Source organism: Miscanthus floridulus, chromosome 14 (assembly GCF_019320115.1).
Source record: "Miscanthus floridulus cultivar M001 chromosome 14, ASM1932011v1, whole genome shotgun sequence".
NCBI lineage: Eukaryota > Viridiplantae > Streptophyta > Magnoliopsida > Poales > Poaceae > Miscanthus > Miscanthus floridulus.
In genome coordinates, this window is record NC_089593.1 from 71,843,783 (window position 1) to 71,914,654 (window position 70,872).

At 44.9% G+C, this 70,872-nt stretch overlaps 5 protein-coding genes, 1 long non-coding RNA gene and 2 pseudogenes across 6 annotated transcripts; 2 read left to right on the top strand and 6 right to left on the bottom strand.

Annotated features, from left to right (window-relative positions):
* Window positions 1–3,223: 3,223 nt before the first annotated feature.
* LOC136503712 (glutathione S-transferase T3-like) lies at window positions 3,224–4,802 on the top strand (annotated as a pseudogene).
* Window positions 4,803–5,292: 490 nt separating this feature from the next.
* On the top strand, window positions 5,293–19,513 carry LOC136502825 (protein ALP1-like; annotated as a pseudogene).
* A 9,145-nt stretch (window positions 19,514–28,658) lies between these two features.
* LOC136503713 (uncharacterized) lies at window positions 28,659–31,013 on the bottom strand. Its single transcript, XM_066498706.1, has one exon. It carries the CDS (start codon window positions 31,011–31,013, stop codon window positions 28,659–28,661), a length of 2,355 nt encoding a protein of 784 aa, XP_066354803.1.
* A 15,812-nt stretch (window positions 31,014–46,825) lies between these two features.
* On the bottom strand, window positions 46,826–48,615 carry LOC136502743 (uncharacterized). The gene is made up of 3 exons (XM_066497997.1): window positions 48,429–48,615; window positions 47,780–48,038; window positions 46,826–47,663 (listed from the first exon to the last, which is right to left on the bottom strand). The coding sequence occupies exons 2-3, from the start codon at window positions 48,014–48,016 to the stop codon at window positions 47,079–47,081; spliced, it is 822 nt and encodes a 273-aa protein (XP_066354094.1). The 5' UTR covers window positions 48,017–48,038; window positions 48,429–48,615; the 3' UTR covers window positions 46,826–47,078.
* A 1,357-nt stretch (window positions 48,616–49,972) lies between these two features.
* Window positions 49,973–52,839, bottom strand: LOC136504902 (uncharacterized). Its single transcript, XM_066499943.1, has 4 exons — window positions 51,637–52,839; window positions 50,484–50,529; window positions 50,369–50,403; window positions 49,973–50,278 (listed from the first exon to the last, which is right to left on the bottom strand). The coding sequence occupies exons 1-4, from the start codon at window positions 52,685–52,687 to the stop codon at window positions 50,166–50,168; spliced, it is 1,245 nt and encodes a 414-aa protein (XP_066356040.1). The 5' UTR covers window positions 52,688–52,839; the 3' UTR covers window positions 49,973–50,165.
* A 1,533-nt stretch (window positions 52,840–54,372) lies between these two features.
* Window positions 54,373–55,106, bottom strand: LOC136504133 (uncharacterized). Its single transcript, XM_066498999.1, has 2 exons — window positions 54,816–55,106; window positions 54,373–54,695 (listed from the first exon to the last, which is right to left on the bottom strand). The coding sequence occupies exons 1-2, from the start codon at window positions 55,083–55,085 to the stop codon at window positions 54,585–54,587; spliced, it is 381 nt and encodes a 126-aa protein (XP_066355096.1). The 5' UTR covers window positions 55,086–55,106; the 3' UTR covers window positions 54,373–54,584.
* Window positions 55,103–57,250, bottom strand: LOC136504134 (uncharacterized). Its single transcript, XR_010770780.1, has 3 exons — window positions 57,163–57,250; window positions 56,803–56,945; window positions 55,103–55,174 (listed from the first exon to the last, which is right to left on the bottom strand). It is a non-coding gene; the product is annotated as an uncharacterized lncRNA (long non-coding RNA).
* Window positions 57,251–62,360: 5,110 nt separating this feature from the next.
* LOC136503714 (uncharacterized) lies at window positions 62,361–65,386 on the bottom strand. Its single transcript, XM_066498707.1, has 4 exons — window positions 65,308–65,386; window positions 64,990–65,087; window positions 64,436–64,524; window positions 62,361–63,790 (listed from the first exon to the last, which is right to left on the bottom strand). The coding sequence occupies exons 3-4, from the start codon at window positions 64,461–64,463 to the stop codon at window positions 62,361–62,363; spliced, it is 1,458 nt and encodes a 485-aa protein (XP_066354804.1). The 5' UTR covers window positions 64,464–64,524; window positions 64,990–65,087; window positions 65,308–65,386.
* Between the last annotated feature and the right edge of the window lie 5,486 nt (window positions 65,387–70,872).

The window sequence follows — 70,872 nt, forward strand, 5'->3', positions numbered from 1 at the left end:
CTCCATTGGCGGGCGGGCAAGCTGCCAGTGCTGCCCGGCATCCGCGGTCCTCCACCGGCGTCGGCGCTCCTCCACCGGCGTCTGTGCTCCTCCATAGCTCCCCCTACAAACGACAGGTTTGGATCCACCACTGCTCTGCTCGTTGAATGCTGCTCACTGCTCCAGCACTCCGATCCACCAGTGCTCAGTTATATGTGCATTGTCGACATATATGCAATACTGCAAATTGGTTTGCTTGTACAACTGGGCATGCTTGTACAATTGGATGCCCCAATTTGGATCCACCACTGCTCTGCTCTGCTTGCTACTTGCTGCTCAAAATTGAAACAGGCTTCCAATTGTAGAAGCTGTTAATGCTTATCTTAGACATGATGATGGCTATTTCGATTTTTACACGCTGAGCAAAGTGCCTAGAGTAATGGGAACTATACATGATGTTCATGCCCATTTTGATTCACACTGAGCAAAGTGTCTTAGGTCAATGATGTTAGATTTTTAGGCGCAGGAGGAGCACCCTTAGGTGCGGCAGCCGTACCTTACTTACGATTGTTGTCTGCAATTTTTGCTAGCTAATAATCAGTACACCCCCTCAGTGCATCCTCCCTGTCTAATTAGCACTATTTCCTGTTGGTATCTGTGGACTGATTAGTAGCTTTGATGAGAACTTGGGTTATTAATTGAGACCTAAGGCACTTTGCAATGATGTTTCTATACATTCTTAATAGTATTATTTCCCATTTGTAGAAGATGTGGCACATGGATGAAGATAAAGAACAAACTTGTTTATTAAGAACTGCATTTGATTTATTTTAGCTGTCCTACTTGAGCAATGGTTCCAAACTTGTGTTTCTTGATATCCTTCCACACCTAGCTATCCTACTTGAGCAATGGTTCTTATTGTTGTTATAAGTTAGTAGCATTTGAAAGGTTGAGTTATCAGTCAATTTTTTTGTTAAGTTAGCATGTCTTGCTGCTTTTCTCCGTCTTAAGTGCTTGTACTCGTTTCCTGCCATTTGCAACAGCTCATTAGCTCATTAATCCTAGTTGTTCTGGTCCCAGATACATATAGAGCTGTCCATTTTTGGGAGATATGATTTTTTTATGTCACTGTTAGGTTTTCACCGTGTGCTATATAGTTCTGCATTTTTTTGTATTTCTACCATGTTAACATCAAAACTAGCTCTTGTTGCACACTATATAGTTCTAGTGCTTTTCCTAAGCTTTCCAAAATGGTTAAGTACATAATTTACCATGGTCTACAACTCCGGCTATGATTTATTTTGACTGAATTGCTATTGTCCAAATGCTCAGTTCCAGTTCACTTTCAGTTTAGCAGATAACCTATGAATCACCTCTTGATGAAAATAAAAGAGTTGTAGTGCTTTTCTTAAGCTTTTTAAATTATTAAAGAACACACCTTTTCATGGTCTAGAACTCTAGATACGAGTGTTTAAAGTTAATGTCAAGATCTGTCCAAGTCTGAACAGATTTGCTGGTACATGATGTTTGGTCTTGTTATCTATTGTATCCTCTTGAGATGATAATAAGGAAGTTTTAGATAACTTAATAATCTTTCTAGAATGTTAAGGATCATGTTTGTTGGAGGAATAGAACTCTAGATATGCTTTTGTGAAGTTACTGTCAGTTTCCTTTTCATACTACTACTATTTTCTTAGCTTACACTTGATTTAGTGTTCTAATCTATGATGTCAAAGAATTCTAACTGAATTCTAATTGAGTTTTCGATTTCTACTACTACTTCAAACTGAATTCTAACTGAAATCTGCTACTACTACTCTATCTGTTGCTCTATCACTGGATATTAGATACTAGTCTTAACTGAATTTCTACTATCTACTCTCTTCTCTCTTCTATGGCTCCTGCTGGCTGCTGTTGTGCACTTCTCTCTTACTGTGAGCTTCTACTCTTCTATCTATTCTACTCACTGAGCAAATGCTTCTATGGCTTCATATGCTTTTCTTGGCCACCTTTCCTATCCTCTGTGTTTGGTAAACAGCTGCTGCCTATTTTACCAACTCTCATATCTTCTCTCATCTACTTTGTTTTGCTGATGATGAAATTGTCTAAGTCCATACATTATATGGAATATGAGCTGATGATCAAGAACTTGTGAGAAACTTACATCAGTACCAGCCGCCCCTACATTACCTTCTCCTCTCTTCTCTGTTATGATGCCTTGATGCTCCAAGTTCATGATCAAATGATGATTGACATGTTTCTGATGCCTCTACTGCAGCATCGGCCGGAGAATCCAGCCACTCCTGCAGCATGGAGGATTTGCTGTGTCTTGATGAATCTGCGGGCCATGCCTCACCGGACCCGCAATCGGCCGGAGACACCAGCCACTCCACCGTCGTCGGCCTGCGGCAGGCAGTCCTGTATCCAGTCGGACTCACCGGGCCTACGGTTGCCAGGGCCCTAGTGCGGAGGACCAGCACGAGCAGAACGCTCACTCGGTGTTCGAGTTGGACTGGACAGGGGCCAATACCGTTCTCCCCCTGGCAGCCACATACTCCATCGGAATGGAGGAGATCCCATACCCGTGGAGTGCTCTGTTGGATTTCAACATGCAAGAGGTCAACGCTGCCCTCGTCCCCACCGCCGCCGTCAAGGACAACCTATCGGTGGAGAATCCTCCGCGAGAGCCGACCATGCCAGTGGTCAACGCCGGAGCCGGACCGAGATCCGTACTCCACCGGGGACACCAGCTGGCAGCTGCCCTTCCGCTTCCGCCGCCGCCGACACGGGGAGCAGCTCGCTGGACCAGCAAGTCAACGCCGGGGCCAGCCTCCCACAGTCAGGCGGCGGCGGTGCCTTAAGAGCAAGTATTATAATCGACTGCAAGCCAACGGAGAGGAGTCCACGCCATCACAAAAACAGCCACGGAGGAGAGAGATCATGGAGCGAGCGTTATTCTCTTCGCCCGGCTGTAGCGCAGCGTACAAGAAAAAAACGCCGTCTTCCAGCCTGATGCGAGCGAGAAGCCGGCACCTCATCCTCCCGTCTCTCTCCTTCCCGATCTCGTGCTCCGCTTCCCCTTCCCCAGCGCCAAATAGATCATGCTCTTCCCGCCAAATCGATTCCTCGCGCGCCAAATCGATTCCTCGCGTGCCAAATCCAAGGATTTAAGCCCCAAATCTTCCCCAATCGCCACCTCTCCCAAACCCTAGCTGCCATACCCAGCAGCCATCACTTGGGCGAGATGAGTCGGAAGTCCAAGAGAACATCTACGCCAACGCCCATGGAGATTCCGCCGCCGGTGGCTCAGTCTGGTCAGCCCGCGACGACTCAGCCCGCTCCCCCGCCGTCCATCCCTTCCATGTTTGGACCTGGTGTCTGGTGCCCGCCTCGCCCGCCACAGTCCATGCCTCCCTCCTCCGCACCATGCTGGCTAACCGGCATACAGCAACCGGGCATGGCAAGCTCATCGGCTCAAGGCCCTTGGTGGGCACCTCCTGGCGTTGGTGCTTCAGCATATCCTTGGTCTGGGCCTAATCTTGAGGAGTCTGATGTGCAAGAATGGTATGTTATCTCTGTACCGATGACGATTAATATTTATGTGCAAGTATTTCATCTCTGTAGCTATGAAATTAGATGTCCTGTATGCGAGAGACTTCTGCAATTTTTGTGATGCTTCTTATCTAGTTAGACATGAATTTTTTTTAACTATAGATCTCTAGTTCTAAGCTGCTATTTATTTATATCTAGTTCTTTAATGCAAATTTTGATTTAGGGTACATTTTTTTGCCAGGGGATTAGATTCTCACCCTCCTGGTGGTTTCCTAAATATTTTGAAGAGCACACCACAAGCTGCGAGCAATGGGAGTTCATCACAAGCAATACATATTGATGTTGACAACAATACTAGGACTGAAAAACGCTTGACATGGACAAAAAAGGAGGATCTTAGATTGGTAAGATCTTCTTTTTTTGGTTAATGGGCTCCACGTGTTACATTGGTAGCACATCAGTTAACATCTTTTGACAATTTGACAATGTTTTAGGTCGCTGCTTGGGTGAATAATTCAAATGATCCAATCCAAGCCAATTTTAAGAAGAATGATCAGTACTAGAAAGGTGTTGCTGATGTATTTAATAGCACCACCCCAAAAGACCAAGTCAGGACAGCCAAGCAAATAAAGGATCACTTTGGAAGAATTAAGAAAAGGGTTGCTTGGTTTGGTGGTAACTGGAAGGAGGCCAATGCTATGTGGGCTAGTGGTGAATCTGATGAGGATGTAATGAACAAGGCACTGCAAAGTTACGAAGAAGACCACAAAAAAGATGGGCCATTCATGTTTAGGCATTGTTGGGAAGTTCTTAGCAAGGAGCCAAAATGGGACGCCTATCTGGAATGCCTCGAGGATCTTGAACCAGGCAAGAGAAAGTTTGTTGAGGAGGATGTGGGGCAACATTTCTCTCTAGATGATGATGAATGGACAATAGGGGGTAAGAAAGCTAAGGAGCAGATGAAGAAAAAAAAAGAGCAGCCTTGTATAATAGATCTTGAAGATGAGCTTAACAACTTTTTAGATGCTCAAAAAGCAGCAAATGAAGGGCGTGCAGAGATGTTAGAAACACAAAGGCGTGTGTCCAGTGAGAAGCTTGAATCTCGGAGGCTTGCTCACCTTGCAGCAAAAGAGCACAAGGAGGCAGTTATGCTAGAAACATATAGATCATTATTGATGCAAAACACAACTAGAATGCCTGAAGATGTGAAAGCTGAGCATATGTTGGCATTGAAGTGCCTGAGGGAGAGCTTATTTAACAAAAATGACTGAGGTACAATCCTACTAAAACTTAGTTTTTTTAGTTACTAAGGTCTTGCTTACTAAAATACATTTTGTTGCTGAAAACATGGACACTATTGGTTTCTGGTGCATTTAGGACCTAATTACAATGCAGTAAATTGCACCTAATTACAATGCAGTGCTGAACTACAATGTAGATCAGAACACTCTATACAATGCAGTGCTGAACTATAATGATGTCCTCTCTATCTACTATAGAAGCATGGCAACAGTGCCAAGTAGTGGCAGCAGTGCCAAGTAGTGGCAGCCATGTCTGAGTTGATTGAGGCTGATTTCAGCCATGTCTTTATAGAGGACATTGTAGTCACCATCTTACTTCTACAGCCCATCAGAATACTCTCATCTTCCTACTCGTGCTCTCTCATCTTTCTACTCAGCCCAAACCATGTCTGACTCATATTCATACTCAGATGATTCTGATGAACTAGCTCCTTCCAAAATCATTGAACAGCATGTTGCAGAGCAGAGCGTCCTCGACTCCTTTGCTAGCACGCTCACAATGAAGATCAAGGCTGCCTTCTCGGGTGGGGTTTCTTAGCGACAATATGGTCCTAGAAAGAGCATCCGGAGGGATCATGGAGGTGCTCATGAGCGTCTTGTAGAGGACTACTTTGCTGCAGAACCACTCTACCCCGAGAGTATGTTCCGTACTAGATTCCGTATGAATAGGCATCTATTCTTATGCATTGTGGATGCCCTTGGTCAGTGGTCTCCCTATTTTACTTATAGGGCAGATTGTGCTGGTCGAATAGGGCTGTCACCACTACAGAAGTGTACAGCAGCTGTGGCAGAACCTCCTAAGTTATAGGGCCCACATGCACCTGTCACTGTCCGACGACCTTTGATATTTATGCATATGTTTCCATTAACTTAAAAAGACTATCGGGTGTCCTCGGGGAACCCCGAATCATCCACGATTTCCGAGCAGGATCACATTACAGAGTCATTGCAGTATTACAACATTTATTCAAATATCAAAACCAGAGTAAAAACAGCGGAAGTCTTACGATAACATAGCTTACAAACCAGTTGTTTCAAACCTTACAAACTAAGTTCGATGATAATTATTACAAACCATAGTAGTAGTGGAGTGGCATAATTAATATAGATATATCACACAAAATAAACATCCTGCCCAAGGATCACACATTTACTTCTCAATGTCAGAACGAACGATAGTCATGCAGCATGATCCAAAACAGATCTGCTCATGAGGCTCACCTGCAACAAGGGGTCAACGAACCCTGAGTACAAAAGTACTCAACAAGACTTATCCGAAATATTAACTGATAAACTCAGGAATGCAGGCTCAGGGATTCAAGATATAGCTTTAACAATGATCAAAGTTCTTTTGCGTAAAAGCTCTTTTAACAATATTCTTTATATAGAAAACTTCTCAAGAATTATATACAAAGCTGACACGATCCGCACTAAGATCATGAAACTTCATATCCAACACCTTCACAAGCCTTATTCAAGTTCCGGTTATTAGTTCTACGATGATGAACAGTGAGTTGAGTCTCCTTAACCGAGGAGCAATGACGATTCGAACCGATTAAACCCAGCTGGGAATTCCAGACCACACGACATATGCAGGTCCCTGACCTACATATACCAACCTATCCTCAGATCCCCTAAGACAAGAACGGGTTCGCGCCACCCGAGAACACAGTACTCCACCATTCCAGCCCATGGCCACGTGGGTACACGCTATTCCCGCCATCTCTCCACTCCCAGTGCGCGAGTAGCCATTCTCGTAATAGAATTGCCAAGTTCAGGCTTACCGGAGTATGTGGTTAGTACTACAAATTCTCACCTCATGCAATTCAACAACGGACGTGCCTTAATCGACACAGGCGGAAAGAACCCGCTCACAAGACCTCCATGTCTTGTGGCTCACACACACCGAGTCCGCCCGGTCTAGATTTATTACTCCACATTCCCATATCATATGCTAACATAATTAACCAATGTTCCATTTAAAACTAGCAGGTGGTAGGTAGTCACCCGACTTTCATTGTTCTACGCATAGCTAAGCAAAACTAGGCATATACGAGTTTAAAACAGGTAATATGGTAAATATGGAATAACAAGGGTGGTAATGCACCAATTAGGCTTTTACTTAACTCCTAATCACTTAATGCAGTAACAGAAAGCAAAAGCGAAATTAATTTATAAAATACAAGGTAGGGTTGTATGCATCCGGGGCTTGCCTTCGTTGACGGAAAAGTCCGGTTCCTGCGACGTTTCACAAGTATTCGATCCGACCTCAACAGACGGATTAACTTCTTCCATGACTTGATTAACTACCACGTGTTCACCTTCGTTCACTACACGTAATAACAATGCCATGTTTAACATGATGCGGAATACGAAATATGATGCTCGATGATGGATACAAAAATTAACAATTTAAATACAACTTTCCTTCGCGGTACAGTTGCAAGTCAAACAAACGAAATCTTTTTCGTAACACATACATCCACTGCCAAGGATCATTATCAACAAATGACCCAAGGTCATCACTCAATCCAAAATTACAAACAAAACCTAAATCATTAAAGGTTACTATTCGCTTTTATGAATTAATTATTTAATTCAAAATTATGAAACAAATCAACTTATTCCAATTGAGCTCAAAATTTTAGTACATGTTCATTACATGTTAACTAAGTAGCAAAACAAATTTCATAATTTTTGGATAAATAAATAAGCCTAGAAAAATCATGGAAATCCATTTATGAATAAATTGAGCAATTTTTATCACATTTAAAAATTACTGAAAAACACTATTTCATATTTTTCTTAAATACTATACCTCACAGAGAAGTCACTCAAAAATTTTCATAATTTTTGGAGCTCTAAATAAATCTACACAAAAATAACAAAAATAGACACTATTCATTCAAATCTAAAAATAGAAAAATCCATTTGAACGCTGAGTCACTGACAACGGGTCCCACATGTCATCTTCAACCTCCGACGTTGACTATGGCAGCGACGGCTCTGACCAACGATTTCTCGCCGACGGTGAGATCAACGGCGACGGCCAACGTACCAAAATGACCACATCATCACGGCGCATCGACTGAAGGCACTAGCTAGACGAATTACTACGAGTTACGAGCTTGGCGTCGGCCATGGCAGACGCGGTGGCTCGGCGACGTTACGCCGGTGACAGGAGTACGGTAGCAGTTAATCAAAGGGCACAGGAAGCATTAGGAGCTCACCACGAACACTATAGAGCAGAACGCAAGGCTGGAGAAGCAGCGTAGACGCGGGTCGACGTGAACAGCAACGGCGGCGGAGCAAGGATCGTCGGTGACGGTGTGCCGGCGACTGCAGTGGATAAAACGGCCAATCAACAGTGAAATGAGCACTATGGCATCGAGATGAAGCTAAAAGTACACCAATCAAGGGCAATGGCTCACCGACGGGCTCTGGCCACGGAGATGCGCATGCGACGGTGAGGTTACCGACCGCGAGGAAGAAGGCGATGAAACTCGAGTTCCCGGTGAAGACAAGCCAAATTAGTGGGTCAGATGGACGCGCAAGGTTCAGGCGGAGCTGGGACTAGCTTATCAGCGACGGTAGAGCACGACAACGACGACACGGGCTCGCCGGAGATGGAGCAGCGGCGACGGGAAAAACAGAGCAAGGGAGAAGGGCAACGACGATGGCGGCTCAGGCTTAAAAGGATGGCCAGGAAGCTCAAGGAAGCCATGACGAAGCCTTTAGCGCGCCAACGCAACACCCAGACGGCCACGCGCGCGACTGGAAGCAAGCCGAAGCTCGCCGACGGTGTAGCGCAAGCGGTGAACACTGTTCATCGAAATTACAAGTTTGCCATTCGCCAAAATTCACAAATTACTCCCAAATTTTCATAACAACTCAAAAATCTCGAAAAATAAAAGTTGTTCAAAATCAAAAGTTCTACAACTTTGCTTTTATAACCATCTCCTAATTCGGTCTAGATTTTGAAATGAACTTTTGAATTTGAATAGGGAAATTTAACGAATTATGCCTTTTTGAATTACTCAAAATTTTCCTAAATAACTTGAAAAACTCCAAAAACAAACTTTGTATAACTTGCCAAGCTCTACACTTTTGCTTTTGGGCCCAACCCCAAAATATGCTTAGATTTTGAAATGGATTTTCAGGGTAGGATTTAAATGTGGAAAAGCGGGGTTTTCTCGAAAAATTCAAAATCCAAACAAACATTGAACTTGAGTCAAACAATACATTGCAACACATACCACATAAATATAAACTTGTATTAGTGTATTTATATCAAAGTTTTCACCAAATGCCAAATGCTTTGCAATACATATGATGACATGCCAGATTTTAATATTTAAACACCCGAGGTGTTACAATCCTTCCCCCTAGCCATAGGGTAAGTAATGGAAAAGGAAATGTGTCGCGAGAACACATACAAACTCTGTCCATAAAATAGCTGAGGTCCCTTTACAAAACACAATTTGTACTACCGAACTCAACTAACATTACTCTATTCTATATTGACGCTAGAAATTCTGGAAACTTTTCTAACAAGTAGTCTTCTGATTCCCAAGTAGCTTCCTCTTCTGAATGTTGATTCCATTGTATTTTATAGAACTTGATTGTCCGTCTTCGAGTAACACGATCTTTCTGATCTAACACTCGGATAGGATATTTGGAATAAGTTAAATCCGGTTCTAGTTCCACTCCTTCAACTTCAACATTCTATTCAGTCACTCGGAGACATTTCTTCAATTGAGAAACATGGAACACATCATGCACAGCTGTGAGATGTTCAGGTAATTGCAAGCGATATGCCACTTTTCCATACCTCTCTAAAATTTGATATGGTCCAATGTATCGAGGTGCCAACTTTCCTTTAACACCAAAACGGTTAACTCCCTTCATTGGTGATACTTTCAGATATACAAAATCTCCTTTGTTGAATACCAATGGTCTCCGTCTTCTATCCGCATAACTCTTTTGTTGAGATTGAGCTATCTTCAAATTACTCTGTATTTGCCTAACCTTGTCTTCTATTTCTTTCACAAGATCAACTCCAAAGAATCTTCTTTCTCCAGGTTCAGACCAACTCAATGATGTTCTGCATCTACGACCATAGAGTGCTTCAAATGGAGCCATTCTAATGCTTTCTTGATAACTATTGTTGTATGAGAACTTGGCCAAAGGTAAGCATTCGTCCCACTTATTGGAATAGTTAAGGACACAACACCTTAACATATCTTCAAGTACTTGATTAACCCTTTCAGTATGTCCATTAGTCTGCGGATGATAAGCTGTACTATACAGAAGTTTAGTACCCAATGAAGAATGCAATTGTTTCCAAAAGTTGGAGACAAACTATGTACCCCTATCTGACACAATAGTCTTGGGTATTCCATGGAGACTCATGATTCTTGCTAAGTACATTTTGGCATATTGGATCGTAGGATATATTGTCTTGACTGGAAGAAAATGCGTGGATTTAGTGAGTCGATCTACAATAACCCATACTGAGTCAAATCCCTTTGATGTCTTGGGTAGACCAACAATAAAGTCCATACTTATGTCCTCCCACTTCCAAGAGGGAATAGGCAATGGTTGTAACTCACCAGCAGACCTCAAATGTATAGCTTTCACCTTTTGACAAGTATCACACTTTACTATATATCTGGCAATCTCTATTTTCATTTTAGTCCACCAGAATCTTTGCTTCAAGTCATGGTACATCTTGTTGCTTCCCGGATGGATTGATAACCTAGTAGCATGTGCCTCATCTAGAATTGACAGCCACAACTCAAAAACTTTTGGTACCACCAGGCGATCCTTGAACCACAACACATCTTCATTGTCAATACTAAAGCATTCCGCTTTTACATTCTTGACTCTTTCCTTGATATGGGCTATACCCTTGTTTTCCTTCTGAGCAGCAATAACTTGATCTTGAATAGTGGCTTCAACAATTATGTTGGTCAAACTTCCTTGTTGAATTACTTCTACATTCAACTTCTCCATTTCTTGACATAAATTCAAATCCATTGTCCTCACTGTCAGACAATTGCAATAACCTTTGCGTCTGAGGGCATCTGCAACTACATTTGCTTTACCGGGGTGATAATGTACTTCCAAGTCATAATCCTTAATCAGTTCTAACCATCTTCTCTGTCGCATGTTCAACTCTGACTGAGTAAAGATATACTTTAGGCTTTTGTGGTCTGTATACATATGACACGTATTACCAAGTAGGTAATGCCGCCAAATCTTTAGAGCATGAACCACAGCTGCTAACTCCAAGTCATGTGTCGGATAATGTTCTTCATGTTGCTTAAGTTGCCTAGATGCATAGGCAATGACCCGGCCTTCTTGCATCAACACACATCCAATACCAATACCTGAAGCATCACAATAAACATCAAACGGCTTCTCGATGTCAGGTTGGGCTAACACTGGTGTAGTGGTTAACAGTCTCTTTAAAGTCTGGAAAGCCTCCTCACAATCTGATGACCAGACAAACTTGACTTGGTTCTTCAACAATTCAGTTATGGACTTTGATATTTTCGAGAAATCTAGAATAAACCGACGGTAATACCCCGCCAAACCCAGAAAACTCCGAACTTGATGAACTATGGTTGGCGGTTTCCAATCAAGCACATCCTTCACTTTGCTTGGATCAACTGCAACTCCTTCGGCTGACAAGACATGTCCAAGAAATTGCACTTCCTTAAGCCAAAAATCACACTTGCTGAACTTGGCATATAGTCGATGTTCTCTCAAACGGGTCAGAACAATTCTGAGATGTTCCACATGTTCTTTCTTATTCTTGGAATATACTAAAATATCATCAATAAACACCACTACAAACTTGTCTAGCTCACGCATGAATACTGAGTTCATTAGATACATGAAATGAGCTGGAGCATTTGTCAAACCAAAAGACATTACCAAGTATTCATATAATCCATATCTTGTGGTAAACGCCGTTTTGGGAATATCTTCAGGCTTTATCTTGATTTGGTGATATCCTGATCTCAAATCTATCTTGGAGAAAACTTTGGCTCCGGCCAATTAATCAAAAAGCAGATCTATCCGAGGTAATGGATACTTATTCTTGATGGTCACTTCATTCAATGGACGATAGTCGACACATAACCTCAAAGTCTCATCTTTCTTTTTTACAAAAATTGTCGGACATCCCCAAGGTGAAGAACTAGGTTGGATAAACCCTTTCTCAATCAATTCTTGTAACTGAGTTTTCAACTCGGCCAATTCCTTAGGTGGCATCCTATAAGCTCTCCAAGAAATCGGAGCTGTTCTAGGTTGTAACTCTATATTGAACTGTACATCCCTATTAGGTGGTAGACCGGGTAAATCTTCAGGAAACACATCCGAAAATTCACACACTACCAGAATCTCTCTAATCTCTTTGACAACAGTTGTACAAATCTTGCTCACTGATCTTCTTAGGGTTGGAAGTTGGATAAGAAGTTGAGAATTACTATCAGGCAAACTTACTCTTAAAGTCCTATTCAAAGCATCTATAACAGCCTTATGCTGATACATCCAATTCATTCCCAAAATTATATCTATATCCTGATCCTTAAGGATAATCATGGTAGTGGGAAAAATATGCCCACCTAGGTTTACGGGTACCTGGTATACCATTTCCTTAGTACACAGACGTCCCCCGGGCGACTGTATAAAGAAACTTTCCTTTGTTGCCCCAATTGCAATTTCATGCTTCACGACAAATGTTCTATTGATGAATGAATGCGATGCGCCAGAATCAAAAAGTATAACTGCAGGGTGATTGGCAACAGGAAACATACCCATCATTACTGGCTCCCCTTCCGGAATTTCTCCAGCTTGAATATAGAACACCCGTCCTGTCTTCCTCTCATCTTTGCCCTTCTGAGCATTCTGATTGTGGTTCTTGTTTGGTGCCTGACCCTATTGTTGATTGGCAGGAACCTTCTGATAATTTTGATTAGCCTACCTAGGATATGGACATTCCCTAGAGAAATAACCAGTCCTTCCACAATTGTAGCATGGATAGTTGTGACCCTAGGATGTTGGAGCATTGCCACCAGGAGCATTGGTTGACTGTGAACTCGGATAGGTTATAGCAGAATGGACATTTGACTGTTGCTCGGCTTGGAACTGCGGCGGATGATAAGGAGGACGATTATGATGTACTAGATGATAAATCACCCTCTGCCTCTTTTGGTTTCCACCAAAAGATCCAAACGGCACACTCTTTTTCTTTTTGAGCTCCTTATGCTACCGATACTTTGACTCTGAAGCAATTGCAATATTTACGGCCTCATGGTAAGTAACATTGGTGCAAGTGGTCATCATAGTCTGCAACTTGGTATTCAGGCCTCTCATAAACCACCTCTTCTTCTTGGCATCAGTATTGACATGTTCGGATGCATATTGGGACAGATGATTAAATCTTCCCACATACTGCATCACGGTTTGATCTCCTTGTTTCAAAGCAAGGAATTCATCTAGCTTCATAGCCATCACTCCTTCAGGGATATAATGGGCTCTGAAAGCAGTACGGAACTCAGCCCAAGTTATTGGAATGCCAGCAGGTTGCATAGCCACTAAGTTTGCCCACCAAGCACTTGCTGCTCCTCTAAGTTGTTGGGCGGCAAACGTAGGTTTCTGATACTCCGTGCATGGGATAAGGTCAAATTTCTGCTCCATGGTTCGAAGCCAGTCATCAGCCTCCAATGGTTCATCTGCCTTGGTGAACACTGGGGGTCTTGTGTCCGTAAAATCAACATATGTAGCCTCCTATCGGTTATGGTGGCGTCCACGGTTTCCGTACATCTGATTCTGATTACTCTGAGCCATCTCATGAAGCAAACGAGAATTTTCAGCCATCACATTGACAAGTGCGGTTATAGCATCAGCTAAATTGGTTGGAACTAGTGGCGGATCTGGAATACCGTCCTCATCTTGTGAAGTTCCCGGAATAAACGAACCCCGTGTATGACGCATCTGCTCATAACAAACCAAACTTTATTCACATGCCTTTATTGAATTGTACCAAAGCTTACTCTAGACACCTTACATAGAGTTTACTAATGTACAAACAAACCCACGAGTACAAAAACAGAACTACATAACTTAACTAGCGCTACTATTATACAACTCTACTCTTCTCCTCAATTTCTTCAAACTTCAGGCTCGGTATCCATTCCGGAATTATTACCGCCTTCATCTCACTTTCATCGATCATTACTAATTCTTCAGGATCTTCTTCTTCTTCTCCCGATTCATCATCATCGGCAAGGATGACACCGGGGTCCATTGCATTAGCTTGAGGCTCATGATTCGGATTTAGTAGATTGCTAAGCCTATGAACTTCCTCATGTAGATATGTATTATGTTCTTCTAAATCTTCTACATAGAATTCTAGCTCATGAGTTCTAGCTCTAGCTACATTTTCCCTATGCCAAGCTTCATTTCTTCCTTCCACCGTACGAACTAACATACTTTCGCAGTTCCTATGCGCGGTGGTGAGCTGCCTCAATTGACCCTGTAACTCTCCTATTTATATAACATCCAAAGCCCTATCTCTAGTAGATTGTGCTAACTCCATAGAAACCCTCAATATCTCTGCCTAGGGATCAGGCCTAGTATTGCTACTGCTAGCACCATCATTTCTAGGGGCAAGTTGGTGACGAGGAACTCCTTTGGGTCCAGTGGACTTACGGGACATCATCTTGGCACGAGCCATACTGTAGGTAGCCAATTTAATCCAAGTAAGACCATTGATCAAAATCCAGAAAGTAGCTAAGATGGATTACATTCCTCCAACCAGACTCACTACTTAATTCCAGACTAAGAGGTGAAGGAAGTAACAAGTGAATTATTCCTGATGCATGAATCGTTCTTACGAACAAAAACATCAAAATTTATAATGCACATAAACAACATTTATTTTTATATAGGGCATAGTATGATTACTACTCCACCACACAAAACCTTTTTAATCAAATAGGGAATGGTGAGAAAGAAATAAGATAAGTCAGAAGCAATTTGGACTAAATTACCAAGTTAAATTTAGTCATCCAAATCATTTTGAAGTTTTTGTAAAACAATACAACAAAAACCTTGTAACGAAGAGCTCTGATACCATTCTGTGGCAGAACCTCCTAAGTTATAGGGCCCACATGCACCTGTCACTGTCCGACGACCTTTGACATTTATGCATATGTTTCCATTAACTTAAAAAGACTGTCGGGTGTCCTCGGGGAACCCCGAATCATCCATGATTTCTGAGCAGGATCACGTTACAGAGTCATTGCAGTATTACAACATTTATTCAAATATCAAAACCAGAGTAAAAACAGCGGAAGTCTTACGATAACATAGCTTACAAACTAGTTGTTTCAAACCTTACAAACTAAGTTCGATGATAATTATTACAAACCATAGTAGTAGTGGAGTGGCATAATTAATATAGACATATCACACAAAATAAACATCCTGCCCAAGGATCACACATTTACTTCTCAACGTCAGAATGAACGATAGTCATGCAGCATGATCCAAAATAGATCTGCTCATAAGGCTAACCTGCAACAAGGGGTCAACGAACCCTGAGTACAAAAGTACTCAACAAGACTTATCCGAAATATTAACTGATAAACTCAGGAATGCAGGCTCAGGGATTCAAGGTATAGCTTTAACAATGATCAAAGTTCTTTTGCGTAAAAGCTCTTTTAACAATATTCTTTATATAGAAAACTTCTCAAGAATTATATACAAAGCTGACACGATCCGCACTGAGATCATGAAACTTCATATCCAACACCTTCACAAGCCTTATTCAAGTTCCGGTTATTAATTCTACGATGATGAACAGTGAGTTGAGTCTCCTTAACCGAGGAGCAACGACGATTCGAACCGATTAAACCCAGCTAGGAATTCTAGACCACACGACATATGCAGGTCCCTGACCTACATATACCAACCTATCCTCGGATCCCCTAAGACAAGAACAGGTTCGCGCCACCCGAGAACACAGTACTCCACCATTCCGGCCCATGGCCACGTGGGTACACGCTATTCCCGCCATCTCTCCACTCCCAATGCGCGAGTAGCCATTCTCGTAATAGAATTGCCAAGTTCAGGCTTACCAGAGTATGTGGTTAGTACTACAAATTCTCACCTCATGCAATTCAACAATGGACGTGCCTTAATCGACACAGGCGGAAAGAACCCGCTCACAAGACCTCCATGTCTTGTGGCTCACACACACCGAGTCCGCCCGGTCTAGATTTATTACTCCACATTCCCATATCACATGCTAACATAATTAACCAATGTTCCATTTAAAACTAGCAGGTGGCAGGTAGTCACCCGACTTTCATTGTTCTACGCATAGCTAAGCAAAACTAGGCATATACGAGTTTAAAACAGGTAATATGGTAAATATGGAATAACAAGGGTGGTAATGCACCAATTAGGCTTTTACTTAACTCCTAATCACTTAATGCAGTAACAGAAAGCAAAAGCGAAATTAATTTATAAAATACAAGGTAGGGTTGTATGCATCCGGGGCTTGCCTTCGTTGACGGAAAAGTCCGGTTCCTGCGACGTTTCACAAGTATTCGATCCGACCTCAACAGACGGATTAACTTCTTCCACGACTTGATTAACTACCACGTGTTCACCTTCGTTCACTACACGTAATAACAATGCCATGTTTAACATGATGCGGAATACGAAATATGATGCTCGATGATGGATACAAAAATTAACAATTTAAATACAACTTTCCTTCGCGGTACAGTTGCAAGTCAAACAAACGAAATCTTTTTCATAACACATACATCCACTGCCAAGGATCATTATCAACAAATGACCCAAGGTCATCACTCAATCCAAAATTACAAACAAAACCTAAATCATTAAGGGTTACTATTCGCTTTTATGAATTAATTATTTAATTCAAAATTATGAAATAAATCAACTTATTCCAATTGAGCTCAAAATTTTAGTACATGTTCATTACATGTTAACTAAGTGGCAAAACAAATTTCATAATTTTTGGATAAATAAATAAGCCTAGAAAAATCATGGAAATCCATTTATGAATAAATTGAGCAATTTTTATCACATTTAAAAATTACTGAAAAACACTATTTCATATTTTTCTTAAATACTATACCTCACAGAGAAGTCACTCAAAAATTTTCATAATTTTTGGAGCTCTAAATAAATCTACACAAAAATAACAAAAATAGACACTATTCATTCAAATCTAAAAATAGAAAAATCCATTTGAACGCTGAGTCACTGACAACGGGTCCCACATGTCATCTTCAACCTCCGACGTTGACTATGGCAGCGACGGCTCTGACCAGCGATTTCTCGCCGACGGTGAGATCAACGGCGACGGCCAACGTACCAAAATGACCACATCATCACGGCGCATCGACTGAAGGCACTAGCTAGACGAATTACTACGAGTTACGAGCTTGGCGTCGGCCATGGCGGACGCGGTGGCTCGGCGACATTACGCTGGCGACAGGAGTACGGTAGTAGTTAATCAAAGGGCACAGGAAGCATTAGGAGCTCACCACGAACACTACAGAGCAGAAAGCAAGGCTGGAGAAGCAGCATAGACGCAGGTCGACGTGAACAGCAACGGCGGCGGAGCAAGGATCGTCGGTGACGGTGTGCCGGCGACTGCAGTGGATAAAACGGCCAATCAACAGTGAAATGAGCACTACGGCATCGAGACAAAGCTAAAGGTACACCAATCAAGGGCAACGGCTCACCGACGGGCTATGGCCACAGAGATGCGCATGCGACGGTGAGGTTACCGACCGCGAGGAAGAAGGCGATGAAACTCGAGTTCCCGGTGAAGACAAGCCAAATTGGTAGGTCAGATGGACGCGCAAGGTTCAGGCAGAGCTGGGACTAGCTTATCAGCGACGGTGGAGCACGACAACGACGGCACGGGCTCGCCGGAGATGGAGCAGCGACGACGGGAAAAACAGAGCAAGGGAGAAGGGCAACGACGATGGCGGCTCAGGCTTAAAAGGATGGCCAGGAAGCTCAAGGAAGCCACGACGAAGCCTTCAGCGCGCCAACGCGATGCCCAGACGGCCACGCGCGCGACTGGAAGCAAGCCGAAGCTCGCCAGTGGTGTAGCGCAAGTGGTGAACACTGTTCATCGAAATTACAAGTTTGCCATTCGCCAAAATTTACAAATTACTCCCAAATTTTCATAACAACTCAAAAATCTCCAAAAATAAAAGTTGTTCAAAATCAAAAGTTCTACAACTTTGCTTTTATAACCATCTCCTAATTCGGTCTAGATTTTGAAATGAACTTTTGAATTTGAATAGGGAAATTTAACGAATTACGCCTTTTTGAATTACTCAAAATTTTCCTAAATAACTTGAAAAACTCCAAAAAGAAACTTTGTATAACTTGCCAAGCTCTACACTTTTGCTTTTGGGCCCAACCCCAAAATATGCTTAGATTTTGAAATGGATTTTCAGGGTAGGATTTAAATGTGGAAAAGCGGGGTTTTCTCGAAAAATTCAAAATCCAAACAAACATTGAACTTGAGTCAAACAATACATTGCAACACATACCACATAAATATAAACTTGTATTAGTGTATGCATATCAAAGTTTTCACCAAATGCCAAATGCTTTGCAATGCATATGATGACATGCCAGATTTTAATATTTAAACACCCGAGGTGTTACAGCAGCCATGCGCATGCTGGCTTATGGCACTCCTGCAGATGCTCTTGATGAGTACTTGAAGATTGGAAAGTGCACTGCATTACAGTGCTTGGACAAGTTTGCACGAGGTGTGATTGAGGTGTTTGGTGGGGAGTACATGCGACGCCCCACACGTGAGGATGTTGAGCGTTTACTCCAGGTTAATGAGTCTCGTGGTTTCCCTGGAATGCTAGGTAGCATAGATTGCATGCACTGGCGTTGGGAGAAGTGTCCTTTAGCATGGAGGGATCAATTCACCCGTGGTGATTATGGAGTTCCAACTATAGTCCTAGAAGCTGTTGCTTCTCAGGACCTTCATATTTGGCATGCTTTCTTTGGAGTTGCTGGGTCAAACAATGACCTTAACGTGCTCAACCAGTCCCCACTATTTTTATGCTTTAAAAGGAGAATCCACTCAAATTCAGTTTTCAGTTAATGGGAATGAGTATAACATAGGTTATTACCTTGCTGATGGTATATACCCAGAATGGGCAGCCTTCATGAAGACTATTACACTTCCTCAAACAGAGAAGCATAAGTTGTTTGCCAAGCACCAGGAAGGGGCAAGGAAAGATGTGGAGCGTGCTTTTGGGGTACTGCAGTCCCGTTTTTCCATTGTTCGCCGTCCTGCACGCCTGTGGAAGAGGAAGAGTGTTGGAAGGATCATGCTAGCTTGTGTGATTCTCCACAATATGATAGTGGAAGATGAGAGAGAGGATGCTACTATTCATATTGATTTGAATGAGAATCCAGGGGCATCCATTGCTCTACCTCCTGAAGTGAACACTGGTGGTAATCTGTGCTTCGCTGATGTGTTGCGTAGAAAAGCTGCTATCCGTGCTCGTCCACAGCATACCCAGCTTAAAAATGATTTGGTCGAGCACATTTGGCGTAGGTTTGGAAATAGCCATCAGAACTAGTCATGGTAGAATTATGAAATCTACATGTTTCTATTATTTTTTCCCTTCACAGTGAGAACTAACATGATGTCTTACATGTATCTTTTCATGAATCAGGACTGGGCATGGCGTGCTGAATGCTGCAGATGCTACTTGCAGGTATCCACTCTAAAATTCTGAACATGTTCTCTTCAACATATTTGATCCACACTTATCCACAAACGGAAACTTTTCTAGCTAATTTTCAGGACCCATATGTTTGACTTTCGCATTATTATGCTTGCAGTGTTTTCACTTTTGATGCAAATGGGCTGGCTGCTGCATTCTACCGAAGTTCAGCTATCAACTATGGCTTCATGCTTCTAGCACCGTCGTCTAGATCAATAAATAATGGCCTATGTGCCAGTGAACTTGTTTAGTACTGTTTTTAGTTAATGGCTTGTGTGCCAACGAACTTATTTAGTATTGTTTTTAGTTAATGGTCTATGTGCCAGCGAACTGTTGCTTGAAATTTGTCATCTATCTGGTATTGTTGCTTGAAATTTGTATTGTTGCTTGAAATTTGCCATCTATCTGCCAATGGCCTTCCATTTTATTATGTTGTTTGGTAAAATGGTTTATCTCAGATTTTGTTTGGTAAAATCGTATGGATGAGAATATTTGTTTTCTAGTTGAATGAGCACATATATACAGCCACAAAGATGTGATCACAGCTGATGGTTTGCAGCTTGTTTGCACATTTGAGCAATAAATGATTACAATCTGAGCAGCAGCCAGCCAAAGAGCTCATCTACTATATGAGTTGGCTATATAGCTGGCTGTATATGACATGGCAGTGGCATACCGCCCGCTGCTGGCTGGGTTATTAATCATGCTCTAACGGAGGCACCGGTACAGGCATCCTGCAAAAGGAAAAAGATTGTCTGCGGCTCCTCTAGCCAGACGTCAACGCCGCCGGAGTCCAATTTGTTGGAGTTGGAGGCCGGCCTCGTCCAGTCGGACCCGTCCTCTGCCGATATCAAGCCTCCCACCGGCAGCACCGACCGCGAGATCATAAGCTTCCTCAGGAGAGAACTAAGTTCCATGCCACACGGGAAGGAGGTGAACCGCAGCCTCGCCGAGCAGGACCAAACGGGTCCCATGGCCGCCCGGAGCTATACACATGATGCCCGACCAAAACACACATGTCGGGTACTGGAAGGAAAAGGAAATCAAAGATCGGACACGATTACAAATGGGGTCCACCACTATTATTGGAGAATATCTATGGGCTTAAAAAGACTTTCCAGTTCCACAGGTACGATACGACGGCACCAAAACGAACTGGTTCATGTACGAGTAGTACATCCCTTTGGGGCGTTGGGGTAGTATTGACCTGTATATGGAGGTAAGGATCGTTCTCATATTGCCACCAGAACCTTCGCTATATATGCTTTGTTTTGAATTCCCCTTATTAGTTTGTTATTAATGTTCAGTCCTAAATACGCCCACCGTCTCAGAATACAAGGCAAGCATGTATTTCAAAATTCAAATTCTGTTATCTTTGACCAATAATTAGCAGTGTCAGCTTAGATTTGTGTTTACAAATACTTCGTAATGATATTTTTGTTGTTGCCATAAATTATATATAATATAAATTAACGGTTAAAGTATGATCCAAGTCAGATCGCGCCTTCTATTTTGAGACGGAGAGATTAGTAGATACAAATCTCTCGTAAGTGTACTTGTGTGTTTGATTACTGTAGGGTCTTCGGTTTCGTGTGCTTGGCTACAAGGGCGGCGCAGAAGTGTCAGGTACGCTGCTGAATGCATAGCTGCTCACGGAGAGTACTGATCAGACTATTTCTGAATTTCTTCTAGCTTCCTTCCAATATCAATTGGACATTGGAGACAGTTTTGTAACATCTCTACTTTGATTCTATCTAGGTGAGCCTACAACTCCACAGGTGAAAACCAAGAACAAGATTGTTGTTGTGAAGCACCGGAGGCGGGGGCCTGGCGACCTGGTCATCAAAGGAGAATCAGTAGCCTGGCAGCATTTCATCAAGATATATGACAGACATCCTGAACTGGAGGGATCCAAGGTGGTGTATGCAGTGTGCTGCCATTGCGCAGGAGTGCTCAAAGCCGGTACTGAGAATGGCACCAAGAGCTTGTTAACGCATCGCGACTGTACTTGCCCAGTCAAGAACAAGAAGCAGCAACCAAGCTCGTCAAGCTATCAAGAAAAACTTTTCGGCGTACCATATGATTTTTTTTTAACACAATTGGCAGGTGCACTGCCTTTTCATTCAGTAGGAAGCAAAGTTTGGATATTTACAAATGGATGAGAAAACAGTAAAAAAGGAAAAAACTGAATAATATAGTGACTAGCTCGCATCTTTCCTTCCAAGATTACAAGCAGTGTATGTTATCATCCTTGCTCGCTGTTCATGGTCTACTTGCCCTTGTGGTTTGGTGATTTGCCTGCACCACTCTTTGATGTTCCTCCTGGTGACTGACAGCCCTTGTTCATTATGTGAGAGCTCCACCTGTCTCCATATTGTTTTGGTATAACTGCATGTGGCCATCATGTGCAAATGAGTTTCCTGCCTGCAATGACACAATTTGCATATTTCCGTAGGATTTTTGGAAGGTACCATGAAGAGAAAACTGTAATGGCTTACCCTGGTCTGAACCAGCATGCCAACGGCAGCAGTAGTAATTTTGTTTCCCTGACATATACCCATGCTGTACTCTTTTTTCCTTACCTAAGTAAGGTTTTAATGAGGCAGCATGTGCTAGCACAATTTTGTTTATGATCTTATCTGCTAGTGTCATTTCGTATTGGTACTATTAAAGTCAATGGTTCCAATCATAACACTAAGAGACCGAGTGTAACCTACACGGATAGTTCAATGCCTCTTATGTTGAGCATTTCTTCTAGTACCAAAGTCCAAAGTGGGCATCTGACGACTGTTTAATCAACGCTCGTGCACCACTACCACAAAAGGGTCATCGCCGGTCATTGCCAGAGAGCGACCATGCTCCAGTAGTCCAATCCTCTCGGCTTCAATAATTAATCGAACACCAGGATGCATGATGCATCTTCCAACCTGCCAGGTTCCGGATTAGAACTAGGTAGAATTCGGTAGAGATGGATAGAGTTTGGGGAAGAAAGAACAAAGTACTCAGGGGATGAACGGAACAGGATTTAGTTAGGACAGCTTATTCAGGTTCAGGAATGGTTTCAGATGTCGTTCACCCTTCACAGGTTCAGCGATTTATTATACCCATCGGCACGCAGGCCGTAACGCCAAACAGCAGCCTGCCAGATACTTGGGCCATCACCCACTCGCCCCTTTTTCCTGTTGTCGGACATGGTTCAATCAGTCTTGTTCCTCCTCTGGCACACGACACAACCTTTCACGGCTTCGGGAAGAAATTCAGTGGGCGTCGGATGCTGCAGGAATTGTATAGGAATTTCACGTGATTCACTAACACAATTAAGCTACTTGTGACCTCCGGGCCTCCACGTCCACAGTACGTTCGATCATTGCGTAGGTATGGTCTCTGCTCGTGAGCTTGAAGATGAGTTGAACGCTGACACTACCTTGGGTTGGGTGTGCCAAGCGATCGAGTACGCACGATCTGCAAATAATTAAAGCGCCCGAAATCCGGTACTTCCAACGGCAAATCTGGCGTTCCTTTAATCTGCAGTCCACCAAGATGTTCAGGTTCTGTGGTATATATGGAGTGTGCCACGGATGGATGCAACGTACCGCGTACGGCCAGCTTAATGGTCCTAGACTCCAAGATGTACACGACGAGATAGATACGCCCTTCCACTTCCACCACCGCCGATATGATGGGGATCAGCTCGTTGGACCTGGAGTGCAATGCCGGGGCCGTCCTCCCCCAGTCAGGCGGCGGCGCCTTCACGGAGGCAGTGGTACGCGGATCCTACAAAAGGAAAAAGCTCGTCTGCGGTTCGGCTAGCCAGCGGTCAATGCCGGAGACCAACTTGGTGGAGTTGGAGGCCGCCGGCCTCGTCGTCCAGTCCGACGACCCGTCCTCTGCCTACATCAAGCTTAAAGCCTCCCACCGGCAGCACCGATCCCGAGATCTTAGGCTTCCTCAGGAGAGAAGAAAGTTCCACGCCACAAGGGAAGGAGGTGAACCGCAGCCTCGCCGAGCAGGACCAAACGGGTCCCAAGGCCGCCCGGAGCTACGTCACCACTCTGCAGATGATGACCGACCAATACACACATCTCGGGTACTGGAAGGAGAAACAAGTCAAGACCGTGCACGGTAAAGAATTAGTTGGAATATTACCGCAGTTTGTGGTCCATGGGATTAGAAAGATATTCCAGTTCCACAAGAACGACGGCACCACAACGAACTGGTTCATGCATGAGTACGTCCCCACGGGGTACTGGGGTACAGACCTGTTTATGGAGGTAAAGATCGTTCGCATACTGGCACCAGAACCTTTGCTATGCTTTGTTTTTATAATTCCCCTTAGGCCTCGTTCGTTTAGCCCTCATTCCATCTGGATTCATTAAATATAGTAAAAATTATCACAAAATTCCAGGCTGGAATTAATCAGGGGTCCATTCCAGATGAACCGACCAGGCCCTTATTTGTTATGAATCACTATGGGATACTGTGTATTTACCGAGTGTGAGTAACACTCGGCAAATAGTGCTACACACTCGGCAAACTCTTTACTGAGTGCCACACTCGGTAAAGTAGACTCGGCAAACAACGACTCGGTGAAGTTATTTTACCGAGTGTCTAATATCGGCGCACTCGGAGCAGAGAGTTACCGAGTGCTAAAATGACACTCGGTAAACAATTATGACTTGACGGTCGTCAGCCTCCAAACTGACCATTAACGGCGACGTTTACCGAGTGTCACTAGCAGCACTCGGTAAATAAATTAGCATTTCGTGATTAAAACAATTCCACAAATAAATTTTTTGAATAATGTTTACCGAGTGTAGCTCCTAACACTCGGTAAAAGAATAACCATTTTCGTGATTAAAACAATTCTGCAAATAAACTTCAGGAATAATGTTTACCGAGTGTTCCCACTCGGTAAAAAGTAGTCAAATATTTCCGGGTGGGGACGCGGCACTCGGTAAAAAATGACACACTCGGCAAAATTCACAGAATTAGAACCAATTTGGTTCTGTTCGCTGTTTTACCGAGTGCTACACTCGGTAAAACTGACAGAATCTCTGTTTTACCGAGTGCTACACTCGGTAAAATATGTCCACAGAATTTTTTTTTGTTTGTTTCAGTGCATATCCAGTCACAATAAGCAACAAAATCACAGGAAATTATAATAACATGATAGATAGGCAATATATATCACATATGTGTCCACAAATGTCACATCCACTCACAATAACCAACATATGTCGACAAGCACCATGCAAAGTCCACAAACACCATCAACATATGTCCAAAGTCCACAAAGTTCAACCAAGTCCACAGTTCAACATACAAACCTATCAAACAAGGTCGGATGGCCTGTCACATGGTCGGAGGCCTGCGGAGAAACGGAGTCAAGTCCAGGTCTTGATCACCCTGCATATCGTTGTTCGATCCAGCTGTAGAAGGTCCCTAGAATGAGATTGCACATGTGAATTATCTGGATCAAAGCAAATTCTAAGGTCTAAGCTATGGTAGGTCAAACTAAGGTATAAGTCGAAGGTAGCTCTATATGACACGAAAGTGAAGAGTGCATCTAAGTGACTCACAGGAGTGCCGTCGCGCAGAGGTGGAGGCACCAACGGTATCATCGGCGGCGGCGGAGGCGGTGGAGGCTGGCCCATGCTCTGAGAAAAACGGGCCATGTACTTGTACCAGTCCTTGTGCGCCTGCTGGAAGGCCTCAAGCTGGGCCTGCACTCGCGCCCTCTCCTGTGCCAACTCGGCCTGGTGCGACAGCTCGAGGGCCTGAAGCTGGCTCTGTGAGGCCTGCTGTGACTCCTGCAGGGCTTCAATCTGGGCCTACAATTATTTATCACATAGTTAGAATGCAAATAAAGAACGAGTAGAAAATAAATGGACAACGAATGCAACAGAACTAACCTGGAGTGCTACCACCTGGGGCTGTGAGCATGGGCGTATGGCCGGACTCGAACTCGTGCTCCGGGCTCTAATCTGGGCGAGTGTCTGAGTGTTGGCCGTGTCTATGGTGCTGTTGCCCATATAGTACCGCCCATGTGGCTTACCTGGTCCCAACCTCATGACGATGTCACCCTCGAGGTCAGCGGTGCTCGGATCAAATTCTGACCCATGGATCTCTCTCGCCATCGCCGTGTACTCACTGAGGCGCCTGTGCACGCTCGGGTTGCTGTATGCCTCGGGCGGGTCCTCCGGGTTGTAGACGAGGTCGGGGTCCTTTGCCTTGCCCTTGTGTGCCAAGGCATATGCCTTGAACGAGGCGCACTCCTGGCCGGGGTGGAACCGCGTCTACAGGAAGAAGCACAACAATAAGATATTATGCATTCAGAAGTTAGCATAGCAACAACGAAATGAAATCCGCGCACATATCTGGCTGCATATTCCTTGAGAGTAGTGGGGCCTTGTTTGTGCGAGGAACCCTGCATCATCGCACGGCAACGTGAGCGTACGGCGTGATATTGCTCGTACTCCTCACTCAACCACTTGTCCACAATGGCCTCCCAGCAGTTGTCCATCCCCGCACACCAAGCCAGAGGCATCTGCACGTACACGAGCACATGACAAATCATAAATCAATTTCAGTGCAATTAATCACAGACGATGTAATCTCATGTTTACCGTCAAGTATTGCTCCTTAGTCAGGGGCAGGTGCACTGCCTGCGCTCTAGTGACTCTATGTCCTCTGCGGGCATGGTAAATTCTTCTGCACATGAGCTTTGTCTCGTAGAAGAGGTCCTGCACTCGGTGAACACAGACTCTGTTCACCATGTCATCCGCGTCCTCCCTACGTACTCCCTCCGCCAAGGTGTAGTAATCCTACAAGCAAATACAGTCAGTAATATACAATTAATGTGATGTTATTATCAGCATAGTGCGATGAACACGTACCCACAGCTCTTTCATCACCCGGTCGGCCTTGCTGTTATAACACCTGCCAGCTCGATCAGTCTGATCGCTGGCGGCGTGCCAGTGGGACCACTTCATGGCGGGCTGCACAACACCATCGATCCTCACCATCCTGGGGTAGTTTGCCCTGCACAGAAGACCCAGGATCCCGTTTACTCGGCGAGAGTGACTCCCTGGGATCACCATTTCCCAGTCCCTGCACAAAGTTATTGAGATTGAATATTAGTTTCTGTTATAACTTAAAAACCTGTGAAGTAGTGTTAACATGTAAAAATTACTTACTTAGTTCCGGAGGGTCGAATCACTGGCCGTCTCTGTATGGGTAAGTCTGGGAGGCACGATGACCCTCGTAGCCAAACCGTAGGCACCCCATTTTCCTCTGCCAGCAAGTCGGCATCCTCCTCGCGCTCAGCCCGCTCGGCCTCATCCTCCCTCCGTGCCTCCTCCACCACCTCCGCTATCTCCTCCCTGGTCTCCTCATCATCATCATCCTCCTCCATGGCCGCTACGAACTCGTCGTCATCGTCCTGTGGAGGAGGTGTCGACTCTCGACGCCCTCATCGTCGCCGTCCTCCTCCTCCACCCTGGGCTCCTCCTCCACCCTGGGCTCCACCTCCACCCTAGGCTCCACCTCCCTGGGCACGCCCTCGTCGTCCTCCTCCTCCTCCTCCCTGGGCACGCCCTCCACCCTCAGTCTGTGCACGCCCTCCTCCCCCACCCTGGCTGGACCCCTCGCCACTAGCCAGTAAGGTCATAACTGACCTAATCTTCCTGATTCCACCGCCCACCATCAATCACCTGCAACAAAGGGAATAAACTATCAGTACGCATATACAAAAGTAAATGTATCATACATGTATAAAAGAGATGCAAAATAAGTAAATGTATCATACATGTATAAAAGAGATGCAAAATAAGTAAATGTATCATACATGTATAAAAGAGATGCAAAATAAGTAAATGTATCATACATGTATAAAATTGCCATAAGTACTACAGATCTTACATGTACTAGAAATAATCATCAAGATCATCGATAGGTGGGCCAAAAATCTCATCATCGCTATTGTCGACGTAATTATGATCGTCTCTCAAAGTCTCATCACTAGCGACACTGCCTGAATGGTGTTGCTCAAGTAATAACAAGTCCTTCGTGTTGTGAACCTCCTCTCCATCATCCCCGTCAACAATGACCGTATCATTGTCTACTTCCATTGCGAGATCTACATCTAAGACAATCTCAAAACTCCCTTCTAATCCTTCTTCTTGAAAGAACTCTCCGTCATATGTGTTTGCATCGATGTTATAATCATCATCGTTTGGGACGGGTACTTTACCATGCGGCGATACCTTGTACACAACATCATACGCCTTAAGACGGTCTTTGGTTTGGCACGGGTATGAGAGATAATAAACTTGCGTGGCCTGTTGGGCCACAATGTACACGTCGTCTCCTAGCAAGACGGATGACTTTAGAACTTCGACTAACCCAAGCTCAGGGGTCTTTATCACTTCTTTGGGATCAAACCAATGGCATTTGAATATGACAGGGCGAAGAGGTACACAACCAAGAAACTTGAGTTTGTATATTTCTTCAATTATTCCATAGTAGTCCAACCCATCTGTGCCTAGCGTGAAAACACCGGTATTTGTGGTTCTTCGATTTGGCCGACGCTGCTCGTGCCGAGTTGTGTGAAAGTGATATCCATTGACATCGTACACAGAGAATGACTTGACCCTAAATTCAAATCCATTGGCAACTTGCCTCAACTCAGCACTCATAGACACGTCAGTTTTGGCCTGCTAGTTCAAGTAGGATGATTCGTTATATATTTGTCGAGTTGCGAGTTAAGTACAAACAACAAATGAAATTAAACAGTACCTCCTCCTTGAACCAACAAATAAAAGTGGGATTTTGTTCTCCTGCGCCATGTCTTAGAAGGGTTTCAACTTCCACTTCGGTGGGTTCCCTCCGTGATGGATGATGGTAGAGGAGAACAAATTTGCTGTAACGGCCGTTAACAAGAGGGTTGGATGGGTGCATGCGAAATATTGACAAGAAAAGAAACAAGTTTGTGTAAAACTTACGCAATGTACGGGCCAACCTCTTCAAGGTTCCGCAACACATACAGCTGGATAGAGCGCCACTCTTCTAGGCTCAACATCTTCAAGGTAGGTTCACTTGCACTTCCGAGTTGCCCTCGGAAAAGGCTGAGGGTCGACTGATTGTCGGCAGCATTGTAACGAGGGGGTGGATTATGCACGTTAGGAAGGTTGTCGGCATAGTATCTTGTTGTGAAGTATGACACCTCCTCCACAATGGATGCCTCTGCACAGGAAGCTTCAATTTTGCATTTATATTTGCATTTTGTTCTAAGAACCTTTAGGCATCGCTCAATTGGATAGCACCAACGAGCATGCACAGGGCCCCCCATTTTTGCCTCATATGGTAGGTGCAAGAGCAAATGTTGCATCGGATTGAAGAAGCCGGGGGGAAAGATCTTCTCCAACTTGCAGAGCAACACCGGGGCCATTCTTTCCATTTCTTCAATCTCGGTCCGAGATATCTCCTTAGCACATAGCTTGCGGAAGAACATGCTCAACTCTGCCATCACTCGCCAGATGTGATCAGGGAAATAGCCACGAGCCATCACCGAAAGAAGGCGCTCAATCCATATGTGGTAATCATGACTCTTGAGCCCTGTGATTCGCATGGTACTTAAGTTCACACCCCTCCTCCAATTCGCTGCATACCCGTCAGGGAACATCAACGATTGGAACCATTGAAGAACTTCTTTCTTTTGGGCCCTCGTTAGGACGAAGTCGGCCTTAGGCCTCTTCCATGACTTCCCGCGTAAGGGAGGCAACATGTTTAGCTTTGGTCTATCGCACAGCGTTGCTTGATCCAATCTAGCCTTGACATTGTCCTTTGACTTTTCCCAGTCCATGATTGTGTGAAGGACCGCCTCGGCGAAATTCTTTTTAGTGTGCATTACATCAATGTTATGTGGAAGAAGGAGGTCCTTAAAGTAAGGAAGCTTCCACAAGCACGACTTGTGTGTCCAGGCATGCTCTTTTCCGTATCCCACGAAGCCCCCCTTTTCATTGTCGACCACAAGACCATCTAACATCTCAAGAACTTGGGCACCTGTCATCATTTCCGGTGCAGAGTCTTCCACTATGACACCTTTTCGAAAGTTCTTCTTGTCTCTCCTGAATGGGTGGTCAAGAGGGGGGAATTGTCGATGTTTGTCAAATGAAGAAAACTTGCCCCCCTTCTCCAACCGAAAGAACTCCACAGCTGACTTGCATATCGGGCATGGCATCTTCGTGTGAACACACCAGCCACAAAATAACCCATAAGCCAGGAAGTCATGCATGGAATAATGGTACCAAATATGCATTCTGAAGTTTGTCTTTGTGAATCGGTCGTATGTCACTACCCCTTCGTCCCATGCACGGACCAAATCGTCTATCAAAGGCTCCATGTACACACTCATATTAGCCCCCGGGTGTCCTGGAATTATAAGTGACAAGAAAATATTTTGCCGTTGAAAGGTGATGCCAGGTGGGAGGTTGAGAGGGATGACGAATATGGGCCAACATGTGTATGGTGAAGAACCCATTCCATAAGGATTGAACCCATCAGTTGCCAGTGCAATGCGTACATTACGAGCCTCGTCAGCTTTGTCGGTATGCTTCCGATCGAAGCTTTTCCATGATTCACCATCGGACGGATGTATCATCTTGTCAGTGTATCGGCGTCCAGTTTTGTGCCACGTCATCTGTTTTGCGGATTCCTCGCTCATGAAAAGCCGTTGGATCCTCGGTATGAAAGAAAGGTACCTCAGGATCTTTGCGCCAACTTTTGTTTGCGTCTTCCGACCATCACCAGATTCTAACTCAATGTACCTAGATGCCTTACACTTCGGACAGTACTTATCGTCAGCATGTTCTCCCCTTAATAAGATGCATCCGTTCGGACAAGCATGTATCTGCTCGTACGACATCTTGAGTGCACGAAGGATTTTATTTGACTCATACGTGTTCTTTGGCAGAACGTGATCATCCGGAAGTAGGGTGCCAACTACTGTCAATAGTTGATCGAAGGATTCTCTACTCCAGCTAAACTGGGACTTCACAACCATTAGACGTGCAATGGCATCCAGTTTAGAAACATTGGTGCACCTGTGAAGGGGTTGTTGTGCCACATCCAACATGGCATAAAACGCCTTTGCAGTTTGCTCTGGCTCCTGCTCTGCACTTCCTTCATCGAAAGCCATGTCATGGTCATTTAACATTTCTGCCACCCCGGCTTCAGAATCAAACTCCTCGATCCGTTGTCTCACAACCTCTTCTCTCGCATGATGGTGTTCACCATGCATGGTCCACCGGGTATAGTTCTCTACAAATCCATTGTTGATAAGATCTTTAGTCATCTCCTCATATGTTTTCATTGCCTTGTTCTTACACTTCCTACAGGGACACTAGGCATGTCGCCGTCCGTTTGCAAATGCCTTCGTCATGAAATCATTGGCCTTCTCAATCCATTCATTTGTGTATTGACCCCTCTTCTGATAGCCCGTGTACATCCACTGACGGTCATCCATCCTAACATATAGACGATATTGCAGTTTAGAGCAATAGAGTAGTAGTGCTAGAGAAAAACCATATGAGATGATAAAGAGACATTCATGTTCTTGGTCGATTCACATAGAAGATGTTTGCTAGATTGGATGATGAGATTTTACCTAAGGTTGAAAGGCCGCTATGTCACTTGTAGATGGAGGAATACATGGAACCAATTTTTTTGTAGCCACAAACATCACTAGCAAGATTTATCGAAGATTGAGGCAGAGCATCAGCAGGTTTTGTAGCGTGTCTCAACCATATACCCGAGCACCAGCGCGCGCCTAGCAGCACAACCATGTGGGTAGCACACAAAGGGGCGCTAGGTTCTGTCGCAGCACTACAGGTCACATGGCATGACACTACCACAAACAAATCACCGATGACAAGCCCTAGTTACTAATGAATAGATTGTTCAAAGATTTTGGACAACAAGAGTGATATATTTAGCAAGTGGAATACATGTTGATGAGATAGGTACATACTTGTTGATAGCATGAGAAACTTGGACTGGATCATGTGGAAAAAAATTAACAAAAGATTGGATAATTTCCATATATTTTGGACAGAAAGGCAACCAATATATAAACATGTATGCTTATGAAAATTATTATCGGTGTCGCAGCACTAAAGGGTAAAAACTGCCGCTTCTCCTTTGAGGAGATCGATCAGTACACAGGGGAGAGCATCATCACTTCATCAGGCATCAGGAAATAATTAACCGAAAACATGTGCTCTCCCAAATCAAATCAACTTCTAGAGTTATCTTAAGTTAAGAGTAATTTAAATTTAACTAAATTTATAGAAAATAAAAAAGCACCTATTCTATCAAGTTAGCTAAACTTAGATAGTTTAACTTAAAGTGATTCTAGAAATTAATTTACATTGGGACCACAGTAAGAGTGCAAAACATCTGAAATTTTTTAATGCTTAACTATGCTAAAAAAATATCATTTTTTTCTTTTTTAACAAAAAAAATGGCACTGAACAAAGGTCTGGTCTTAGACAGTTGGAAGTTTGGAGCATGGGGCTGGCACATGGACATGGAGATCAGATCCACCCAAAGCCGGCCCAATTAGAGAACACAGCCCACTTTGCCACCATGGTTTGATGATTTTTAAGTACTATAGTAGCGTTGACACAACTTAGTACTGTAGAAGACTAGCATATATGTTAGCAGCAAATCATAAGGACACCCTGACTCCCAGCGAACAGGTTTTCCCCAAAATTCACCACCAAAGTCGTTTCCCGTTTGCATAATCATGTTACTGATTGCAACTCTATCAGCCGCGGTGAAATCAGAACCAGCAAATCACCAATTTGGAGCACCAGCAAAATAAATACTTCTCAGAAAGCCTGTTCAAATTCAATCTTAGACAACTATGCAGTAGCATTTTTTTTTTTTGGGATAGAATCTACAGAAACTTCTCTTACGAAAGCTACAAATCTCAGATTACTATTTTCTTACATTGATACTTTGCATCTACTACCCAAGTAAACCACAAAGCACAACACACGTGTCTGCCGCGCCTCTGTTCTAGTGTTCTGTTATACAGTTACAGATGATAATGCTATGTTCCTGTGACAGGTTCTCAGAAGCCGCAAGCCTCCGGACTGCTTGCTGGTTGGAAATCCACGGCAAGATACAAAGCAAGATGCTCTAAAAAAAACTTGAGTTATGCCGCTTACCTTGTGTTCAAGATAGCTGATAGATCCTAGTATCCTACGGACCGGATTCACCTACCAAAGAGGCATCAGTTAGCATTGGAGAGATGAAATCATGACAGCGAGGATGATGAAGACGAAGAGCCTCAGAATACCTCAGAAAAGGGTGGACGATTGGATGGAGTTGGAGCCCGGGAGCGGCGCGTCCGCGTGCGGGGGCCGGGGGCTGCGCGTCCGCGTGCTCGGTGTCGAGCGGGAGGCCAGGAGCTCGTCGGAGTCAGACGACGCCGTGGATCGCCCAGGTGTCCAGCGCGCTCGCGTCCAGGACGGCCAGCGCGAGGAGCTGCAGCCGGAGGAGGAGCCACGCTTGGAGGGCTGGCCAACCGCCGACGAGTGCGAGCCGCGAGGAGGCGCCCCTGCGTCGTGCGAGCCACCGCCGGAAGGGATAGAGGGAGATTGGGTAAATTTGGGGGCGATTTCGGTTGTGGCGGCGGCTGTGGGGGACCGCCCGGTGGCGGCGGTGGTGGAGGGGAGGAGGCGGCCGTGGCGGTGGGGAGGCGCCGGCGATAGTGGGGAGGCGCTGGCGACGGCGTGGAGGGGAGGAGGCGCCGGCAACGGCGGGGAGGCGCCGGCGACGGCGTGGAGCGCGCGGGCGCGGGCGCAAGTGCGGGGGACGGCAGGGAGGCGCCGGCGACGGCGGGGAGGCACCGGCGCAGGGGACGGTGGCGGTGCGGCGGGGATGCGCGGGCGTGTGCGGTGTGTATGTGTGTGTCTATGCACGATTTAAGGGAGAAACAACTAAGTGTTGAATGCTTCTGTTTACCGAGTGCCTAGATGTACGGCACTCGGTAAACTCAAGCACCGCAGCCCAATGACATGTGGGCCTGGTACATGTTTACCGAGTGCCCAGATCTACGGCACTCGGTAAACAGAAGCACCGCAGCCCAATGACATGTGGGTCTGGTACATGTTTACCGAGTGCCCAGATCTACGGCACTCGGTAAACAGAAGCATGGCAGCCCTCTGTGGCAGACAGGTGGGCCGTGGCTAACCTTTACCGAGTGTTTGAGGTCACACTCGGTAAAAGTATCCATTATTTCATGCAAAACAAAAAAGAAAAAATGCCAATTTAATCCTAAAATTCACCAAACTTTCACATGAACTATTTCATGTCATCTATTTACTATCTAAAAAATTCCAAGTTCAAATCATAATGTTGAATTTCACTCTTAATAGAAATCCTACTCGTCATTGTGAATGTTTAGCGTCTCTTTGGGAGATGTACCGGTTCGGCAGCAACGAATGTAAAATTACTTCCGAAACATTATGAAAATTTTTCTATAACATAGATGTATGCTTCAATGTTAATTCTTCCAATCTCGTGATTTATCGAGTTCGATTTTAATTATTACAATTAAATTTACACGATATGTACCTAATTTTCATAAAGAATGAAAATTTTGTGAAATATAGTAAATAAATCGAAATAAACACCATATTTTGGAATGGAGTACTAAATATCATATGTGGATAGAGGAAAAAGAATGAAGGGAAAAACAAGAAATTTGGTTAAATTTTACCGAGTGTTGCGCCAATACACTCGGTAAAAGATAGTGTTTACCGAGTGTTGTGCACTTACACTCGGTAAAACTTTATTATTACCGAGTGTGACACTCGGTAAACATTTTCGGTCTTTTTTATTTGCTATGAGCGCTTGATGGGCGGAGCTGTTGTTACCGTGATGTTTGCCGAGTGTATGCTCATAACACTCGGTAAACATGTCATGCCGTGACGCCGTTTGGCACACAGTTGCTATCCTAGGTGACGTGGCACCTCAATACCGAGTGGCTGTTTTTACCGAGTGCGCCCCTTCGGTAAACTTGTAGTTTTACCGAGTGTCTGAAGTTACCGAGTGTGCTGACTCGGTAAAGCGGTCGACTACCGGGTGTTTATGTTTTCCGAGTGTTGGCACTCGGTAAGTACTGTTTTTCGAGTGCCCCGATTTTTGATACTCGGTAATTGTCGGGGCACTCGGTAACTACACAGTCTCCGGTAGTGAATGTTCAGTCCAGTCCTAAATACACTTCCCTCGTGAGTGTACTTGTTTCTTTATGCGAGGTTCTGATGATACATAAATATGTTCTTGATTACTTGTAGCATCTTCGGTTTCGCAAGCTTCATTACAAGGGCGGCGTAGAAGTTCCAGGTAGGCTGCTGAATGCATAGCTGCTTCCGGGGAGTACTAATCAGACTATTTTTGAATTTCTTCTGGCTTCCTTCCGATGTCAATTGGACATTGGAGACAATTTTGTTTTTTTTCTCGAATACGCAAAAGATTTGTGTATCATCGTATTAAGAAGGGTAGTTGAACCATACACACGACACGTTTCTAATGAGCGTCCTAGGAGGTCTTACATGTCTGACTGAACCTTCGTAGTAGACTGTTTCAAACTTCGATATTACACAAAAGTATACAACTGAACTAAGAGCAACGCAGTAACCTACGGAGCTGGGCTGCTCCGCTGCTGGCCGCGCGACCCCGCTCCGTCATCCGAGAAGAGTCTTCTACCAATCCTAGCATTGGTTGCCGGGAACAGCTCGTCCAGAGCTTCTACTTCGCTCGACGTCAAGTCCCCTGCGAATAAGTCATCGTATACTCGCTTGGACGCGGATGAAACTGGAGCTGCCGGCGGTGCAAAACCCATCCTCTGCATGAGGAGCACCTCGCCCCGCTTGGAAGTCAGAATGTGCGCCAACGCCTAAGCGGCGATCCGTCTGCTCCTCTTTGGCAGGGGTTGTCTTCTGGTTGCCACCTTCTGCCTTGGTGGGCTGGCAATTAATGGCGTCATTCGCTTGATCTGCACCTCCTCAGTGAACCGTCCGAGACGCCGAGCAGCTTCGCCAGGGGTGGGTGTATTCGTCGTGCAGCCATCTATGACGCCGGGTTGACCCGCCCGTGGTGGCATGAGTTGTGGCGGCCCCTGCACTGGTGACAACAGAGACAAGTCCGCCTTACCGTCCACTGAGCATCCGTCATCGGGGAGCAGGTGTCCACCACTGGTACTACAACCTCCTGAGGGGCTGCTGCCTGAGAAGGCAGACACTCAGGTGTTGGTGCTCTCTTTGGCTGGCTCATGACGTGCGAGGCGGCAAGCTCCTCCAACATTGGATCAACCGAGGCGACCCATGTGGGAGGTCCCATGCTCGAGCAGAACGCCATTGCCAGCGGATCTGGCTCAAGGAAGCAAAGTGTAGTAGCAGAAGTAGCGGCGTTGTCGGCAGGCGCGCCCCTGCTGATGTCCCTCGCCGGCTTACCCCGGCGCCGCCGGCGTCGTCGTCGGCGGTGGCAGGTGCTGCTGGCGCCCCCCATGGCCCCTTGCTCGGCCCCCTCCGAGCTCGGTGGACTGCCGTGTGCGTACGGAGAGGCCGGAGGGTCGCCACGAGCAGAGCGCCATGGCTGGTTGCCACCCTTCGCCGCCGACTTCGCAGACAGGCCGCTTGCGGTCCTTGGCGAGGTGGCGGTAGCCGTGGCAACGCAGGCAACGTCGTGGCAACCAGCAAGTTGCGATACAGTGCGAGTAGGAGAGACAGTTGAAGCATATGTCGCGAAGCTCTACGAGGATCCTTCGTGCCTACAGGAGCTGTTGTTAGCGAAGCTCAACCGAGGCGGTCGCAGGTTGTGTCTCCTGTCGTGGGAGGATCTCCTGCCACCCTTCAGCGTTGGGGGCGGAGACCCTTCCTCAGCGACCAAGGCGTTGGCGGGCAGCGATACGGCCATCCACTGGCTGAATAGGCAGGCCGTGCACCAGCTGGGGGCGTGGTCGGCTGTGTCTCCTTCGTCTTCGCCCAGGTCCCTACCGTCCAGCGTCCACCACGCCACGGCCCCGAGTCATGACCGGATGAGTCTGGGCCCCACTCCGTCGCCCAACGCCTGCCAGAACGGCTGCACCGCCGCAAGCACCTCCAACGATCTTGGGGTGGGCTCTCGCAGGTTGGGTCGATGTCGGCAGCTGTGGCTCACAAAGAACAGCATCGAGGTAGGGGGTTTGGGAGGTGGCCAGCGACTCCTCCGCACCTGAGTCGTCGAGGAGGTCGTCGTCGTCTGCCCAACAACGAGCCTTGGAGCACCCTGCCGATCTCGCTGGGCGGAAGGGGTGGCAAGGGGGAGAGGGAGGACGACGGGCTCGGGGCGGGGGCAGACAGGTGGACGAGGAAGGCATCGAGGTCGGCGGCAACGGGGGCAGCGCTCGTCCCAACTCCGACTCCTACGCGCTGTGTGGCGCCGGCGCCGGCGGTGACATCCGGCCACGATGGCGTAGGAGGCATGGATGCGCAAGATCTGGCCTCCACGCGCTGGCCCTCCGACGCCAAGACGCTGGCCGGTGGCGGCGGTGTTAGGGTGGCGGACGCACCGGCCCCCTCAGGGATGGAGGTGGTGGGGAGGTGAGGTGCCGCAGCGTCGATGTCCGGCTAGGGGGCCACCGATGGAGGGCCCCGGTGAAGGCGGCTGTGGTGGTCGAAGGTCCCCAGATCCGGTCCCCCCGCACGGCCAGAGCTTGGCCGCGGCATCTCCCATCTCCGGCGACCGATGGGCGCCGGCGGAGTGTGGGGAGGTGAGAGGTGGCGGAGGGGGCAGCGGGGCGCCTAAGGAGGACGCGGGCGCCCCATCGCCGGTGGGAGCCGCGGGCGGCGGCTGGGCGGCGGGGGACGCCGACAGGCTGCCAAATCCAGCTGCTATGGACGGCCAGGTGCCCGCGCCGGCGGTTCCCGGCTCCAGCGGCGGAGGGTCGGAGAGGGGGTCGTGCTCGCGCGTCCCTGTGCGCGGGAGAGGAGGGGAGGAGGAAGGGGATACAGGGAGGGTAGGGGAGGAGGGGGTGGAGAGGTGGGGCGCCGGCGCCGGTGGTGGTGGGGTGGTCAGAGGCAGCTCCTAGGGCACAAATCTATCCTCCGTTGGCCAAGCAAACTCTGTTTTTCGGAATGCATTCGAGACAATTTTGTGTAACCACCAATTATATATATAACTAGCGCGGGTGCCCACGCTTCGCGTGGGAAGGAGGTGGGAAACAAAATGGGAAAATTTGTTATCGGGCTGACCCTGTTCCTTTCTCAGGGAAAAAAACATATCGGGTTGGACTGTGCATCTGGTACCCGGTGTTGAACAGTAACGTGTCTGGTACTGTTGATCTACATCGATCTGGGTCTGTGAGAACGTGGATGAACAGTGTGCGATGATGTGAAAGGCCTCAAATTTAAAGTTCTTATATAGATGGCTAACTTCTCTACTTGATTCTATTTCCCTGTTCTATCTAGGTGATCCTACATTTCCACAGGTGAAAGTCAACAATAAAACTGCAGCTGCGAAGAAGCACCGGATGCGGGGACCTGAGGACCCCAAGGTGGTGAAGGGAGAATCAGCAGCCTGGCAGCACTTCATCAAGATATACGACAGACATCCTGAACTGGCCGGATCCAAGGTGGTGTATGCGGTGTGTTGCCATTGCCAATTGCTTTCAACTCCGGAGTCCGCACGTCAGCTCGATCGTCATCATCAATTTACTCCAGCCCGAATTGATCGAATAACAAAATTAGTACTACTATATAATCGGATCGGAAACTTTCAAGTCATGTAGTATTCGGCAACGACAGAAACTGTAAACCGAAAAATCTCTATCGGCAGTGCTAGTGCACGTCCTGACACCCGCGGTTGCTATCGGTTTCCCGCTCCTGCTTGGTGCCATGAGCCCCGCCCACTCGAATACCGCGCTGCCCGGATGACTCGCCCCGCCCATACACAGGGTTGTTCGCACCCCCTCTATTTCTCTGCGCGAGCTTGAACTGTCACGGTGAGATGGAGGGAAGGGAAGGGAAGGGAGAGAAGGGTGAGGAGAGGAGAGGAGTATGCAATATTCTGATCTACTTTTGCAACATTTATATGAAACACTTGCAACATTCCTCTGAAACATCTGAAACACTTGAAAACATACACTTAGAACATGCGCTTTTCAGCAAACCATGGCAGACGGGTGGGCAGGCGGAGCACTACACAACTGGATCAGGCGCTAGGTCGCGGTGGAGAAAGAGGATGGAGCCGCGATGCTACGGAGGAAGTGGGATCTGGGACAGTGAGCGCTCGGGGCCCGCCGCGTGTGCGCGGGAGGACGGAGGCATGGTGGGAAGAGGGCGCGGGGAAGGCAAAGAGTGCGGCATCCCGGAATTTTTTATTAAAAAATAATATTACTTAAAAGAAAATTTATAAAAATAGGTGCCAAATATAAAAATAGTAGTCAATCGGCTATTAGGAAGCCGATAGGTCCTCGGACAGATTCGCTAGCGCCTATCGGTGCCCATAATACCGATACCCTATTGGTGCACAGCCTGCCGATTGCCTTTTCTCCTTTATATTCCTCTATGTTTTCTTTTAAGTAGTTTCTTTTCTTAAAAATCTAAAACAAATAACTTATGGAGGTCCAAAATCTTGTAACTTTGTAAGCAGATGTTCAAAATCGAGCGCAACTCATTTTGCTTAGATCCGTTATTATAGGCTTGAGACGTGTTTTTTTAATATTAGTTTTTATTGAGCAATATGGAGGGCATGAGTGTGATTTGGGAAGTAAAAAAAGAACGAAACAAACTCTTTATTTTTCGGATAGTTAGAGGGAAGTGGATAAAAGTTAGGTGAAGAGAAATTTTGCATCTTTAATATTATGTATAGAGTATAGATGTGTAGTTAGCATACACTACCACGAAAAAGATTTTAGAAAACATGCCCTTTTTATTTTCGGAGGCAGGCATAAATTTTACTTGTCTTTCAAAATACCTAACGATTTACGAAGGTGGTCGTTTTATTTACAAAGACACTCAAAATTTGTCTGACTCTCAAAATCAATTTACGGAGACATCATTTTTATTTACAAAGATAGTCATTTTATTTATGGAGATAGTCAAAAAAAATTCCTGCCTATGAAAATGGATTTACAGAGGTGGACATCTTAACATACCCATATTCGACAATTTCTATTAACAGAGGCGGTCATTCTAAACGTCCATCTCTAAAATTGATTTTTAGATATAGACGTCTTAAAACGCCCGTCTCTATAAATAGTTGCAACAAAAAATAATTCATAACGTTTTCATATGAACTGGGATGAAGACAAACTTATATCAAAATTGTAGCTTTGACACGCTCTATAGCTTTGGAGTATAAAAGTTTTTTGATTTGAAATTGTTTAGAGTCTCGAAAAAATATTTTAAGTTTACATATTTGAAATTTAAAATTTTCAAATAACCTCGAATGTTGACATGATATATGCCAAAGTTGTAGGTATCGATACATCCTATTACTTTGAAAAAACGTGGCGCTTGTTGGAGGCGAACAGCCGGCTCGCCTAAATAAAAAGCGTCTTTCTCCAAAAGTATTTTTGATAGTAGTGACATTAGTCGTGTACGATTCAACAAGATCACTCTTGCACATATAATATATCATTTCTATTATGCTATTTTTCAAATTGAATATACCATAAAACCCTTTTTTTTTATAAAATTATGTTTCTAATATACAGTCCTACTGCTACTCGTAATTAACCAAGTACGATTGCTCGGTGAAGTTAATGCATCCACCACTTCTAATTCTAAACAAGTCCGGTCTTTTCGAAAGAAAATGCTTTGCAAATCAAGAAAGGTGCATTTTTCATTTGGATGCCAATTCTCACATCAGATGCATAGGCGGCAAATAAAGATAAGTTCGCCTGGGTTGTGAGAAGGCGACAGATGCATATCGGCAGCACAGTAGCCAATCAGCGCTTGTAGAAGTCCGATGGACCCTTATCGGCTGGTCGAACGCCGCGTCAACCGACAGACACCCATATTTACAATTTTAGTAATTTATTTAGTATCTAATTTTGTAATTTTTTATTTTAATAACATTATTTCAAAAAAATCCGTGTCGGGGAGCGGCAAAGGAAGGCCGCGGGGACCGCCTAAATATCAGCTTCCGCTTGCATGATATTTGCAGCCATAGAATTTTGTAGCTATTAAATCTGTCTTCCTTTGCTTATTAATCTCGTGTGTTTTTCTTTCATGGTCATCTCAAATTTCAATTGAGACTGATTAAAATTTTTTTGAGCAGAATTGAGACTGATTAAGGGGGTGTTTAGTTCCTGGGGTGAAAATTTTTTGGGTGTCACATCGGATGTTTTATGAGATGTCGGAAATGGTGTTCGGATACTAATAAAAAACTAATTACATAACTCGCCTGGAAACCGCGAGACGGATTCTATTAAGCTTAATTAATCCATCATTAGCACATGTTACTGTAGCACGACATTGTCAAATCATGGTTAATTAGGCTTAAAAAATTCGTCTCGCAAATTTATCGTAATCTATGTAATTAGTTATTTTTTTTTGTCTATATTTAATACTCCATGTATGTGTCCAAACATCCGATTTGACAGGATAAAAACTTTTTAGAGGAACTAAACACCCTCTAAATGAAATTTAGGGCAAAAGGAAGTGATTTCCGCGAGCCCAGTGGACCCCGCCAAAACTTAAATAAGTGACACATGCAGACTATCTATGGCCTTGTGCACTATGGGCTTGGGTTGGCAAGCGATCCAATGGGCTATTGCGCAAGCCGACAAACCCAATGGACGAAGTAGGCAGGCCCATAGAACCCACGGCCTCAGTCACGTAGTTCCTTTCTTCTACCTCATGCGGCTCATCCTGGAAACCTCAATTACTAGTTTACGATCTTCTGATTTTTTTTTTTGGTAATAAATAAATTTTGTATCCAAATTGAAAATTATTATATACGAAGAAAAATACTGCAACCGGCGAGAGCTCATCGTCTCCTCAATTTTGCTACTCAAACATGCCGACCTGGGATCGATGCACGTCAACACAAAGGCAAAAAAGGCACCTGTTGGAGCTGAGGAATAGGCACATTTTCAAAATTAAAAATCACAGGGAAGATGGATTCATTACAACTTACAAGGAATGTTTCAACATGTTTCGAATTTCGATTTCTCACGCCAACATTTCATATCAGATTGTATTGGCAGGTTGCAAACGAATTTGTGGATTGTGGAATGAGGCAAAGTTATATGGGCATTGCTACGGTACAACTCTTACATAGTAAGAGTTTAAATAAATCCAAGCCCTTGAATATTAGCAGAAATAAAATAATTAGTAAAAATAAAAAATAAATAACATATTGCTTCCTTTTATCTGCATGTGTACATGCAATTTGTTTCCTTTTGGTTGCAACCAAACGACTACAACTTCATGGAAGGCCATCATCGGGCAAGAGATAGTTTCGGAGTCAAAATTCAACTTTCCAAGACATGCTATTTTATGTTTCTTAATTGGGCATGGTCACGTTACAACAAAAAAAATGTTACAATACAATCACGTACACTATGAATTGAATAAGCTATATTTTTTATGTTGAAAATGAAACGAATTTAAATTTCCCGACCATTTTGTCACGTTCCAACAAATCAAATAAATTTTACAAAATCATGTTGGGTCACATATTATAAATCATTGTGTTATATATACAATAAAATAAAATACGGCTGCACATGTGTGATCTGTGTGTCCCACCGCTATACATGTGTGTGTCCATGTCCATGTTATTAAAAACTTGAGATCATGTTAGGAAAGTTAGATCATGCATGCATATTAGATATGTAATACGAAGATATTTTCCTTATATATCCTATTACCTCTTCATTGGTAATATGTGACAATTGCTACTCAGATCGGCGGTTCACAGTTATTTGGAGGTACCATTTTTTTCGCCAGCGGTTTTACCCATATTTCATTAAGAGGAATAGAGTTTGAGACAACAAGTAACCAAAGCCGGCGGGAACGGCCGCGAGAGGCAACCTCCCGCCTGCGCAAGACCTACACTACTGGATACCATAGCAAGACCCAAGTTATATAAGCATCATGCATTCATGCTGCGTTGAATACTTCAATGTCTCTTCGTTTCAAGAGGCCGACGGAAGAACCAACTGTCCAGTCACATCATGCTCTACAAGAGTTTAGCATAGCGCGCCAAGCCAGCATTATTCTAACCTATTTAGCTCATATATACAAGTGAAGTGCCTCACGTACTGCCAGTATAATGTCTCAAGGCCTGCTCCAAGCATAAAACCAGCGGCGCCGGCAGCAAGAGCCCCCAAGGCCCAGGGGATCCACAGTGGCAAGAATTTACAGTAGAAACTGCTATAAACGCTTCTTCACGTCACTGCGTTGTATATAGGCCCTAAAGCATAATGGGACACACAGTAAAAACTACAGGGACTAAACATCATCACTGCACCCTCGGCACCTTCCTTCATCCTAGACGAGGCCAGCAGTTTCTTCTTCTGAGATCGGAACGACTAGTGCCCGGACATCCGACACAAGGTCCGTGTCCGGATGCCGCTCCCCACGCCCTGCGCTTGCTCCGTTTCACATGCCCTACCTGCTCGGATTCTGTGCCACTCGAACGACTCGCCCCACCCACGCCCCCATCCCCACGCGGGCTCACATCGTCCAAACATCAATAGCATCGACAAGAGGAGAGGCGAGGCAGCAGAAGACGAGGAGAGAGATGCAACACCCGATATACTTTTGAAACATCCCAATGAAATATTTGCAGCATACATTCGAAAACAATTGAAATACTTGAAAAAGCCATTGCAAAATATATACAATATCCAGATAAAACACATGCAACATATGTGTGAAACACGTGCAACATTCAGATAAACACACTTGCAACATGCGTCTAGAAAAACAACTGAAACGTTGGGGACAAAAGCTTGAAACATACGTGTACAAATATTGCAACATATGCATCATCCCGATCTACTTTTGCAACGTCCACATGAAACACTTACAACATCCATACACTTTAAACATACTTTTGCAACATGCGTTTCTAGCGCGCAATGTCACGCTTGGACGAATCACGGAGCTCGACGCCGCCACGGCGCACAGAACTCGCCGGTGCGCCTCTGGGCGAGGACCTGTTCGGCGGCCTGGGTGAGCACCTGCGCGAGGCGCTCGAGCACCTACTCCACGGCCTGGGCATGGCGGAGGATGGGCTTTGCGCAGCGGGGGACGAAGGCACCGCGGGGGATGGCAGCAGCGGCACGTCGGAGAGGCCTGGTAGGGTCGGCGCCCGAGTCGTTGCACCTCAGAGGCGGTCGTGCGCCGCTTCTGGCTGGGCCAGCGACATAGCGCTAGAGGCGGCAGACGAGCGGATAGGAACGAGTACGTGGACAAGCTGATTTTTTTATTTAGAAATGGAAGAACGGGTCTTGGCTGGCGTCACGCAGCCTACCAACGGTGCGTCTGCCTGCCCGTTCTGAGATTCCAGTACTTCTGGAAACACAGCTATCAACTTCATATTTTTAGCTTGCAGCTGCTCCATCTCAATGTTTTCTTGTGGATCCCGTGCTCTATTCAAACTTATACCTGAACATAAACCAGAGCAAAATAACTTAACATAGAATCAAAAATGCAAATCATTTGTTTCCATAAAAAGCCATATCCAAGGAACAAACCAAACATTTTATTTCAATGAAATAACTTAATATAGATTCCGTACTGACAATGCATAGAATAATTAAGTACATACCCTTGTGCACAACAGGCATCACAGCGGTCGACCTGAATCAAAACAAGATCATATTAGGCCCTCAAATAAAAATACCCTCTAATCAAAAGCTAAGATAATGAGTATGAACAAGAAGTTTCGTGTGAAATTAGGCTGACCTGCAAACCTTTTCATCAACTTCTTAACACCAGGCCCTATGGAAAATTTATCCCTATTGAAACAACTCGGTAAAATATCTGGCCCTACAAAAACAAGATTAGCAATGGTTAAATGTAAAGTCAATGCACTGCTTAGAACAAAGAATGTATGAGTTATATAATCATGTGGTTTCAACATTTTTCTTTGGAGACAAACAAAATATCTGATAAACTAATAACTCCTCATGCATGGTGACTTGACTTTCTATCTTAAGGACACACTCTAAAAAATGAGCGTGTATGCTCTCACAGTACCAGTCTTTCAATTGAAATATACAGGAAAAGAAGCGAGGTGCCGACATTAAAAAAAAAGACATTCAAAAAAAGAAGCGAGGTGCCAGGCATACAAGAAAAATATAAGAATGGGGTATATACGAAAACGTGCTTGAATGGAGTACAAAAGAACACATGTAAGCAGCTGATGATGCATGAGAATGTCATTGAATGGAGTACAAAATAACACATGTAGGCAGTTCATGATGGATGAGAATGTCACAAAATTCTATCAGAACTCTGTGACTTTGTGTCTCATAGCTAAACCTTTTGAGAAACTAAGGAAAGTTTTTCAATTTGAGTTTTTTTTTTGTAGAGATTTTAATGTGATTATTGATGATGCAGATGGTAATGAGGCGAAAGGATCCCATAATGTGCACTGTGCAGGACCCCATTGAACTATCTATTGGGCGCCTAATTATAATCAATAAGAAGATATTCACAAACAAGCTAGCAACGTGTCAACAGTAAGGAAATTCATAATGCTACCATACAAGATGAAACAGGACGAATAGTTTCATCGTGTATGAATTATGAAACAAGTCAGGTCAATTTATATTTAAGAAATTGGTTTGTTATTATTAAATGAACAATCTAACATTTTATAGGCCATGTGAAACACGACAATATGTATGTTCAAATCTAAAAGTTTGCAACTGTGTTACAAGTAGTGATCTGCAATACCAAATGCTAGCATGAAAATTAAGCAGGACAGAATCATAGATCAACTGCTGATGTTACGCGCCAGCATGTAACTTTCTCTGCTACTTATTATTAATATATAAGCCGGATCTTTTAAAAAGAAGAACTGCTTGGGAATACATGGTCAGAAGTGACTTCTTGGCTGTATAACAGTGCAGCAATTCTGCTCAGTTGCATAATTCATTCCATTCACACATTTTTGTGTAGTTGTGTCTTAAGCTCCCAGTCAATCAATTTGGCTGTATATACTTGTGTAATAAATACTTATACACAGAGCATATATTGAATTGAATTTGTAAAACCTTCCTTTATATCCTGTTCGATTATGTTTCGGAGATAGCACCATGGCGACAATTTCCGAGTATTACCACAGTTGTGGTATATTGCAGATGACGTGCCTTTTCTGATTCTTCTTACTGCTGTTGATGTTTTCATTCCGGTGGCTCGTTACTGAGAGCTGTGCTCAGGAAAAGTTTATGCATGTGATGTGAAAAGTTATGCATATGATGTGAGTTGTTTGTAGATGACGGCAACATCATGAGTGACGAATGATGAGTGATGCTTCTTTTTCAGTTCATCAGAGGTCACGGGCAAAGGAATTTGTATATTTCACTTGACATAAATAAATGTTAGAAAACACGGGGAGCTGTGTCAAGAGATCTGTCAGTTGATAGAAACAAATCTGCGTCGGTTTTTCAGCAGGTGGTTCTCAAGAATTTTTCTAGACATTTGGAATTGAAACGCACCTATTCTGAGTGTCAGGCGTGCATTTAATGATTTATGAAGTCAATTTATTCTGAGCCCTATCAAGAATTTTGACTAGCCAAGTCTAATCTAAAGAAAAAAAAAGGAAGTTTTGGAGGGGGCGCAATTCAGTTTTAGTGTAAGGTGTGCATTATTAAGTCGAAGTTTAAGTCCCATTTTGAAAAACAGAACTTCTCTTTCTCGTGTTCCAAATGGGCCAGAAACGCTTGTTGCGAAGAAGGCCTTCCATCCACTGTAAGGTAAGGATATCAACATCAACTTCCTTAATTTTTCTCAGGAACCCAACACTTTAGGGCATTTATATATAGTAGCAAACTATATTGAAACATCAACATCAACTTCCTTAATTTCTCAGCAACCCAACACTTTAGGCCATTTATATATATTAGCAAACTATATTGAAACCGAATAGTTTAACGTATAGAATGCACTTGATCTTGTTCTACATAAGACATGTAACCGATGCCGAGTAGGACATAATACTGATGGTATCATTCACTGAGCGTATTTCAAGACGGACAAAGAAGCAAGAGAGGAAACAGAGTGTTGCTTCCGTTGTAAGCTTACACATGATGTAGCGCTACTAACGTTGACCAGTACTTGCATCTGGATACATAGCAAGCGAACAGACTTTCCACGCTTCCAGTTCCAGCTAGCCACAGGATTCAGATACCTACGGGGATGCGCCCTTTTTCATCCTCATCCTTGTTGCCACCTTCATCAGAGATCCTCTTGACCGCAGCAGCCTCACAACCAGCGATGTTAGCAAGCTCCAGAGAAAGATCCTCCTTGCTGTCCATGTTATCAACCTTACCACCGCCACTGTCACTGGAGACCTCGGGAGTCAGATCATTCGTATCCTTGCTGCTGCCACTAGAGACCTCTACAGACAGGTTGCCTGGATCATCGCTTCCACCAACAGAGAGCTCCTGATCAGAAAGGTCCTCCACCTGGTTGCCCATCTCATCAACCTCATCACTGCCATTGCCACTGTTACTGTCGTCATCATCGCTGTGACCACTGTCATCGCCATCACTATTATCCTCATCACTGTTACTGCCATCATCATTGTTGTGATCACTGCCATCGCCATCGCTATCATACCCACCACTGTTACCACCATCATCGTTGTTGTGATCACTGTCATCGCCATCACTATCTGTGTTGCTGTCGCTGTCACTGACCTGAAGTTGTGCAAACCTCTGGTGGCAAAGTTCCAGCAGCGCAGCCTGACTGGTTCTCTTGGCCAGCTGCATGCATCCATGAAAACACACACAGTGATGTCAGTTTTTGTATTTAGCAACTTGCAAATTGTGAAAAGTTAAAAAGAAGCAATTGGCGTTGATGATCGATGAGTGCACTATACCATGATGAGATGCTTAAGTGTCTCAATGCTTGTGAATTGTTCTATAAAGTTTCCATCCCACTCATCGATAGGTTCTGGGTCATAGTCCAACGAGTGCCTCTTCATATACGCCTCAAACATTGTGAAGATACTTTCAGATTGGATTGCAGCACAAGGAAGTCGAGTTTGCTGGTATAGATATGCCACATCACTCTCCTCAACCTCATGAACCTCATTGTTCGAAAGTCTAACCCTCATTGCTTGCTAAGTGATGTATTTCCTAAGTTGCACACATGAACTTAGGCGTCAATTGTCAAGATATGAGAATATACATACATTAGTGTAATGTAAAAAAAGAAGAGGAGAAAACTTCACATATTATATATATTCTATAAATAAGCAACATGGGATCAACAAATTTATGCATTTTTTCCATTTGGCCATTTCCAGATTGATTTGCAGTCAACACAAACCAGTAAAAGTCAGAAATCAGAACAAAATCAAGGCTGGGGGCATATAATGGTAAACTTTGTGTTGACTGGTTTCTGTTCTTTCTTTCGCTTGCACAGTCCACGACGTGATCGCCTAAATCAGTAAGAGCTACCGCACCCGGTCCATTTCTTATTGATTGAATGTTCATGTCAAGTCCATGTGCAGGAAGCTTGCGCACCTTGGCAGGGGATGGCCGGCGGATGGTGGATTGGGCTTGGAGCCTTGGACGAAACGGGCGGCACTGGACTTCGCGTGCAAAGGCGGCGGCAAAGGCTTCGAGAGCACGGGCGGACCGGCGGAGGAACTTCCTGGTATACGCAGGGGGCCGGCGCTGGCGTAAGAGCGGCGTTCTGGGCGGAGGACGGCGGGTAAAACCCTAAACGTACGCCGTTTGGGAGGAAAACGGCCGGAAGGAAAGAGTCGCGAAACACGAGCTAGACGATGGGGTTCAGTTGGGCCGTTTATGGCCTTTTTTGTTCCGTGTCGGCCCCTAATTAGAGGCAACGTGCGGAATTTTTTTAGTTTATAATATTTTAAAATTCAATATATGCAAAAATATTTTTTAAACGAACCTGTTAGGTAAGGCTAAACGTTTGGTTTTTGCCATTTGGTTAGTGATTCTCTCCTTAACTTTTGCTGTTCTGATATATTGTTTTTTTTTGCCAGTGATGAATTAAAACCTATTTATATGAGGTGGTACCAGTCTTTTTTTTTTTAGACCAAGTACAAGTCTTTGTTGGTTTGTACCTTTATTTGCATCTTTCTCAATTCTTATTGCTTCTGTCATTTGGTTCTTTCACTGCTTACTACTGCCACCTATGAATTTATGCTGACTAGTTATGTTATTTACTTCTGAGGCTATTCCTTTGATTTGGTGATCCTTTAACAAGATGTGCATTTCTTCTTCTGTTTGTCAATAGGTATTTCTGAACTTTTGCTTCTTCAGCTTTTCTGGTTCACAGCTTCCTTTGGTAACTGGTATTGACCAATGGGGTAACTGAACAAGCATTTGGCACTATGATTCACACCTTTTCTGATTCACATTGCAAGATTAGTAGCACTGGATCATGTAATTGTAATTAGTGGGTATGTACTTGTCATTCTGGTAGTTGAACATCATGTGTAATTTTGTTAAGAACTGCAACTAATGCTTTGTGTGTTGCTTAACTCTACTCTACTCTCTGTGCATTTCTGTCTGGATGCCTATGCAGCTGGCCGGTTCAACCGACGTCACAACCTGTTCGGTTGGCTGGTTCGTATCGTTGTTGGTTCGTGAAGAAGTACTGCTGGCTGGTTTGTGTGGGAGAAAAATACTATTCCTGCTGGAAATTTACGATCGTTTACGACAAGCCACAGCCAAACGAACAGGCTCAGGTAGGTATGGTAGTTGGCCTGCAGGCAAACAAACAACTTCTAGACCCAGCCTTTATTCTGGGCCAAATGAAACATAAACACTATCTTACACCCCATAGGCCGGCCTCCTAGTAACCTGGCTCGCCTCCTACGAGCGGGTGAGCATCGTCCAGGCAAACAAACAGTTTTCAGCAGCCTTCTCAGTTTTCATACATGGTCTGCAGCAGCCAATTTCAGAAGCAGCCGCAGCGATTGGGCAAGAAGCAGGCGTCTCACACATCTCAGGGCATCAGCCAGTAAGAGCTACTACACCGCTACGGAAAAAAAAAATACATGATTTTTTTTTACTTCTACCTGCTGACTCAAATATGCTGAGCTCTCTCAAAAATATGCTGAGCCAACCGCTGAATACAAGGTCAAAAAGGCACATAGAGTTTACGCAATGTTCACTGCTGTAGACTAAAGTACTCGATACTAGTAGTACAATAACATTTGTATCCAACTTTAGATCTCTTTTATTATTTTTAAAAACACTGTACATCAGATGCATCATGTGGGGCCATCATGTAGCCTGCCCATGCCCATGTCTATGGCCTACTCGTAGAGGGGGTGGCATTGTTACAAGGAACTGTTGCTCCCTGATTGAATCATACCGAAATCTCTTCAGTATTTTAGCTGAAAAAAAACAAGAGAAAATAAGTTCTCAGGCTAAGCTAAGGGGAAAACGGGTGGATAGTGTTGCGGCATGGATCATATGGTATGTACCAGTTTTGCGCGAGACGGGCATGGTCGCAGCCAAACTGAACCAAAAAAAAAAAAGTTAGGCCTTCGAAGAAAAAAAAAACGAAACTATTATGCGTACGAACAAGAATGGGATCACCTGCTCTCCTTCTCCTGCCTCAGGCATCTCAGTAGAGACTCCGACCCTACACAGGAGAGTAAATATATGCCAAGGAGTACAGAAACATCAATAATTCCCCAAGAGAGCTAAAGTAATTCCAGCAACCACAAAAGATGCTTTAACATAGTTCTATTAACTGCAACAATACAAAATAGAAAAATACAGGAAAAGTGCAAGAATGAGGTTAAGGGAACATGTTTGGTGCATGCACACATTGTCCCAATGTTTGTATGTCCATAAAATATACAATTAACACATTTACATCAGTAGATTGAAAGTCATGTGCCCTCTACCAAAAATTATCAGAAAACCATGGGAAGCCATCAGGTTCAGGCACTCAGGCCGTGTTTGGATGGTGATGTGGGAAGAGTGCCACCACATATCCGACTTGGGACACCTGGCGCTAGGTTCAACTACCTGGCTAGGCAGTGCCCGGGAGACTATGATCCAAACATGCCGTCAGTATCAGTTTTGAATGTGCTTATCAATTGCTGGTAGCAAGGCCAAAAGACTTGTGAAGGCAGAGGGGACCTCATTAATATATCCAGGTAAACAATAGCAGGCAGGAACGTATGCAAATACGAACTGAAAAGCAAGATAGCATTGCGCAAGCTATGATAATAGTTTATCTATCTAGAAATTGGCTTGTTTCAGCTGCACATCTTCACATAACTCTTTTGATATGAGTCGTATCCCTCTCTCAAGATTGTGCCTGTGCAAGATTTCAGTTTCATGTCCTCTGAATTTTTTGTAGGAGGGCTGAGCAAAGTATTTTCAATGTCAATGCTGCTAGCAAGGTCAAAGGAGCTTGTGATGTGGAGGCGGTGGACGTCCATAGTCTATTGGGATTAGAAATACCAGGATGGAAGATATTGGCAATTTGACATGCAAGGTGCGTAGCATCGTGCGATAGTAGATATATCAATATATATCTAAGGTGTGCATCTTCAAACTAAACATTAGCCCTTTTATCAAGATTGTGACTGCGTCTGTGCACAAGTCTAGAAATTTCCATCTTCAATTTTGAAGTCAATATCGTAACTATGCAAGATGTGAACTGTGGGGAAAGTAAATCTGGTGTAGGCACAAGTGGAATCAAATCAGCAACAAGGTAACAAGGAAAGATGCTTACGAGTGCTTGAAGGATCGTACTGCCATGCATGGACGAAGTGGGATGAGCGCATGAGCAACTCGTTGGGCGAGTCAGGCATTGCAAAGTTACTGAATTCCACAACCTTCCTCTGCCGCAGGTCCACGGCAAAGATGCAGGAACCGAGGAAGAAGAAGAGCTTGTCAGGGTCTTCAGGGTGGAGCAGCGCAAGGGCAGGGATGCTCCCTGGCAACATGATGTCCAGGTAGCTCTCGTCGGCCCAGACGTCGGCCAAGGCCACCTGGCGCTCGGGATTCCATTTCCCTGACGACTCGACGAGTGCCCACGTGCTCACCACCGGTGCGTCGGGGCTGCCATGGATCTGCACGAACCTCAGCCTTCCGCCGCTCACCCTCACGCAGCGGTGAGCGCCGCCGTTTGCCGAAAGCACCGGCAGCTGGTCGAGGACTGATGGGAGCGGGACGTGGTGCAGCTCCGGCTTGTCAGAGAAGGGGTCGCAGGAGAGGAGGCCGTACGAGAGGTCCACCCACCAGAGCATCCCGCCGTGGGAGATGACGCCCTCGCCAATCCATTCCCGGTGCAGCGGGGGCGAGTAGGTGAGCTCCTTCTCGACCCACCTGTACTGCCCCACCGTGTAGGAGAGGAGCAAAGCGCCACCAGTGCCGTCGCCGGCGGGCTGGAGCTCGGCGACAACGCAGCTGCCGCCCCTCACCATGAGGCCTAAGTTGTTGCCGTGGAAGCCCACGGTGCGATTGTGCTCGCGGAGGCAGGTATCCTGCCCGGTGCGCGCGTCGCAGAGGTGGTAAGTGACCCAGGAGTTGGTGCCCTCAGGTTCCGTGGCGCAGAGGAGAATGAGGCCGGAGGAGTCCGCGGCGGCGACGTAAGGGTAGCTGCAGAGGGAGGGCGGGGAGGAGACGCGGTAAGGCATGGTGAGGACGGAGGCGCGCGGGGGCTCATCGTAGGCGACGGAGACGTCGGCGCCCGGCGGGAAGGTGCGCTTCGCCTCCTTGTCCTTCACAACTTTAGGGATCCCGCCCAGGATGAACCACGGATCCCGCGGCGGCGGCGTCATGGCAGGATCGGATTGGAGGAATTCGATCGATTATGGGAGATTGGTAGCGCCGCAGCGGCGGCCGGGATGGGATCCGGGGAAGAGGAAGGGGAAAGGGCCAAAAGGGAGGCGTGGTGATTTGGGTTAATCGGAACCGTGATATTATTATTATTAATTGGTCCAGGATCGAAAAATTACTAGTACTCCGTACCAATTAATCTGTTTTGAGATATATATGCCGTTACAGTTTTAATTAACTCTCACGTATAAATACGTCAAGATCTACGTTTGACACGGTCCAAACACATGGTATTTATATGGGTCCCTGTTTACGTTTTTTTTTTTGATAAACCCTGTTGACGCTAATTAGTAGCTTACCAAAGTTACCACACCGGTAAGGAGCTTTGCTTTCGTTGTCAACGTTTGGACACACTAACAGCAACTTCAAGAGACCCTCTATGTTCTTCCTAAATGCTAGAAATAGAGATTTTGGTGAAAAATTATCCTTCAACAATTTCTCTACACGGTTATCCAAATATAGCTATCTTCTATTTCAGATTTTTCGCTAGCCAAAAATAGAAGACGAGAATGGCTCTATAGAGTACGCACGAGATATAGAAAAAACTGTTAGAGAGTGAAAAGATATAGAAAACGATTTTTGTGCAAATGAGTCTTCAAATGATGATTTAAAAGGTGAGATTTAGAAAGGCTCTCGGAGATACTGCAAAACCTAGGTAGCTGAACTCACAAGTAAGGATGAAAACGGTACGGATATTTTCCGACCGTATTCGAAACCGAATCCGTTTAGAGGGGTTGAGATTTGTCCATATCCGAGTTCGGATATCCAACATCCGATACCGTATCCGTATCCGAATACTCAAATCACATATTTATGATGTCGATATCCAATCGTATCCTATCCGACATAGTTGACACTATCCGTATTCGAATCCGAATCCGAACATAAATATAAAAATAAATGTAATATCGATGATATCCGTCCGTATCCAATCCGTTTTCATCCCTACTCACAAGTGAACAAGTAAAACAATGCATGAGGTAATTGTAAACTAGCAGTGACAAAATAGGAGCAGACATTTCGTCACAAAATCAACACTAATGGCAAACAAGTGGAACGATTGTCTGAACTGAAGATCTATGATTGCGTAAATGAATTTCTGAACCGAGAATCATGCCAAGAAATGGAACCCACCAATTTATATAGTTAAACAAATTCTAGGATATATGTCAAAGGACCGCTGTGTATACAACAGACCTGGTATTTTATCCATTCAACCGCTTCTACATGTCTACAGCATGTGTCAGGTCTTCTCACTTGACTATAAAACAAAAAAAAAGGCAAGAAGAGGAACAATAACTTTCCAAAACTATAGTTCTTTCAACATATGAGCTGTGGCATAAACAGGTAACCATTAGGCAAGACAAATCTCTTGCATTGTGTTCAAAGCGCGCAGTACTAGTTGGTTCAGGAAATTAAGATGGCATGGATCCTGAAGCAGTTACAACTGTAGCTGGGCCGAAACAAAAGCCAAGATGAAAGTACAAACTGACCTGGGACAGGAACGTCTTAAGAAGAAACACATATAACGTGCCATATTGACAAAACAAAAATGACCAGATGCCATTTGTTCTTATGGTACTGGTGCTAGTGGTTGCACACATGGAAACAGAAAGTCACCAAAACTGCAGCCAGGTCATCAAGATTAAAGTACCACACAAATATAGTGGGTACATGAAGATTGCAGTAGCATCAAAACAGGCTAGACATGGCTTTTCTATGAAAGCTACAACTACAAATCTCCAGTGGCAATGGCAAATAAAAGGAAGAGCAGGCAGGGAATTCCTGCAGACATGTGGCCAGATATTGTGATCTACTCATCTACAAAACTACAACATACTAGACGTAGTAGGCAAGTCTCCTCCTGGCCTCCTGCTCTGGCATTCCATCACTGCGGAACTTCTCGTAGCAAGCAGCCGCAAGACTGCGCATCTGGAACCTGCTGGCTGCCTGCAGAAAGGAGCAATTAGTTATGAACTCCATATGCAGTGTAATATTGAGATTGAAAAACGAAACACACCCAAACGATCCCACCCACAATACAAAGCTGCATGTCATGTTGTTTCATACCCATCCAATCTGTTCAAGCAAGACAGGATCCCAGTCTCGGACGAAGTCACGATCTAGAGCCGCTGTTAGAGCATCAGTTGTGACGCCGACAGGGACACCAGCACCAGTGCAACACGCCTCAACTGTCGCTATGTTCAGCTCCCTATGCATGGTCTTGATGGTTGCCCATTTTCCAGTGATCTTCTCCCTTTCCTTAGCATAATGGATTAGAGCATCCATGGCTTCTTTGGATGGGATTAGCAGATTTAGTGGCTGTGTAGAATACAGCATTGGCAACCAGCAACTATCCAGATTGAGTGTATCATCATTTACAGCCCGCACCTTGATCCGCGGCATTCTCCAATATTGCTATACTGGAACTAGAAAATCCAGGTGTTAAAGTAGCATAAGCAAATAACAGTGTGTATCATCTTTGGAAGAACTGCATCAAAAAGCATCTGAGCAACTGCTGCCAAATCCAGAGACCCTGTGCTAAATTGTAAAAGGGCCCTAGAATTATTTTTTCAAAATTAAAATATTTCACTTAGTGCAATGATTTTACAACAAATGGTTAAGTAAACGCGGGATATAGTATGATTTCCATGTTTATTGTCATAAGCCTCATCAACATTAGCATCAATACTCAGGTTTCGAGGAAAAACTCATGGTTCTTTTTTTTTTTTTGCGAAAAGAAAAACTCATGGTTGTATAACTATCCTATATAGGGCTTCTTTCCTGAGACTGAGTTAACTCTTATGCTTCTTTTTTTACGCTCTTTACAACCAGAATTTTATGTCGTCGAGCTTCCACATACAGCAATAGTTCACAATTGTATGAAAGAACACAAATAGCAAGAATGGTTGTCCTCTTAATGAAAAGCTTGCGCCCCGGCGCATGTTCTCGAAAAAAATAGCAAGAATGGTAACTCGTTAGTTCTAGACATGTTAGGCCGGCGGCAGCAGGTATAAAAAGCAATTACACAAAATGATTTTATGTGGTGTGCTAATCCAGCAGCAAGCCAGTAAGAACCAGCTTCAAAGATCTAGCAGCAAAAATTTGAACCCAATGATCAACATAAACTGATTGTCCGTGGAAGAAAAAGACACACGACGAGAGACTGAAAAGTATCAATATGCTTGAGTACACACACAGTAAAGCAAATAGAAGTCGCCAAGAGGAATGTTTTTGGGTGCAATAGCAGATCTATGGAGGGAGGAGAATCAGTAATCCTTTTTCACGTTTTTCATGTATGCAAACAAGATGGCTGGTCTGTAGGAGGTAAAATGGAAAGAGAGACGGAGGGAGGAGAAAGTTTGTGCTCTCATGGTTTCACTGGAAAAGAATTTGACTGGATGCTAGATTGGTTCGCTACTGTATAATGATTATTAGTATACAGATCAGAACTTTGCGGCCCCATGTTGGGCTGGGCCTTTGCGGCTGCAAACCTTGCATGGACAGGTTTGGGCCTGAGCAAGTGCTGAAGTGCATAGATGGAATGGAAGTATCAGGGACCAAGAACACAATTAGCTTCTTTGAACGAACTGCTGTTAACTATAGAAAACAAAAAAAAACTGCAGTTGATTTGAAGAATTTATGCAAATGTAAACACACAGAATGCATCTGATCAGATAATTAAGGGAAAAGGTGATGATTTGCTGTAATGATTGGTGGACATGTGAACCAGGCTTCAGATTTTTGTACCTGCAGGCTGAGAAATTAAACAGATTTGTGGCCTAAGCAGAAACAATAACTACATTGCTGAGTATGAAAAAAAAACAATAACTACAAGAACACTTCATCACGTGAATTTTCGACCTGACCACTCTATCAAATTGTACACGAAATCTCAGAAGTTTGAATACCACCAGCAGATACAGGAGCCGCAAAGACAGGATTCATACAGCAGCGAGATGCTAATTTGCTAGTCGAAGACTCGAAGCAACCAGTAAAGAACCAGCCGACTTGCTCTAACGGTTGCAGTTCTGAGAACTTAGAGTTGGATTTATACCTGGAAACTCTGGGATCCTTGGTTCCCGGTCCGCGTGAGAAGAGATGGATGCGGAACGACGACGATTCGCAGAGAGCGAGGGGTTGATCGCTGTATCAAGACTGCAAGAAGCAGGATTTAGTTGTTGAAACTCGAAGCGGAACCTGCAAACCACAAAACCCGTCACCAAAAATTCCCAACCCGAAGACACAGCACGGGGATTTCTGTACGAAACCACAGGAATTTCAGTTTTCAGCACCACCAATTCACTAAACCAAAACCAAAACTCCCAAGAGAGGCCAAGAACCTTTAACACCCCGAGCCACGAGCGGAACCGCAGAATCAAGCCAAGAATCCTCGGCTGCTCGCGGATAAACCCACCTCGACGCCCGCCGAATCGAGCTCCGCGGCGCAATCCAGTGGTTTCTTGGAGCTTGGCGACGGGTCCGCCGCGCGCGCCCTCCTCTCCCGCCCCGGCTTCTTCTTGCAGCTACTTCTTGATGGTGGGCGTGGGGTCGCCGCGTATGCGTGCGGGGAATGGGGAATGGCCCAGTTCACCAGGTTCACGCCGCGGGCCGCGGCTCACGCGTGGGAAGGGGAAGGCAGAGGCTCCTCATGCCGCGGCGGTGCCGGTGCGGGGGGTTTGCGAGGCGGAGAGAGAGCACGTGCCAAGGTGGTGCTAACTGCGAGGGGGAGAGGTTTGCGACTTGCGAGGGCGAAGAGGCCTGAAACCCCAAATGGAATATCCGATTTTTCTCATTTCTGTTGGCACCATATTAATGTTAACATGAATAGTCAAATTGAAAATATGGTGAATGAAAATGTTTTCATATAAAAGACATTATTTTATAATTTGGTTCTTTTTAAAAGAAATTTATATTTGAATTTCTAAGAAGAAACATTTCAGGAAAATAAACCTTTTTCATGGCGCCAAACACACGTAGCGCCATAGATATAGGGCACCGTATAGTCCTTGGACTTGGAGCGTGGCACAGCGCCATGTCAGGCAACTAAGGGTGTGTTTGTAGGGGTTCCAGTCGGCTCCCGCTCTGGCACTATAGTAGCATTGTGTAGCTATTATGGCGGAGCCGTCGGAGCCTCTCAACGCTGGCTCCTCCGGCTCCTCTCTGGTGTCTACTGGAGTTGGAGCCACTACAGTAGCCACAATAGTGGAGCACAGTATAACATAGGAATGCACAACGCCAGGAGGAGCTAGAGCCATCGGGAGCCGAACCAAACACGCTCTAAATGTGTTCGGTTACCTATTTCCATTCTATCATGCCTTATCTTAACCGTAGAAACAAAAGTTCGTTTGACCGCATTGCTCTATTATTCTAACTTGACTTCACTCATGCAGGTATATGGTCTCAGAGCATCTCCAGCAGTCTCCTAATAAGATGGTATTGGGGTAGCCTAATATCACTTTCTAGATTTATTGGAGGAGATGCTACAGTAGTACCCCAATATATCTCCTCCAATACTCATCTGAAAGGTGAGTCCCACAGAAGTGTAAGAGAAAATATGGCTAAAAAGTGGTAGTTGGGATGGTCCCCATGGTATTGGGGGAGTTGTATCTCCCCTTTTTTAAGGGGGGATGAGGGAAATATTGGTGTCCACCAAAAAAAGAGAGAGTTATTGGGGAACTGTTAGAGCAAGAAAAAAACATAGTTGTCCCCAATATGACAGTTTTATGGAGATAGGGGTAGGTATTTGGGAACTGCTGAAGATGCTCTCATCCTGCCTTGGTGGAGACGGCCAAAATGAGCTTCAATGCAGAGCCAAGCCCGACAGATGCAGGTTGTAGAGGATAGGCCCACACTTGAGTCTCACATGTTAGACAAGTTGTATTCGCTTATGCAGGCAAACAAACAACATCTCAATTTTCATATCCGATCGTACAATCTCACCAAACACTTTCTTTTCTAAAATACGATTTCACTCAATCTGCGTCCACCCATACAAATATACAATACAACCTTCCATATGTGGCTAAGAGGTGTCAACAAAGATGTCAAGCTTTTACTCCTGCTAGGAGGAGCTGCGACTTGTTGGTCTATTTGGCTCAGCAGGAATGATATTGTTTTTGAAAAAAAAATTGTTTCTCCTATGCAGGTTATCTATTTGGTTACCCGCTGGCTACGCACTTGGGTTATCCTGCAGAAGCCGGATTTGCAGGATATAGTTGTAGCGGTATCACAACAGTTGACGCAGGTGGCCAAGGATTTTTTTTCTCCCGAGCACATGGGTGGCAGTCTAGTTTACGAATTGATAGTCACTAGATTGTGCCAGGTTTCTTCTCTTTCTTTGGCTGTGTGCCTTATGTTAGGCAGATGCTGGAAGTTGCCCTCTTTAGCTTTGTATCAACTTGATATATTGCTTCTGAGGTTTTAATAAAAACTTCCTTTATCGAAAAAAATATGACAACCATACCAAACACAACCTAAAGTGGCTCGGACCTTTGGCATCAAGAGGCATGGGACCGTGCCTAGTCATGTGCAGCCCGACCACCCCAGCCTTCTCCTTTGTTAGGTTCGAAACTTTGAACAGAACATGAATTGCCACTCCTCTCCTTGAAACTTGAATCCACATCCTGATCGATGATATGAGGCCATGAAATTCGAAACCGAATCTGGAATCCGGTCGACCTACGGTCTACGGAGCTGGTAAACTCCCTCACCCCTCACATATTTTCTGTGGATTTTGTATATTTCGTGTACATTTGGTGAAACTTTAGTTAACACCATTATGCTATTTTCCCTCTGATTTTTGTGGCTACATGGATATAATAGCCGAAATAGAGGGCATTTTTTTTGGTGTATGTGGACATTTTGTATTGCAGATGGGGTTATATATTCGGATTGAAATGGTGGAAGCATGTGTGCATGAAAGGAGTACAGTTATTACTTATCTAGGTTTTGATTGGATAAAGTCTCGTACTGCCTATTACTCCAACTCTTTTTTCTCGAATATTTTTTTTTCTCAGTTGAGAAAAGAATCAAGGGGGGAGCAACTCATCCGTCTTCCTTCTCGCTTGTGCAACGGGCAGCTACATCGGAGGAAGTAGTTGTGACGTGCAAGTGCACTATACACTGAGACAGCATACCGGTCGCTGCGCTGCCTGTTACGTTGGCTGTGCCAGAGGCCGAACGGGAGGAGAAAAAGGAGGTTTTTACGCATTGACAGGTGGGTCCGACTTACACAAAGGGATGAATTTTCTCAGTCTCTTTGTCACATCTCTTCTTGGAATGTCCCTTTGCCATCCAGTGTTGGGGAATGATTAATATCCAGATTAACCAACATTCAGATCACTTTCAGAACTTGCAAAGTTTCAAAAATCAGCTAGGAGTGCCATTCTTCATGGAGATCATTATTCTGATGTGTTGGACTATCTGGAAAGCAAGAAATGACTTAATCTTCTGCCAAGTAAATCCAAGCATCCCCATGGCCAAGCAAAATTTCAAAAATGAATTTCAGCTCTTACCTTTAAGGCCAAAAAGAAGCTACTCCCAAGAATAGATCAATGGATTGCAAATCCTATTTAGCTTGGTTGCTAGCAGTGCTTGTGCTGCTCTTTAATGTCTTTTTGTTTCATAGTCTGCCTCCCTCCCCATTGTACTCTAGTTTTCCTTTTTTTTTCCTGTTCTTGTAAACTGAACCTCTTCCTTTTTTTTTAAATTTATGTTGTAGGGGTGCAAACCCCTCCAGTTTCATTAAAAAAAATTCTCAGTCTCTTATAGCAAACACTCCTCTAAAATCACAACTGTTTTCTCGATTCCTATTGCACTTTTGCTTTACTCGAGAGTTTATAGGTTTACTTAAACCCCCTGAGCTGGGATGAATGAACTGAAAAAAGGAAGCATCATGTGGGCCACCATCTGTAATCAACTCGTATAGTTTTTTTTTTTTTTTGAGAATAATCAACTCGTATAGTCGTATGTACTGGTGGATGCCAGCCCACATCCACATTCAGCGAAATGAAAACAGAAACTGCACTAAACACTACTGAAAAGCCGTGTCATCTGCCATGCTACCACGGCAACGAAACAGACTGAACAGGATAGCAAAGGAAGGTTGCACAAGCCCATTCGATATATGTATGCTCTGTATAGTAGTATTTACAGAAAAGTTTGTTCAGAGCCTCCGAGCGCTAGTACTAAAACGAGTGAATGCAACTGAGCAGAACTTTTTTTTTTTGATAAGTCGACGGGGGGTGGGGGGGTTTAGGGGGGAGGATCCCCACCTGAGATTATATTGATTTCAGTGGCCCTCTAGGCCAGATGTTTCAAATACATAGTAGTACACGGTTCAAAGATAAGACTAGTTCAGGTTTACATTGCGGCAGTAAGGATAGAGCACCAAGCATCTGCTGTTTGCCTATCTTTTCTCGGTAGACGGACTCGCCACAGGTTTGCCTCTCTCTTGCACGCTGCCAAAGCGCTTGCCAGTGTAGTCCGATCATCCCGGAAGACCGTGTTGTTCCTGCGTTTCCAGATGTGCCAGCAGCATAAGAGCAAGAATGTTCCAAAATGAGCCTGTGGTATGTGTGGAACTGAGCAGAACTGCGGGCACTATTCTGCAGCCAGGAACTGACTTTTTTTTTTGGAGCAAATTAGGCAGGTGCTCTGCCGTTTCATTAAGTTGAAAGCAAAATAAGTATTTACAAGGAACTGAGAGTTGATGGCTGCCTACACTATCCCCAGCAGTGAATTTTGACACTGGCCTTCCATGTCCAAAATACTTTGTTGGCCAAAATTGTCAACATTAATTATCAAAACCTTTAGCTGCTAATATCCATATAAATGTTATTCTTTTGGAGTAATTACCTTTTGGGCTTCTAGCTGATTAACATACTGCATACTATAACTGATGAACTGAATCAACTGTACCTCTCAGTCTCAAGACTGCCAGGATACACCCGGAACCAGTTTTACAGTACATGCTGAAGGCTGCTCGTCGCACACCATACTCCATACGTAAGGATCGTCAGATTCAATTTTCTGTAGTCACACCCAGGCGGGCGACATGAACAGCATGAAGGGGGAGCCAAGAACAAGTGAACAACTCACAAGCAGAGTGTGGAACCACCAGAATGGAAGAGACTAGCACAAGCATAACGCTCAAAAAGCACTGAATGTTGCCTAGTCCAAAAGGCAAACGGATAAAAGACAGCTAGATTGTACAAATTCTCATCCAGATCTCTTTGTTGAAGTATTATTTCAAGACAAGAATATGCTCTGTATAGGTATGTACAGAAGAATATCAATGTACAGCCAAGGACAACTGTCAGGGAGCTTCAGACCTATCACAAGATCATGCATTGCATTGCATTACACTGCATGCTACCACGCATTACCTGCTACACTGTTTCGCAACCGGGCAGTGACTTAAGATCCTTGCCTTCCTATCCAGCAAAATTTGTTGATCAAGAGAAGAAAGTATCAGTATCAAAATCTCTACTATCTACAGCAAATGGAATTCTTTAGTTTCCTAACTACTAATGAACCTATCGGTAACTGAATAGGTATCTGTTTTGGACAACATGTGGAACCAGCTTTGGCCACAGGCCCACACATCACACATTATGGCTCAGAATCAGATTTTCTACCATGTGAATGTGGTCTCCGTCGATAAAAAATGGGAGAGTCCAATTCAAGCTTCTGCATTTGCTCTTCCATCATAACAGAATAAGGACAATCAGCAACCTCTTGGTGAAGATTGCACTTCCGAACATAGTGTAACCTCATGTGTCCTCCTAAAGCACGCCCTGACCCTAGTAACTTTCCACAGACCTTGCACTGGTGTTTCTTGACGTTCACTGCAGCTGAAATGTCACTTGATTCCAACTCCACTGAAATTGCAGCCCCTGGCGTCATGAACTCTATATCTGCATCAACCTCATGATCAAATGCATTCAGAAGAACCTCCTTTGGAACATCAGCAACCGAATTCAACTTATTCTTCTTCTCAAAGTGTAAGTGTAATGTCATGTGGCCTCCCAATGCCTGTCCTGACCTCAATGACTTTCCACAGACCTTGCACTGGTGCCTCTTCATGTTCATTGCAGCTGAAAGGTCACTGGACTTCAACTCCTCAACTGAAATGTCAGCCCCTGGCATCATGAACTCAGCATCTACATCCATCCCATGATCAAACACATTCAACAGCACTTCCTTCTTGGGAGCATCAGCAACCAAATTCAAACTGGACTTCAATTCCTCTACTGAAATGTCAGCTCCTGGCTTCATGAACTCAGCTTCTACATCCATCTTATAATCAAACACATTCAGCAGCACTTCCTTCTTGGGAGCATCAGCAGGCAAATTCAAACTGTTTTCCTTCTCACAGTGTTCATAGAAACCCTCATAAGCTGGATTCTTGTCAGATTTCAGCCTCGCACTGTTTGTGAACTCATCAGATTGATCCAGCTGCTCAAAATCATTCAGATTTACCTCCTTCAACACCATGGGTGTTGAAATGTTGTCATCCTTATCTCCCCCACAGCAATCCTCATCAGCAGAAGTCTTGTCGGAATGCTCTGCAAGCATCAAGAGAGCAGCTGCAGCGTTCATCTCTGAATTGAGGACTGGCATCCCCCTCTTTGATCGCTTACGCTTCACTGGAGAAAATAGCATCACATTGTGCCCGTGATCACCATTAGCATTGGCCCAAGCTTCCATCAACCCAGCTGGTCCAGGTTCTTCATCAGGCTTGGCCATCAGCTTCTTCTCACTGTGCATCCCCATGTTCCCCCTAGGAGATTGGCAGGAAGAGAACACCTTTGAGCAGCGCAGGCATTGAGATTCCAAAGATGACGGTGAAGGCTTCTCATCACTGGGACCCAGCAGCAGCACAGGCAGATCGACGACAATGGCAGGAGGGCTAGCTGTGCTCTTTGGCTGCTTGCCAGCATGCCGGTGGCAGGACATGTGGCCTCCAAGAGCTTTCCCTGAAAGGAATTTCTTGTTGCATACTTTACACCAGTGCTTATGAGGCCTTCTGGATGGCATATCTGAATCAATGCATAGCAGAAATGAGTAAGAAACAGAACAATAAGATAATAACATAAGCACACTATTCACCGGTGCTTGCTTCTTTGAAGCATTTGCAAACACAGCTAGCATTTGATCAGATAATATAGTAAATAGAAAGACAAGATTACTTGACATACAGCTACTGGATGAATCATGCAATGTAGCACTAAGAAATTTAAAGATGAACCAGAGTATTTTCCTAATTATTGCTTCTTTGGATCATTTGTGCAAGCACTGAGTCAGAATTGTTCAAGGAAGACAAAAACTTCCATAAGTAACTACTTGCAACAATCTGTGAAATGGCCATGGGCATTGTGAAATCAGAATTTACTGCAAGGTATCAGGGACTAAGAACACAGCAATATGTAGTAGCTAGATAAAGCAATCATGTAACAGACTTGCCAACAGTTTCTGAATCATCTATGCAAGTTCATAGATGAATTGAAGATATCAGGGACCAAGAAGGCAAGAACATAATTTGATGCTACAGAATCAATTAATTGCCTGCTGCTGCTTTTAAGCATTTCCACAAACACATAGTCATTTGATCATATATTAAGGGAAAGGCAATGACCTGATTTAAATCATTGCAGTGAACTGCGAACTGAGAATCAGATTTGTACCTGGAGTACTTGGTTCATCGGTATCCATGAGAAGAGAAAGCCAAAAGAATGTGCACAATCAGGATGCAGAGTGCAGCCAGGGCTTGACACTGAAACATATAACAAGAAAAAGATAAATGCCTAGGCAGAACAAATAATACCAAGAAGACTCATCACCACCCCAGAGATACCACTTAATCAAATTCTGCACGAAATCCCTGAATTTTTATCAATGTCAACACCTACCAAGAACCACAAAAACAAATCACCAATTTTTTTTTGAAGGAAACAAATCACCAATTCACGCAGAGCCACATGATGAGAATCATTACAATGTAGTAGTCACTTGGGAAAGACAGTGAGTATGCAACTAAGTTTACAGCAAACTTGTGAAGTGTTTCACGAAGATTTCATATCAGAACTCATTTCAAGATACAGCAAGGAATCATCGGAGAGTAATAACAGCATAGTGAGACGGTAATTGCGAGACGCGAAGCAACCGGAGACTAACAACCGAGTTCCTCTACCGATTGCAGTTCTGCGAGTCGAGGGCAGCTCGGGTCTGTACTCTGTACCTGGAATCTTTCGAGTCCTTTGTTCGTGTCCCCAAGAGCAGAGATTGCCAAACAGGCGAGACGCGCAGGTTGCGCAGCGAATGCCGATGGCTTGATCGCTGAAACAAGGCCGCAAGAAACGGAATTAGCAGTCGAAGCAGAACCACGGAATCCACAAACGCTCGTCCCGCCACCGAAATTCCCATCCCATAGAGACAATCCGATCGGATTCCGCACGAACCAGAGAAATTTCCCAGCAACGCCTCCGAAACCCCCGGAACGGAACCGCAGAATCAAGCCAAAGAATGCCCCGGAACTCTGCGGAGAAGAGGAACGCACCTCGAGGCACAATGTAGCTCCGCGGCGAAATCCTGCGGTTTCTTCGAGCTCCGCGACGGGCCCCTGCGCGCCGTGCCACCCGCCTCCCAGTCCCGACTCACCCTCGCTGCTGCTGCTACTTCTTGAGGGCGGTGTATCTGCAGCCGCGTGTGCACGCGGGGGAACGGGCGGAGGCCTAGTTATAGTAGGCGGCGGCGGGCTAGGAACGTAGACTGTAATCATCACCAGGTTCATGCGTTCGGGGTGGAGGGAGCGGGGAGCTAGGGAGGGAGGGGTGGCCGGCTCGCTCTGGCCGCGCCGGTGCGGGACTGCGCGGGTTTGCGAGGGCAGGCAGAGCGAGCAGCGAAATTTCCAAGCGCCGAGCGGTGGCTTGTGGGAGCCTCCTGCAGCTGGGATAGAGCCACGTTTCCCCATCGAATGGCTACGAGGACCGCAGCTGCCTGTAGTGTTTCATTTTGTTTTCATCAGCCACGTGTCAGTATTTGAGAGTTTTTGGGCATTTCGAGCGGTATTTAGACTTGGATTTAACGATAATGCTAGGATTAGGGCGTTTGACGCCGGACGCTAACTGGCTTCGTGTCGTTCACATATTCATAAATATCTGATACTCCCACGTTGACCCTGTTCGGCTTACCCCATGTTTAGCTTGTTCGGCTTCTTTTTTCAGCCGGAACAGTGTTTTTCTCTCACAACAATTCAACCGGAACAGTGTTTTCAGCTAAGTTTCAGACCAGCAAACGGAGCCGCTGTCTCGAAAAAATCCCCCACTCCACAAGCTACCAGCCGCAGGCTGCACGCACGCTCTGCTCTCCTCCTCCATGGCCGCACCCCATCCTTCAATCGAGGTCCCGACCTCGGCGACTTGCGGCGACCCACCGCCGCTCTCCTCTCCTCCTCCATGTACGCACCCCAGCCTTCATTTGCCACCCGCCTCCTACTCCTCACCGCGGCCCTCGCCGTCGCCACGACCTTCGTCCTGCTATGCCCGCCCATCACCGCCGCGACGTCCGTTGTCACGCAGCCGCTCTCCAAGCTCCCCCAAGCTCGTGGTGTTGCTCATATCCTCGGATGGCTTCTATTTCGGGGACCAGTACAACGTCCCTCTCCTGCACATCCATCACCTCATCATCAGCGCCCGCGTCAGCATCCTCCTCATCACCTCCTCCTACGGCTAGAGACGGCAAGGGCGTCGTGGTCGTGCCATACTTCGCGCCCGCCTCGAGGCTTGCTAGACATGGTGGTCGTCGCCCACTAGAGTGTTGCGCTAGACATGTTGCAAGCGTATGTTTCAAGTGTTCCATGGGTTTCATATGCATGTTGCAAGTGTTTCATAAGGATGTTGTAAAAGTATATCATTATGTTGCATATGTTGTAATGGCTATACATGTATGTTACAAGCGTATGTTCCAAATATTTTATCTGTTTTTTTAGACGTATGTTGCAAATATGTTTATTTGGATGTTGCATATGTTTCACACATATGTTGCAAGTATTTTTTTCTGGATGTTGCACATGCTTTTCAATGGCTTTTCAAGTGTTTTCCATGGCCTCGGATGCACGCGCACGAGTTCAGAGGTGGCGCGACAGAGAGAGCGAGGGGGCTCCGGATCTAGGTGATTGGTTCGATCGGACTGAGTCCGACGTGTTTTTTTTTTGTTTTTTGGACCTCTTGGTGTAGATTTTGCAAGCTCGGGACCCTAGTGCACATTAGTCCGGAGGTGGGTCCGATGGCTGAGTTCGGAGCATGACAGCAAGCCGTTAGAGCGGGGCAACAGTAAAGTTTTTAAACTAAGGCACGTGGCAACTCAGGAGTGGCCACAGTAGGGCATTGGACCCAGGCATCATGGTCCGATAGCGCCGTGCCTGCGGGACCGATGGTCGGTTGGTTGTGCCTAACGGCTAGCCCATGTGTGGGCTGTCTATTTAAGCAACTTGGCCGGCTTTGGGGTGTCTCTCTTAGCACTTTGACATATTTGTACACCCCTAGAGCTAAAGAACTCCACTCTCACTCACTTTGCTTGATTAGTTCATCATTTGGTGATATTTGAGAGCATCCAAGAGCATTGCTTGAGTGATTGCATCTAGTGGCACTTGGTAATTGTGTTTCGCTGCAGATTTCTCTTGTTACTCTTGGTGGTTGCTGCCACCTAGATGACTTGGAGCATCGGGATCATTGAGCGGAGGTTGATAATTGTCTCCGGCTCCGATTGGTGATATTGTGAGGGGTTCTTCGGCTTATTCCCCGACGGAGCGCCAAAAGCCACTCTAGTAAATTGCTCGTGACGTTGAGTGCCCTCATTTGTATTGGTTCTTACAGTGCCCAAGTGTTCGACTAGGTGTGGTGCCTATTAGCGCGTGAACCACCAAGTGAATCGGCCGTCACAATGGGGACTAGCTTGCCGGCAAGCAAGTGAGCCTCGGGAGAAAATCATTGTGTCATCAGTTGGTATTCTTGATTGATTTATCTCTTGCCGGTTCGGTATATTACTCACTACTCTCACACTTGTGCATTACTTTTATTCATTCTTGCCTAGTGTAGTAGTAGTTTGCTAGTGTAGCCTAGTTGTGTAACTAGAAGTAATTAGTTGACCAGATTAGTTTGCTCACTAGCTCTTAGTTGTAGAGACATAGCCTATTGTGTGATATAGAGACTATAATCACTAGTATATTGATAGGTGGCTTGTATTTTTAGTAGAGCTAGAGCAAGACGCTTTATTGCCATTTAGTTGATTAACAAGTTGCTCTAGTGCATTGTAGAAATTTTTATTAGTCTATTCACCCCCTCTAGCCATTTAGGACCTTTCACATCCTCCCATTTTCTACGTCCCCTAGGTGTGATCGTCGACAATGTGCGTGCGTATATTCCACCCTTGACATCTCCATCACTCGTCGTAGAACGACCACCAGTCTTACTCATGGCATGCGACCGGCCACTGGGCTTATTGGAGCAGCCTCCCTATTGAACCCCTTGACAACATTTACAATCATCTCCCATTAAGTGACATTCATGTCATAGGCAGTGTGTTCTGATGACAACATGTTTGCTGGATGGGGTCAGAGGTGGCTGGAGGAGGATCTTGTCCTACAAGACTCACTGATCCACTTTGGGACTTACAAGGATGTCAGAAATTACATCTGGAAACACGGCGGGGCTATTAATACCATTAGGATTGATAAGTTGGTTTTCATAGCCCAAAATGTCTGTAGTTGGTGTCGCTAGTTGCGTAAACCTGAGTTAACATGTCCAACTCAAATTATCCTTGTTAATTGTGCTCGTGCTAGGCCTTGAGCCTGTGCCGAGGGAACTTCTTCCATTCAATGGTAGTGGGCTTAAGAAGCTTCATCTTTGTTGCTTCACGCTATCACATGGTGGACTACACATATATCCAGCTCTTGTTGGGATTGTTGAGCATGGTTTGCATGGATGTGCATATAATGATGAAGATCTTGCAAATGGGATTACTACTTGGTCAAATCTTGAGCGACTCACGTTGTCACACGCGAGCCAAACTCTCCTTCATGTTGTTTCAAACAACCTGCATGAGCTTAAGTTGTGCAACAGCAGTATGTAGATTTTGGAGTTACGAGGAGCAGTATTGTTGGTTCAACTTTTAGATCTTGATTATTTTGTCCTAAAAGTTGACCATCTGCATCTCCGAAGTCTTACTATTCTTGATGTGATGATAAACTATATTGCCTTTCCAAAGCACTCCCAAGTTATGATTCTTCAGTCATTGTTGAATTGTTTTCCATGTCTTCAGATTCTGTCCATTAAGGTACTTATAAATATGCAAAAATTTATATTCAATACGTCATTGTTGTTGAAAGTTGTTAAGGACTAATGAAAGTGCAATCAAGCCTTAATTGTGGGTTTTGGTGATAATGACCTCACAATTAGAGAACTAATGAGATTTATCGAGATGAGAAGTAGGGAATTCATATTTGAGGATGCTACACGAAACAGAGGAGCCCCCAACTACAAATATAGATGGGTTCAAACTCAAAGGAGGTTTAAATTCTTTTATATATTGAATTTGAGTATAGGAAAAGCCGTACTATAAAGGGGGCACAATGCTTAATCTAATCTATGCTACTAAGTGCTCAAACAACCATATGCATCCTCAGATTCATAGCCAAGACAGTCTACACTTCACTATTATCCTTACTGTCTTGCGGAGTGCGAGCTCTGACTCACCCGACCCCTTGGGTGCGGGCTCCAGTTCGCTCAACCCCTTGGGTGTGGGCTCCGGTACGCCCGACCCCAAGGTCACGGGCTCCGTCTCGTTCAACCCCAAGGTTGCGGGCTTCGTCTCGCTCGACCCCAAGGTCATGGGCTCCGGCTCGCCCGACCCTTTGGTCGTGGGCTTTGTCTCGCCCGACCCCAAGGTTGCAAGCTTCGACTCGCTCGGCCCTTTGGTTGCGGGCTTCGTCTCGCCTGACCCCAAGTTTGCGAGCTCTGGCTCGCCCGACCCTTTGGTCACGGGCTTCGTCTCGCCCGACCCTTTGGTCGCGGGCTCTGGCTCACCCGACTCTTTGGTGGCGGCCTCGTCTCGCCCGACCTCAAGGTCGTGGACCTTGTTTCACCTGACCTCTTAGGTGCAATGTCTGTTGGGGGCTGGGGGTATATATACCTTTTCTTTTTCTCCCTAATGGATTTCTACGATTTAAGTGATCATTAGGGCCTGGGGGTATATATACCTTTCCCTTTCTTTCCCAACTGTAATGAACTAATCTGCTCCCTTCTTCCTCACTTCAGCACACTCAAAACAAAGTAGGAGCTCTCTCTCTCTCTCTCTCACTCTATTATTGACCTCAAGCCCCCAAGTAAATCTATTGATTTCCCAATCAATCCTTGAGGGATAAGGGTCTAAAACTTGATAAGAGAGCATCTCCATTGATTCCAAACTCTAAAGAGCACTTGGTTCATGTTTTGGCCAGCGGTTGTGTTTATTACTCTTAGAGCTTGGCTCCTAGCCGGCAAGAGCATCGTCCGGTGAGCTTGCCAACTTATGTGGTAGCCCCAGGAGGGTTGTAACCACCTCTTGCAGCAAGTAAAATCACCCCTCATATCAAGAGTTCACTCTCTTGACTTGAGAATGAGGTAGGGTTGCAAATCCCTAAGCCTTAGTGGTATACCTCAACAACATGGACTTAGGCAAGCCTTCGTGGCGAGCTGAACCATGGATAAATCCTTGTGTCATCATGTGCTTGTGTTGCTACACTTGTGTTCTTGTTGTTGTTGAGGTAATTTCTAAGATTGAGGCCAATCTACTTGTGTGTGGTGTTCCCTCCACTTTTAGCTATCGATCTATGATCTACCACCCTGCAGGAAGCTAAGAAATTTACCAGATCTAAATTTTGTTGGGTAGATTTTGAACTATGAACTAATCTCTTCTACAGGTACGGTAGTGCCGCTGGTGAATTTGACTTCGGTTTGAGTTGAATTATTATAGGCCTATTCACCCCCCCCTCTAGACGTATCAGAGAACCTACAACTAATAACAATGTTTTCATATGACGCGGTGAAAGGATAATGTCACTGAGGGCCAAATGCTTAAAAGATAT

Coding starts and splice junctions, on each gene's coding strand:
- LOC136504133 (XM_066498999.1), bottom strand. CDS start 55,085: ATGCTGTATTCTACACAGCCACTAAATCTGCTAATCCCATCCAAAGAA. Junction 54,696..54,815: donor TGCTTGAACAGATTGGATGG/GTATGAAACAAC, acceptor TCCTTTCTGCAG/GCAGCCAGCAGGTTCCAGAT.
- LOC136502743 (XM_066497997.1), bottom strand. CDS start 48,016: ATGAGGGTTAGACTTTCGAACAATGAGGTTCATGAGGTTGAGGAGAGT. Junction 47,664..47,779: donor CACTTAAGCATCTCATCATG/GTATAGTGCACT, acceptor GGATGCATGCAG/CTGGCCAAGAGAACCAGTCA.
- LOC136504902 (XM_066499943.1), bottom strand. CDS start 52,687: ATGACGCCGCCGCCGCGGGATCCGTGGTTCATCCTGGGCGGGATCCCT. Junction 50,530..51,636: donor GTACGATCCTTCAAGCACTC/GTAAGCATCTTT, acceptor TCTCCTGTGTAG/GGTCGGAGTCTCTACTGAGA. Junction 50,404..50,483: donor AGGCAGGAGAAGGAGAGCAG/GTGATCCCATTC, acceptor TTTTTGGTTCAG/TTTGGCTGCGACCATGCCCG.
- LOC136503713 (XM_066498706.1), bottom strand. CDS start 31,013: ATGACTAAAGATCTTATCAACAATGGATTTGTAGAGAACTATACCCGG.
- LOC136503714 (XM_066498707.1), bottom strand. CDS start 64,463: ATGGATACCGATGAACCAAGTACTCCAG. Junction 63,791..64,435: donor CGATGAACCAAGTACTCCAG/GTACAAATCTGA, acceptor GCATTGATTCAG/ATATGCCATCCAGAAGGCCT.